The sequence below is a fragment of the Trachemys scripta genome, chromosome 16 (assembly GCF_013100865.1).
Source record: "Trachemys scripta elegans isolate TJP31775 chromosome 16, CAS_Tse_1.0, whole genome shotgun sequence".
NCBI lineage: Eukaryota > Metazoa > Chordata > Testudines > Emydidae > Trachemys > Trachemys scripta.
In genome coordinates, this window is record NC_048313.1 from 18639563 (window position 1) to 18710200 (window position 70638).

Below are 70638 nucleotides of genomic sequence, written 5' to 3' on the forward strand. Positions count from 1 at the left end.
TGAACGTTGGGCTACATGAAGCATTTTCTTTCTTGCAAGAGAGCATGTCTGCCCGTTATTGATGTTTCTTTATAATACATCGCACAGCTATCATTACATTTCCTCTTCCCCCAGAGCACAAGCGTTTGTTGGGTCAGAGCCCCCACGGATGTAAATGGAGACACACTCGTTTACCCCAGCTGCGGAGCTGTTTGAAAGTCAGGTTGGAACAAGGGCCTGATTCTGATCTCAATTACCCCACAGCAAATCTGCAGTAACCCAAGTGAACTCATTTAAGCCTAGTTGTCCACTGCCTTGCACTCTGCATCGTCAGTTTCACCAGTGCACACTAAGCGAGCGTGTCAGAGCTCTCCCTTTTTGATATAGCGCACATGAAAATGACTGCACAAGGGGCAAAGGTGGTGGGGAATCCCAGGGCCGCCCGGGTGGGGGGCAAGTGGGGCAATTTGCCCCAGACCCCGGGCCCCGCAGGGGCCCCCACGAGAATATAGTATTCTATAATATTGCAACTTTTTTTTATGGAAGGGGCCCCCAAAATTGCTTTGCCCCAGGCCCCCTGAATCCTCTGGGTGGCCCTGGGGAATCCGACACTGTTACTGTACAGAGCCCACACATTTCCACATACAAAAGGCCAAAGGAATGACTCTTCTCCCGTGTAAACTGACGCGAGTTTCACCACTAACTCCAATGGATGCATGTTTGGCTGCCAAGCCCTGAGTGAAGCCACCGGGAGTTTTGCCAGTGGTTAAACTAGAGCTGGGATTTGGCACAAACCCTGGGAATGGCGAGGAGAGTGCAGGAGGATGACCTAACTTGTGCTTTCATGCAAGAGCTTGGTTCCAAACTCAAGAGAGCAATAGGAATTGCACAATGCTGTTTCCCAGCAACATGCAGCGTCGAGCCGTTTGCAAAAAACTGCTAACATGGTTATTTTATATACACATCAGAACAGCATTTTTGGAGCCTAGACAACCAATCACAGGTGTCGCACTTAGTGCTGGACATCCTCCTGGCCACTGACACGAGCAGATTTTGCATGGCTATACGACAAGGCTCTGGAAGCTGTCCCACATGTGTGAGCATCTTCCAGGCTCGCGGCGTGCTCATCCTTGGCAATGTACCTGCCATTCTACTGTACTGTTCTCCTATGTATATGGCTCAGCAACATGGCATTTCTTAGGCCTGCTTGCTTCCTTGTGTGCATTGGCGTGATGGGTGCCGGTAGCAACTTGCATGTTCCTGGACATTCATGTGTCACCCTGTCCATGGAGCATGGATCCCTGAATAACTGTCCGGATTAGGCTCTCATCAAGTCCAAGTTGCCAAGTACATACCACAGCAGTAGTATAATGGTGTGGACTTTACAGACCCCCCATTGACAAGCCTGATGCTTTTTGCATCAGGGGGGAGTTTAATCATAGAATCATAGAATTTCAGGGTTGGAAGGGACCTCAGGAGGTATCTAGTCCAACCCCCTGCTCAAAGCAGGACCAACCCCCAACTACATCATCCCAGCCAGGGCTTTGTCAAGCCTGACCTTAAAAACCTCTAAGGCTGGAGATTCCACCACCTCCCTAGGGAACCCATTCCAGTGTTTCACCACCCTTCTAGTGAAACAGTGTTTCCTAATATCCACCCTAGACCTCCCCCACTGCAACTTGAGACCATTGCTTCTTGTTCTGTCATAACTGATAAGGGCCTGAAAAATGGCAGTCTGTTAGCTACAAGCCTGGAGAGCACTGTTTTAGGTCTTGCTGGCTGGTGTTCTCTCCTGACCAGAGGTAAACAACAAACAGGAGCTTTAATTAAAATTATTAATCGAAGGGGGGGGGGGGGACATCTTGTTAGTATATAGGCTTGTTTGTCAGCCTGAGATAGAATTTTGGGTTTGACTTTTTGATACTCTTATATCTTATACTAATATGTGTGAACACAGAACAAGGACACTATGTGTGTTGCTTCTGCTGGGCCAAATGGGTTTGCTAGTATAATGGGAAAAAATAAGGGATAGAGCAGGTAAAGTGTTCTGGGGCACGATGGGAATGTAATATATGAGCATACACTGGAAGGCTGCCTGGCTCTTCTCTCATGCCAAGATTAAGGAACCAGTTAGAAGGGAAAAGAGGCTGCAAGGGAAGGCATAAGACACACTAAAAGCCAAAGAAAGGCCTGGCTTTGGCCAGATCACAACCTCACTCCTCCCCCCTCCCATAAAATACAAAAAAAAGGGGGAAACAAAGACCCCAGGCCTATGACCCTCCAAAACAGAACATGATCATAAATTGTAAGGGGTGGGACCACCGGCGTGCATTGCAGGTATATTTGGGCCTGCTAAGGAGGAGGAGGTGGGAAATGGGAAACGGGAATAGGGATACAGGCAAGGCTCTGCAGCGTCAGAGCTGGGAAGGGGGACACGGGATAAATGCTCTGCGTCAGAGCTGGGAACGAAAAACTGGGAAACAGACTCTGCCGGCGTGTAGAGCTATGCATATGCTTGCTTGGAACTAATCCCAATAAACATTGCATTGCCTGCATTTCAGACTTCTGATCTTCTGCTTTCTGTCTGCGTGACAAGAACAAGGGGTGCGGGTGAAGAGAAAGCCCTCTAACACATCTCGCTGTTTTAGGTTTGACTCTCCTCTCATTGTCAGCAGTTCTATAGAATTCCTTCTCCACTGGGCCCTGTGATGCTTCTCTGGCCATGTAAAGTGGCCTTAAAACAGGCAGATCCAGCCCAGCTGAAAACCCCCTCTTGCTAAGGGCCTCCTCACCCTACGGCTTTTCCTGCTCTCATCTTCCACTGTGTATCCAAAGTGCACTGTAATATGGTTATTTACTTTCCAGGGTCCCTGGGAACCAGAGAGTAAGTTAGAGCTTGAAAAATGTGATCCACCTGCATCTTCCAAAACTGGAAGGCATGGAAGGAAAATAAATATGGTGGGGTTGTTGGGTTTCTTGTTGTTGTTTTTTTTTTAATCTCATGATCTTTGAATGATTGGAGTTTGCAGAGCGCTACTGCCATCAAAGGAGGTAAAGCTGATTAGCACCAGCATATAATTGGGCTGATTGCTTTCACAGCCGTGTACAATTGACATGAAACCAGTAACAATATGGGTCAGATCCTCAGTGTACCCCTGCTGAGGATTTGGCCTCGGACGACCCTCCCACTAAAGCTTTCTCACTCTCTGAACCCTGAATGACAGCTGCAGTTTATTGGAGATACACCAGGAAGCGTGGAATGTTCAACAGTACAACATCAGCACGGAGGAGAACCTTGCCACCCAGTACGCACGCAACATACAGAAACCACATACAGAGCGCATCCTCCTGGCTAGTTTGTCCAGTGAGGACCTTTCCACCCTCCCTAAGCAAAACAAGCCACACTGGGGATCCTGGTGGCACAGTTGTACTGATCAGGGATCACGCCTCAGAGACCAACACAGCTATGCTGGCAGAAGGCTATAGTGTAGACAAGGCCCAAGTCCTTATTCAAGCAAAACTCCTATTGACTTCCATGAGAGTTTTAAGTCCTGGTCTACACACAGATTGTGTACTAATAGAACTATTTCAGTTGGGGGGGGGGTGTTTTTGCCAAAATAGTTATGCTGGTACAACCCGTAATGTGGACAGTCACATAAGAGTGCTTCTACCAATATAGCTTATTGCTCTGCCTGTACAGGAATAAGCTATATTGGCATAAACTGTTTTTTTTAATAGTATAACTTCATCCACATTATAGCACTAACTCTACCAGTGAAGTATCAGAGGGGTTGCCGTGTTAGTCTGAATCTGTAAAAAGTAACAGAGGGTCCTGTGGCACCTTTAAGACTAACAGAAGTATTGGGAGCATAAGCTTTCGTGGGTAAGAACCTCACTTCTTCAGATGCAAGGCAGATGCAAGTCATCTGAAGAAGTGAGGTTCTTACCCACGAAAGCTTATGCTCCCAATACTTCTGTTAGTCTTAAAGGTGCCACAGGACCCTCTGTTGCTTAACACAGAAAATGTTTCTTTCACGGCTACAACAAGTACAGTAGGAACACACAAAGCAGAGAGCAAGCTACAATCCATGATCGCATCCAGACTGCAAAAATGTATGGGATTTTTCTAGTGTAGTATACAGGAAGTTGGATACAAAGTGCAGTAGAGATGGGGGCGGGGGGAATGAATTATCTTCAGGCTTAAGATCTTTTTGGTAAAACTTTTCTGGGAGGGAAATTCGGAAGAAACAAGATCTCTGGTCACATCAGTTGCGTTACTGTGATGTTACCAGTCGCTTTTTCAGTGATAGTGTTGGGTGTGAGCATGTGGATATTTGGTCTCAACAATAATAATACCTACCTCATTTACAGTGTTTTTCATCAGTGGATCTCAAAGCGCTTTACAGAAGAGGTCAGTATCATTATTCCTATATTACAGATGGGGAAACTGAGGCACAGAGCCCTGTCCAAGGTCACCCAGGGAAGAAGTGGGCGAGCTGGGAATAGAACCCAGGTCTTCTGAGTCCCAATCCAGTGCTCTGCCCACTATGCCACAATAAAGGAAATCTTCTGGTAGCTCAGGTGATAGTAACTACAGTTCCTAGGCTTTAGCATATGGTGGTTCTTTTGCTTGAAGAGGTCGTCGATATGATTTTCACACAGGAACTACCTCCCCTGCCTCCATAGCTGTATCCTCCAATGCCTCTTCCACTTCCAGAGCTGGAGCTGCCTCCTCCGACACTGAGCCTGCCTCCTCCTCCTCCCCAGCTTATCCCACTCCCGCCTCCAGAGCTGCTGCTGACTACCGCTGCAAAAGACCAAGATGTTCAAGTTATTCCAGCTGCAGCCCATGAATTGCAGAGCGAAACCCAAATGCATTTGTTTAGCCAGTGTCATGAACTAGCTTATTGGGTCATGTCTGGGGATTGGTCCTGCTTTGAGCAGGGGGTTGGACTAGATGACCTCCTGAGGTCCCTTCCAACCCTGATAGTCTATGATTCTAGGATCCGCATTCTACCCCCTTTTTAGTGGCTTCCTGGATTGTGTAGTCTGACCAGGGAGCCCGGCCCATGAGGCACATGTACTCCAACTCCCATGAGATGTCCCAGCTGTATTTCCAAATCAAGGTATAGTGGGGTTTGAATTTTTGCCCCCCAAAAAATTTAATTTTCCATTGGGGGCGGGGGGAAACGACATTTTCCAAACAGTTCTTGTTAGGGCCTCTATGCATCACTCAGGTTGTGCAAAGGGTCTATAATCAGGGTGCAAATGCACAACTGAGAAGTCTCGTGTTTGCATTGATACTGCTGCTCATCCCCTGCATGGCATGAGAAGCATGTCAGGGGAGGGAAGGCGGCATATTGGCTGTAAAAGGGGACATGGTGGCATATAGTTCCATGCTGCCAATCCTCCACTGGCATTGGGTTTATTAAGGACCCTACACCAATAGTGCAACTTAGAGCAGCTACTGGGCTGCTCTAAGCATCATTAGAGCCAAGACCAGTGATAACCACCAGGAAACTGTTTCCCACTCTGTCTTGTGCTGAGTAGTGGTCGGGGGGAGGAGAATAGAGGCTTCCAGTTTGCCTGTTCCTATCTTTAGCAAATAGACGCTCAAGTTACTTACAGATGTTCACAGCACTGGCACACTCTCCAGACATCCTGTTGAGAAAAGAAACACCATTTAGGTCATTGATTTAGCCTGGCTGCTACAAGTTAGGACACACCCTGAAACCTGAAGTCAAGGGAAGCCAAGTGTCTGCAGAATTTCTTTCCCAATCGTAGACAAGGCATGTGCTTTCAAAAGGGCGCAGTGCGGCTCGTAGCGCTACATTTCAATGAGGTCATACGGTTCTTAGAGCTAGTGTGGGGCAAGTTTTGGGTGCCTCCCACAAGGTTTGGACACCTCTTGTATTCCAGCAAGCACAGCTCACTGGAGACGACGAGGATGCGGTCACATGATGGGAGAACAGTGATTGGAACAGGGTTATTCAGTCCTTAAAGCTCAGAGTTTCCCCAACCACTGGATCTCCATCTAATCACCTGTAGGTTAAAGCTGGTCAAAATTCAGAATTTCCATCCCGTGGGAGATTCTGAGACTTCAAAATTTGGACGCATCCCCAAAGGGACGAAAAGTCAAAGTCTCTGGATTTTTGGTTAAATTAAATATTCTGCAGACAGTGTTGAACCTATTGAAACGTGTTTCGACTTTATCATTTCAAATATATTAAAGTCAAAACAAAATGTGGCCATTACTTCCCGTGAAAATGTTGACGAAACTGATAGAACCCTGTGAAATATTTCGGTTTTCTGGAATCAGCCAGCAGAAACCTGCGAGCACAATGATTTGTGGGCAAAAAAAGTGTACACCAACCGTAACAGGCTGCTTTGCAAAAGTCAGGCCCTATGTATATATTGCACCTGCATTCTTCTCCCTCTAGCAACGTCTTGTATGTGGCAATCTCAATATCCAGGGCCAGCTTGACATTCAAGAGCTCCTGGTAATCACGCAGCAAACGAGCCGTCTCCTCCTTAGCTTTCTGCAGGGCCATTTCCAATTCAACCAGCTTTTCCCTAGCGTCCTTCAGGGTAAGCTCCCCACATCCCTCTGTCTCGGCAACAGCCGACTGCAGTTTGGCGCACTGCAAAGAAAAGAAGAAAGCAAACTAACCATGTGCTCATCCATTCGCAGCACCTCATCTGGAACCCCATGACCGTCAATGAGCATCTTCCCATTGACTTCAGTGGACTTTTGAAACAGGCCTTAAGACTTTTAAATGAACTCTTTATCATCAGACCTTTGGATCATCTTTCTGTAGACCAGAACCAGTACCTAGATACTGTGGTGAATGACACACTATAAATGTGATAGAGAGATAGATAATCTAGGTGTATTTAAAGATGATTAGGTGGGTAGACAGATGGAAGGAAAGAGGCATTAGATGGATAGATAGATGATCTAGATGTATTTAAAGATGATTAGGTGGGTGGACAGATGGAAGGAAAGAGGCATTAGATAGATAGATAGATAGATAGATAGATAGATAGATAGATAGATAGATAGATAGATAGATAGATAATCTAGGTGTATTTAAAGATGATTAGGTGGGTGGACAGATGGAAGGAAAGAAGCATTAGATGGATAGATAGATGATCTAGGTGTATTTAAAGATGATTAGGTGGGTGGACAGATGGAAGGAAAGAGGCATTAGATGGATAGATAGATGATCTAGGTGTATTTAAAGATGATTAGGTGGGTGGACAGATGGAAGGAAAGAGGCATTAGATGGATAGATAGATGATCTAGGCGTATTTAAAGATGATTAGGTGGGTAGACAGATGGAAGGAAAGAGGCATTAGATGGATAGATAGATGATCTAGGCGTATTTAAAGATGATTAGGTGGGTAGACAGATGGAAGGAAAGAGGCATTAGATGGATAGATAGATGATCTAGGTGTATTTAAAGATGATTAGGTGGATAGACAGATGGAAGGAAAGAAGCATTAGATGGAAAGAGAAATGAATTGTGTGGAAAGAAAGAAAGAAAGAAAGAAAGAAAGAAAGAAAGAAAGAAAGAAAGAAAGAAAGAAAGAAATCCATTTATTTCATTCCTTCTTGGTCTTTACTGTAACTGAATTAGATCAAGGCAATTGTATATAACGCCTCACAATATCATATACAGATGTTAAATTCCATAGGCACTTTTTAACTATTCTTCAGGGAAATCATGAAATATGTGGATGAGACTTGATTTGCCCTGGGACTAACTCCTTTCATTGACATTGTAGAGCCTCTCGTGTCATCTTTGGCATCACTATGGGCACCATGGCAGTATTCAGGACAAGAAAAGCACATCTGTCACTCTGTACTAGCGGCCAGGGTTCATAGCAGAGCTGTGTGGATGAAGGATTTTGTGGTTGACTGGCAATTCCAAAAACTAGAAAAGAAACTGTTTTGTGTCGAACCGAAAACAAAATGTATCACATTTTCAGCAAATCAGAAAAGTAAAAGACAAAACTTCCCTTTAGATCACATTTTGGTTCTACACAATTGAAACATTTTGTGTTGATGTTGACTATCTTTTTTATTTAAAAAAAAATGTATTGACATTTTGAAATGAAAAGTCATTTTGAGCCCCCAAAAATGGAAACATTTTGAAAATGTCAAAACAAAATGTTTTGATTTGGGGAGAATTTTTTTCCCACCAAAACAATTCAGCGAAACCAAAACGTTGTGGTGTTGCTGTTTCTGGATTTTTCACACACACAAAAGTTTTGGATGAAATTTTTTCCCCAGCTTCAGTTCAGGATGAACACATTTGTTTTACATCAAGCAGAAACAACCTCCTTGTTTTTAGCACCATTACAGGCACCGTGGCAGTATTCAGGACGAGAAAAGCACATCTAGCAGTCTGTCACCGTTGCCCTCATGTCCAGAGTCCATAGCACATCTGCTCATTTTATATTAAGAAGATGTGTTCTACCTGTTTTTTCACATTTTCAAGTTCAGCCTGCAGTCTGTGGATCAGCCGCGTCAGCTCCGAGATCTCCAGCTTGGAGTTTTTCAGATCATTGTCGTGTTTCCCAGCAGTGACCTGAAGCTCCTGAAACTGATGGCCAGAAAAAAAAAATTATTATAATAGACTATATTTTCCAAAGACAGATCTAACCTGATCAGGGCTAATTCTGAGAAGCAAATAGGAGCTACAGCTGCTCCACACCTGCATGATCATGATTATCCAATCAATGGGAGATGGATATATTTCACAGCATCCTTAATTAAAGTGACAGGTACCTCTCTTATTCCTGCATTATGTTCTGTATTCCTTAGCAGGGTGGTTAGGGTGCTATACTGGGACTTGAGAAACCATAGTTCAATTCCATGGTTTACCACAGACATTGAGAGATCTTGGGCAAGTCACTCTGTGCCTCAGTTTCCCCATCTGTACAATGGGAATAATACCTGCCACAGAGAGGTGTTGTGAGGATAAATACATGAGGCATTCAGATACTATGCTGGTGGGGCCATATGTAGATTTTCAGATGTCATTAAGAAGTCAGAAAAATCAATGTGACAAGATATCACTACTATAAACGTATTAATTATATTTAGTTCACATAAGTGGTGCTGAATTGGAAAACTCTATTTTATCCACAGAATAGGGGCACAGAAGATCTGGTTGACTCTTTTCCATGTGGCAAAGCCACGAGCATTGTATGGCTCCATACCTTGAAGCCACACGATGACTCACCTTGCCTTGGTACATGGAGTTGGCTTCAGCTCGGCTCCTGTTGGCCATGTCTTCATAGTGAGCCTTCACCTCAGCAATGATCCCATCCAGGTCCAGGGCTCGGTTGTTGTCCATAGACAAGATAACGCTGGTGTCACTGATCTGTCTTTGCATTTGTGCCAATTCCTGAAAAACATACAAAGTCCCCATCAGTGAGTGGCCCTTTCTAGATGCCAGATGCTGATTAAATTGTAGTAAGGGCAGTTTAGGTTGTACATAAGGGAAAACTTCCTAATTGTCAGGGTGGTTATGCAATTGCCCAGGGAGGTTTTGGAATCTCCATCACTGGAGATTTTTAAGAGCAGGTTAGTCGGGGATGGTCTAGATAATCCTTAGTCCTGCCATGAGTGCAGAGGACTGAACTAGATGACCTCTCGAGGTCCCTTCCAGTCCTACAATTCTATGATTCTCTCTAGAAACCTGTTGCTCTCATCTATTATCATTCTCTATGTATTTCTTCCTCCTTCCCCCAACTCTTATTGCTGTCTTTCTAGCTAGCTCGCTGTGCCATACGTATTGACTTATTTATCTAGCTACTGAAAATAAAAATGAGGGGAAATGACTCATATGGTTAAATGTTGTACTGAGCCACAAGGAATGAACCTCAAAGTCCTTACCCTTCTTACTCATGTCTTATTCAAACGCCCACTGATGTTAATGGTTGTTTTGCCTGAATAAGATTTAGCCCAGAGTTTACCCATCGGACAACTCTATGCAGAATTTTCATGGGTGTATTTTTTTCTAAGTAGTTGGTCTCCAAAAGCCCACATCTATCAGGCTGGTCACTTGTATCTGTCCTTATTTCCTTGCATATATCATCTAGCCTGCAGGGTATTATTCTAGGTATGTCTTACCAGTACAGGCACCCTCTTGGCCAACATCAGGGAATGAATAGATGACCTCTGGAGCTTTAAGGATGAACAGCTACAACTTGAGCTAAAGCTGAAGAGTAGGGGAGGGGCTGTAACAGCTCAAATTCTCTGGGCCTTGTAACACACACTCACATTGGGAACATAGGAATTACCAGACTGGACTAGACGCAAGGTCCATCTAATCCAGCATCCTGTCTCTGACAGTGGCCAACCCCAGCTGCCCTGGAGGAAAGTGCAAGAACACTATAATAGGCAGGCGAGGGATGGTCTCGTCCTGATTCTTAATAGAGATTGCTTCGAAGCATGGATTTTTAGGCCTTCCAAAACTCTTATGTCTTATCTAAATGACTACAGAACCTCTGCAGTGATGTTCTTCTTGAGGGGGCCACACGCTGAAGTCCTTCCACCAGTGGAATTCTCTTTGTACTCGGTATGAGTTTTGCCTGGGTGCGTACCGAGAGTCTAATCCTCAAGTCAGCTGGAGTTTTGTCATTGACATCAGTGGGAACAGGGTCGTGTTCTTGCTAAGGACATCAGGATCAGATTCTCGGCCTTTTCCTGGCACTTTGCATCATAGGTGCTGGAACTAGGGGCATAGGTGCCAACTTTCCCCAGTGCCAGTGGGTGCTCGGACCCCGTCTGGCCCCGGCCCTGCCCCGACTCCACTCTTTCCCCGCCCCTACCCTGCCCCCATTCCAACCCCTTCCCCAAAGTCCCTGCCCCAACTCTGCCACCTCCCTACCCCTATTGGACCCCTTCCCTAAATCCCTGCCCCGGCCCCGCCTCTTCCCCGAGCACACCGCGTTCCCCCTCCACCCTCCTCCCTCCCAGACATGCCAAACAGCTGTTTTGCGGCAAAAGTGCTGGGAGCTAGGGAGGAAAAGCTGGCATGCAGCGTGCTCAGGGAGGAGGCGGAGGAAGAGCGGAGGCAGAGGTGAGCTGGGCGGGGAGGGCGGGGAGCTGCTGGTGGGTGCTCAGCACCCACCAATTTTTCCCTGTGGGTGCTCCAGCCCCGGAGCACCCATGGAGTTGGTGCCTATGACTGGGGGTGCTGCCACACCCCCTGGCTTGAAGTGGTTTCCATCATATACAGGGTTTGCAGTTTGGTTCCATGGCTCTCAGCAGCCCCACTACAAAAATTGTTCCAGCCCCTCTGCCTTGCCTGGTCGTTCACACCAGCGTAGTGAGGGTAAAATGGATGTAGATTTCTACCTTTTAGATTCAGTATTGTTTGCTCTCATTTTTGCACTGGTGTATATACAAGATGCAGGTCAGGGGAGAATGTGGCATTGAGAGTTGGATCTTTGGGCAACTATGCTACTGTCCTCCAACTTCTCCTGCTATTTAGACCTTTCCGTTCCTTAGTGTTGGGCCATCCTGCCATGTTTGCACGTTTTCTGGAAGCAATCAGAGGCTTGCTTAGAAATTCCACCAGTGCAATTTTTCTGGTGACAGGTTTAAGACATATATAAACATTGAAGGTGCTCTAGAAAAGTACTCAATATGATGTGGGGCATTTCTGTGTGGATTAGGAGAACCGAGAACATCCTCACCGTCTCATACAGGGCTCTCAGAAAGTTGATCTCATCTGTCATGGCAGCCACCTTGGCCTCCATCTCCACCTTTTTCATGTAGGCAGCATCCAAGTCCTGAAAAATGGCCATGGAGATCATTCTTTCAAGCTCAGGGGAACAGGTGACAGTTTCAAGAACAGGAAGGGCTGATTTCCCGTGGCCTTGCTCCTGGTGTGGTAATTTCCACTAATACGAAGTAAATGCAAAGTGGATGCAAAACACCAACAGGTCAGAACAACAGAGTTTCACACACGCCTTGCACAGGAGGCAAGATACGTTGGGGCCAAGACATAGGCAGCCAGGTCTAGTGGTTGGAGCAGGAGACAGAGTCAAGCCAAGAGTCAGCACTGGATCTGGAGGCCAGGAGGGAGGGAACCAGGAACAGGTCAGGAAAGCGTGTTTAAGGAGTCAGGCAAGAAGGCAGGATCCCATGTAGCAGACAGGCAGAGCCCAGTTGTGTAGACAACTTCCTGCGCCTCTCTTTGGGTTTAAAAAGGAAGCCCTGACCAATCAGAGAGCACGATGTTCCTCCAACCAGGCCCAGGGAAGCCCTCCCTGATGTAACTTCAGGTTCCATCATCTCTCCTGCTCAGTTGGTTCATAGGGAGACAGCGGGTGGGAACAGCGAGGTGACAGTCTGCTGGGTCCCCTGGGGGCCCAGCTTTGAGACACAGGGACACAGGACTGGAAGGGATCTCCTGGGTCATTGAGGACAGTCTCCTATGATTGCAGGTCACCCTATTCATTATAATACATGAAGCTCCATCTAAACATTTGTTAGATTGTTTTTCCCCATTACTCCTACTGGGAGGCTGTTCCAGAACCTCCCTCCTCTCATGGTTAGAAACATCTACTAATTTCCAGCCTCAATTTATTCCTGGCTACTTTACACCCATTTTTTCTTGTGCCAACATTGTCCATTAGCTTAAATAGATCTTCTCCCTCCCTGGTGTTTAGGTCTCTGATGCATTTATAGAGAGCAATTATACCTCCTGGTGCTATAAAGTGCCATGTGGAGAGAACCTTCCCCAGTGTCTCTCAGAATGGGAAATTTATTCCATATTCTAGATAGGTTGACTTTGCTGCATCCAAAACACCTGTTGCTTGTGTGTCAACTCATACTGAATAACTCTGTGCTTTCAGGGACAGATGCATTGATATAGCCCAGTGCAAGGCAGCTATCAGCTTCATTTAGCCAGTTAATCCAGATTTATGGCCACTTTGCATTATCAGAGTAATGTGCAAAGCAGCCAGAGGATAGAGATTAGGACTGGCCAAAACTTTTTTACCCAAACTGCGTTTTGCTTGAACATCGTGTTTTTGACTGTGAATCCCACTCTTAGAAATACAAACAGTTTAAATAAAATCAAACCTGGCTTCTATTATGTAATTTATATATTTTTAAAGTCTCTCACCCAAAATTTATAAACATTCATGACCTTCTGCATCATGGGAAATGTAGTCCAGCGAGAGAGCCTGGCCCACAGATAGGTTGCCAGGTATCCTGTTTTTGACTGGAACACCTGGTCGAAAAGGGACCCTGGCAGCTCCAGTCAGGACCACTGACTGGGCCATTAAAAGTCCGGTTGGCAGCACTGCCGGCACAGTGGAGCTGGCAGGCTCCATACCCGGCTCCGTGCGTCTCCCGGGAAGTGGCCAGAATGTCCCTCCAGCTCCTAGGCGTAGGGATGGCCACAGGGGCTCTGTGCACTGCCCCCACCCCAAGCGCCAGCTCCACAGCTCCCATTGGCCAGGAACTGCGGCCAATGGGAGCCGTGGGGCGGTGAGCAGAACGCCGTGGCCCCTCCGCCTAGGAGCCGGAGAGACATGCTGGTCGCTTTCCAGGAGTCACCTGAGGTAAGCGCCACCTGGTGCCTGCAGCCCTCCCCCTCTCCCATGCCCTAACCCTCTGCCTCAGCCCTGAACCCTCTCCTGCACCCCAAGCTCCCCATCCCTGGCCCTGCCCCAGAGCCCACACCCCCAGCTGGAGTCCTCACCCCCTCTGCACTCTGAACCCCTCAGCCTCAGTCCAAAGCCCCCTCCTGCACCCCAAACCCCTCATCCCCACCCCAGAGACCACACACCCAGCTGGAGCCTTCACCCCCTCCCCCACCCGAACCCCCTCCCCCAGCCTGGTGAAAATGAGCAAGTGAGTGAGGGTGAGGGAGAGCGAGCAACGGAGGGAGGATGGAGTGAGCAGGGGCGGGGGCTCGGGGAAGGGAAGGGCATGGCAAAGGTGTTTGGTTTTCTTCAATTAGAAAGTTGGCAACCCTACCCACAGAAGAGGAGAAAGTGAGCATAAGGCACGTGAACGACATCTCCAATGTGGCACCATAGCACCATTTTGAATCAAATTATTTTGGTTTTTAGCCAAAAGATTCCAGTTTTCAATATTTTGCCAAAAAGTAGCAATTTTCCATGAGAAAAAATACTTAGTTTCTCCAGTATAGATGCATCTGGCCCTAATGCTGTGATACATAATGTTGTATGCCAAACGGGCCTTCCAGTGGTACTCTAGCTGAAATTTAACACCTCAGTCCTTTCAAACTGTGTAACCATCTGTATCTAATAGTCACCTGTCTATCTATGTGCACATATACCTGCATTCCTAGCTGTAGACTTGCCTGTGAATCCCACTCTTAGAAATACAAACAGTTTAAATAAAATCAAACCTGGCTTCTATTATGTAATTTAGATATTTTTAAAGTCTCTCACCCAAAATGTATAAACATTCATGACCTTCTGTCCCAGGTAGGTAGGTCAGTATTGTCTGCCTCTTGCAAATGGGGAAACTGAGGCATACAGCAGGAAAGCGACTTGCCCAAAGTTACTCAGCATGCTAATGGCATTCAGATGCCCTGGCTCCCAGTCTCTTGCTTTAACCACTATACCGCATTGCCTTCAACTTATGTCGGTGGCCAAGCCTTCTCCCCATAGCTTTAAAGCCACTTCCCTTCTTGTGAACGGTCCAAGGTTTCCTTTGTTTTATGTGTTTGTATTTTTGTACTATCTTCTCTTCCCCATGCATGCCCCCTGCCAACATTATTGTTATGTTCGTGGCACACACACAGANAGGGGAGAGGCAGGTAGGAGAAGGAGCTATATCCAGAAGGCTGAGCTCTAGCTAGAAACAGCTACGAGTAGCAACCTTGCAAAGAACAGATGCTGGCAGGAGAAGAACTCCACTGAGGTGGGCAGAAAAGCCAGAGACTGGAGTGAAGCCCTGGGGTTGCATTGCTGGATTTTATTTTTGAGACACTAAGGACTATGTGGCATTGTCTGCGGTCATTAAACCAGTCCCAGGTAGAGGTTGGCACTACTCACAAGACAGACTCTGTGGAGCTCATCAGGGGCCCCGAAGAGGGACAATAGAGGGACAGCACTGCATGAGGAGGCGCTCAATAAGTGGCAGCTCACGTCGGGAGCTGGGCACCTAGGTGCTTTTGAAAATACCATTAGGTGCCTTTCTGCATCTTCAGGAGCCTAAATGCCTCTAAAAACCTGGCCCTTAGTCCATGGAGAACATGAATGCGACCCAGCGCTTTCTTCACATACTTGTGCTTCAAGTCCTCCACCAGATCCTGCATGTTCTTCAGTTCTGAGTCCTGCCTTCCCCTCTCCCCCACCAGACTATCAAGATGCTTCCTTAGGCTGCCAACGTAGGCCTCAAAGGCGGGCTCCAGGTTGTTCCCAGCATTTGATGTGGGCTGCTGCTGCAGCAGGTTCCATTTGGTCTCCAGAACTTTATTCTGTTGCTCCAGGAATCGGACCTGAGATCCAAACAGAGAAAAGAGGCCCCAGATTTTGGAGACGATCCTCCAGAGCACTGGCAGGTCAGTTACCCTAGCAACCTGCTCATCTCCCATTCCAGCATCAGGGAAATCTTGGTTAACCCTCAACAGGATTTGGTCATTTGCTATTCTCAATGCAATGGAAATAAAAAAAATCGGTAGCATCTGACCCTCTGTTTATTTATTAATCTACCCCCTACACATTCCACTACTGATCAACCAATTGATGAATCTATGTATCCCCCTACACACCTCTCTAGCTGTCCTGAGAAGCAGAATAATGATGCTGATGATTTCAGCAGGACTTGGGCACATGCTTAAATTTAGGCCCATGCTAAAGTGTTATCACGACTATGGAGGCTTTGCTGAATCTGCAACAATGATGACGACAATTAAAATAATTAAGAAACTACCGGGCCCACCTTGTCGATGAAGGAGGCAAACTTGTTGTTGAGGGTCTTAATCTGCTCCCTCTCCTGCACTCGCACTTTCTGGATCTCTGGGTCGATCTCCAGGTTGAGTGGCACAAGCAGGTTCTGGTTGATGGTCACTTCTTGGATGCCACCAGGTGGGCAAATAGAGAACCCAGGGCTACTCCTCCCACCACCAACTCCTCCACTGAACAACCCACCACCACCAAAGCCACCAGCCCCGCCACTAGTGCCAAATCCACCACCAAAGCCACCGCCGAGCCGCCAGCCTCCACCAATCAAGCTATTGGAAACGCTTTTAATCCCGCCTAGATTATAGAGACTTCTGCTGCCAAAGACACAGTGTCTACTTCTTCCTCGGCTCAGAGAGGTGCAGCTGGATCTGCCCCCACTGGAAACAATCGCAGAGATGCTGCCGAAGCCCCTGCTGCAACCTCCGGCTCTGGCGTTCAGCTGCCGACTCATGGTGGCTTGTTCCAAGAGGACTCCGGAGCACTATGACAAAGCTACGGCGTGAGAACAGAGCTGGGACAGGAGGAGTAGGCGCCCCTCTGACATGACAGCTGCTCCGTCCTCCTTTATATGTCTTTGAGCTGGGGTTGGAAGAGCAGGTGTAAAGAAAACAATCTCAGCTATTCATGGGCTTGGTTTTCCTGGCAGGAAGCCAATTCTTTATTCCAACCTACTAAACACTTAACTTCAGCTAAACTCACCCCCGGCACAAAAAATATTTTCGTTCCAGGGTGGATGGGTTTTTTGATGGTAAAATAAGCACTGTGTGACGATCCCCAATTTGGCCAACACATCTGGGGTTGGACCAGCGACCACCAGAGCTAAAATCATGAGCGACTGAGTCTTTCGCTAAATGATGGGCATTAAACAAGTGGAAGCTTTTCTGGGATTTGAGGAAGGATGGTCCCATGGTTAGGGCATTCACCTGCCATTTGGGAGATCTGGGCTCAAGTCCCAACTCTACCACAGAATTCCTGTGTGACCGTGGCAAGTCACTGACCCTCTTTCTGTGCCTCATCTATGAAATGCAGATAATAGCACATCTTACCTCCTAGGGGCGAGGGAGGATAAATACATTAAAGATTGTGAGGTGCTCAGATACTACTGTAAGGGGGTGCTACATAATTATCTAAGATAGACCTGATGTGAACCGCTGGTGCTTCCTTTGTACCCAGAAAGTAACCCATTGATGAGTGCATGTTCCAGACCCTCCTTTGTGTCCAATCCACAGAGGATATGAGTCTGTTACTACCCCTGTCTAAGGAGCTGGAGCCGCTCATGTTTTTAGCTCTGGAGATCCCCCGTTCAATTCCTGATGTGTCGATCAAGAAGGCAGCCTTCACACAGAGGCTATGTCTAGGCTACAGGCGCAAAGGTATGGCACTGCGGTTTTGTCCTTGTAGCGTAGACACTTCCTGTGTCAACAGAAGGGGTTTTTGCATTGATGTAGGTAATCCACCTCTCTGAGAGACGGTAGCTTGGTTGACGGAAGAATTCTACAGCATCTACAGTCAACATCTACAGTCAACCTAACTATATCAAACAGGGTGCAAAATATTTCACATCCCTAACTGATGTAGTTGGGCAGATATAATATTTTGGTGTAGGCAGGCCTAAGTCAGATGCCAATGATGATGTTGCAAAGTTAACGTTGTTAACTTTTTCACTGTTGTCAACGCACATAGGAAAGGAGAGGAAAGCTCGGATTATGAATCTCTACCCCAACTTTCCACAAAGTGACTAACCGTCAGGGCATGGAAATTGTATCAGTTAGGACAGGTAAGACACATAGAAGAGCTGCAGGTGAAATCACAACTGGTGTCATTATCATGAAAGATGGCTCAGCTTTCAGAAGTTGGGGGAATACTTTCCGAAGATATTCAGTATGGTTGGTTGAAAAATGTTCTCACCTGAAAATATGATTCCATCTAAATTGCAATTTTCCACTGGAAATTTTCCAATTGAAAAAACGCAAAGCCACTGAGAGAGTGTGAATTTTTCTGCACTTTCTCTCACTTTTTCTAGTGAAAAAAAATGGGGAGAAAAAGGGGTAGAGGGAAAGTACAAAACTGCAAATGGAAATCTGAAATTGTTGTTTCCACAAACCGAAATGCCATTTTATGTTTGAACAAAATGAAATTTTTCATTTAATTTCAAATCAACATTTTAAAATCACAGAAAAGGCTATGTTTTGTTTTGATAGGTCCTACAGAAACTGGGGGGAGGGGAAATTTTGAAGGAAAATGTTGGTTTTCCAATCCGTTTTGGAAAATATTCTATGTAAACATAGATTGCTGTTATTATTATTATTATGGTAGCAGCTCGGAGCCCCAGTCATGGATGTGGACCCCAGTGCGCTAGGCACTGTACAAATACAGAACAAAATGATGGTCAATTTCCCAAAGAGTTTACAGTCTAAGTAATGCTGGATTTTTTATTATTATTTAATAGCACTTACGTTTAATACATCTTACGTTTTGCGCTGGATGGGAACCAGATTTTCTGTTTACTAGGACAGTACTGAAATGGAACAAAAATTTGCAACTTCTCATGAAACAAAATTCTGAAAAAAAAACCTCATCAACACATTTTGTTTCAATAAAATCAAGATGTTTTGTTCCAACGTCAACATTTTTTAAATCCTTATAAATGTTTTATAATAGAAAAGAACATTTGAAATGAAAAATAGAAATGTCACAGTCCAATAATGTCAAAACGGAACAAGCTCATTTAAATGCCTTCTTTCATTTATTTCCCACTTTCTGCAAAAGGCGTCACTTTAGATGAATCAAGATTTTCCAAGAGAAAAACCTTACCCTGGAAAATTTCTGAGCCGCTTTACTTACATTTGTTCTTTAATAGCATGGGATCTGATGCACCTCATCACTGTAAGTGAATAATGGAAATCATTTTGCCTTATTCTCCTGGTACGGAAGCTATTTTAGAAGCTGTCATAGCATGAACAAGCATATAGCTTTTGTGACTTTCTCTACATGCAATTGTCAGTCTTTGATCTCATCATGTCACCTGGGTGCAGAATGCGCTGCACTGCGGTCACCCAGCGTGTCTTAAAGATGATCATCTTTTTCTGCCAGAGGCAAGGGAATTATAGTCATATCAAATCAGAGTCAGGAACCGGTGACGAAACACAGCTGTGTTTGCTAATCTTATTAACAACCCAATTTATCACTAAAGAGTGATTGAGAGGTACGTGACAATGATCGTCTTGTAAAAAAAAATGAATTGATTGCAAAAATAGGTGAAAGATTTGGGCCAGAATCCCACCTCCTGTTTTGGCCACTTTTCACCACTCAGCTGGTAGAATCTGCATCTAACTGAATATCCCTCTCACTTGCTGGGCTTCTTCCCTTTGAGGTACAAGGTTCACATACTTTTAGCATACACTCCCAACTAAACAGGGAGTGATATATACCCTTGAGGATCAGTTTCATGTCAGCAGTGTGGGTGTTCTGAGCTTAATGAAACCATTTTAAATGGTAGTAAAGGTGGTAATTACATATGTTGACTCTGGATCACCATTCAATCACCCTCGTGTGAAGTTGTTCGCCACTGAGCTGTTGGCTGCAAAAGAAAAGTTGGACGAGTATTGGAGCTTGCAAACTTGGCTATTGTTGCTGTTAGCTTTCATAAATACTTACTTGCCTGCCTACTGGGGATGTGGACGGGAGAATTAATGTTTGACGAGTGCTTTGAACATGTAAGGCACTATATGACTTATTAATTATGATTATTATGACAACATGCTTTTCTGTAGCACTCATTACCATAGTATCCACTCTCAAAGTTATCATAACTAGGACCTGATTGTGCAAGGTGCTGTACAAACACAGAACAACAAAACAGTCCTGTGATGGGCTGTTCACTCCATACAGGGCCTGGAAGGGTTAAAATGGTTGAGTGGGCCAATAAACTGCCCAGGCTACATCTGGAGAAGGAGACAGGGAGCAGAGATTTAAGAAGACCAGGCTCAGCTGGCAACAGAAAGGACTGGAGGGAGGTAGTCTGAGGTCACTCCCTGGGAGGAGGGAGGTGTGTTAGATCTAAAGAGAGTAGTGCAGTTACTCCCTGGGAAGAGGGAGTTGGGAGGCTGGCAAACCCAGAGAGGGCGGAAGCCAGGAAGCTAGGAGCAGGCTCATGGGTAAAGCAGCGAGGAAGACGATTGTAGACCTTGGCTGCTGACCAGAGGGCCCCTGAACTGGAACCCAAAGTAGAGGATGGGCCCGGGTTCCCCAACCAGCCCCTGGGGATGTGGCACCGACCAGGCAGAGGACAGTGGACTCACTGATTTGTTCCAGAAAGACTTTGTTACATACCCCAGAACGGGGAATCATGTAGTGACCTGTCCGGAGAGCCGAGTCACGAAAAGGAGGCTGTGGTTCCTGGATTGAGAGGAATCCGCAGGATGAAAAGACAATGGGGGAAGACACACCAGAGGAGAGTGAAATGCCTGGTCAGAGCTAATCCCCTGAGCAACCAGGAGAAGGTGCCTCCTGTGGTGAGTGGACCCCGTGACAGGTCCCAATCCCAAAGAATTTACAAAAGTAAGAATAATTAGATTAATTTCTCTTCCAGTACTGCCAAAAGAGAGGCATCTGGTTCCCTGTCTGAGCACTCCGAGGGTCCAAGGTGTTTGGATCCAGGGTTTTGGTTCTGGGCTACTTCAAAAGTCCTCACATAAGGTCTCGCCCAGCTCTAATCCCCACAGCCCTGCCTAGCAACATGTCACTTTCCACCGAAGATTGACAGCCCCACACACTCCGTCCGACCCATCAGATGCTCCCCTTTGAGCCTTCAGATCGCCGGTGGGGTGGGCAGAGTGTCAGCTCATTCCATCGAGTTGTTTGCACAGTGCGTGTGATCCAAAAAAAGACCTTAATTGCCTCGGTAAAACCAGTTGGTCGTTTTCTGTCACTGCAGAGAGCATGTCTGCCACCCCTGAAGGCATCGATTTAATTAATATCAGATTCCCCTAGCTAGTTTCCACCCACACAAGACAGATGTCGTGAGCCAGAAAAGAAAAGAACTTGGCTGAGTGCTATAGTTGGGGACTGTAACAATTCACATCCTGTAACACATGGCCACAAGCGGGTTACAGAGACATGCTATCAAAGGCAAAGTATTTAGCAATAACAGCACTGTGCCTCTTGCGGCAACAGCCTTTCTCTGAAAATATCTTGCCCTTCTCTTCTAAACACTGAATCAACACTTCAGCCAGAATGGCTGGTTCAGAATTCTCTTGCATTCTTCCCTATTATCTATAGCGTATAGGCGTGTATGGTGGTAAAAGAAGATTGCAGACCTGTGTTATTATAGTGATAGTGTCTCGTAAATGTCTGCAGTGTCTGTGACTCCCCTAAAGTATCCGTCCGTGCCTTTTCAATTTACCAGCCTATTAATTTCCCTTCTTTCCTGGGGTGTATTGAAAACGGCTTTAAAATTACAAGCTATCCCTTTAAATTCTAAAGGGTTTCCTGGTCCTGCTTGCAGGCTAGGGGGCTCTGAGGGAAGCCTGCAATCTGGGTCCTCAGCGGTCAGCCTGCAAAAGAATGAGTCTGGAGCAAGGTGGGTGGAGTTGTGCCCTAGGTAGCAGCCTGCTGTGTGTGTCTCTCTCTGCATTTGGTTGCTGGGTGCTAGATTTCGACCAGCCCTAATCAAGTCAGAAGCTGAGCAGCGGAGAAGGAAAGTGACTTGCCCAGGTACATGATACCTCCCCCACCCCAGTTTACTACCCTTCTCAGACTGTGACTCTGGCCACAATGAGAACGCTCCTTCCAATGACTGCAAGCAAATATGGCGGACAGGGCTAGGGCCCTCCTTATTCAGGGAAGACCGTAAAGGCGATCTCCAAGGGAATCATTGTCAGGACCTGGGCCCGAACCCAGATTGCTAGCGTTCAAGCTCCAGGCCCAACCTGCTGGACGATTAACACAGACAGTCTAAGCCTGCTCGTTCATGTGCTGTAATCTTTCCTAAACTGCATTGAACTCAATGAGTATCGTGTCTTTATCAGCAGGCACAGCGCCTGCAGGCTGCACACAGCTTCCGAAGCTCTACTGCCACTCCTGGAATTCCAAGGATAATCTTATCCCCAATCAAGGCCCATGCCCGGTACATATGAAAAAGTTCACAGGCCTTACCAGCTTCTTCAACTTCTCAATTTCAGCTCGCAGGCTCTGGATACACCTGATTAGCTGTTGGGTCTCTCGTTTGGTGTTGTGTAGGCTGTCCCCATTCCTTCCAGCTGTGTTCTGCAGTGCTTCATACCGATTGTCACAAACAACCACCAATTGTCACAATTGCCAGTGGCTACATGACGGCAAGTGCGGCACACAGGGCCGGAAATACTTGACAAGGATGTCAAAATGCATATGGACGTTGTCGAGGTGCGAAGAAGGATTGGTCAACCTGGGGATGTTTAAATCATCCTCGAACAAGGGCAGGGTGTGGATGTGGGGCTATTCCAACTACCCAGACACATGGGACCAACCATGGAACATCTGTTGGTCTCCCAGCTCCCGGAGGAACTGTGCACTATAGAAGATCTCACGAGGGCTACAGCCTGGGTCATATCATGGGCCCAACACTGGAAAAACCTATGATTGTGGTAGAAGCACATGAGAAGAAGAAATCACAGACAAAACAATCATTGAACTACATAGTTGCACAAAAAACATACTTTGCTTGTTTCCAGAATCACCCTGTTTATAAGACCTAGTCAAAATTTTTCAAACAACATTTTTGGGAGTTGAAAAACTGCTTTTTTTCAAAATCTAAACTTTTCAGGACATCATTTCCTTTCCTTTGATGAAATCAGAAAACATGTTTTCATTTTCTCCTATTATACGAAAAAGGGAGGGAAGAACTGGGGGTAGGAAATAAAGGAGGAATCTGCAAAAATTGAGGGGGGAAATGAAAAATCAGCCTTTTCAAATAACTTCAAAACAGAAGCAATTTTGAAATCTTGCAAAAATTTTAACAAAATTTCCTCTTTTTTTTTTTTTTTTTTTTTTTTTTTTTTTTAGTAATTACATGGAATTTCAGCATTTCTGAACAAGGCTACTTCAGTATGCACTTTTAGCTGGGAACCCAAGGGTGAAATTCTGACCTCATTAAAATCAATAGCAAAAGTCCCATTTACTTCATTAGGACCAGAATTTCAACCACTGTCTGTGAAGTGCTATAGTGTGCCAAGAATTCTTGAGGCCACTTGTGACAAGACAGGGAGTAGGATTGACACCTCCCCCCCCCCCCCAGCATCGAGTTAAGTCCATTCTCCTGTGGCTAATATTATCAAACATGGTTACTTACAATTGGGCATCTAAACCCATATTTATCCTCTAAATATTTGAGCTGATTTTCAAATGTGAGGAGCTCCCATAGCTGCTTTTGACTTCATTAGAAGCTCGGGTACTCAGCAGCTCTGAAAACCTAGCAGCCTAAAGGTGACTTTAGGTGTTGTGGCATTTGATTTGTAGGTTAGAAAAGAGTTGGTCTGTATCTGTATGGAGTCTGGACTCTCTGGCACAAATGTTTGCAGAAGGAAAAAAAATTCATCATCGTTTTCAAACAGAAAACCAAAAGAAACCCAACCCTGGTATCTAATAAAATCAAGCCCCTTTGGAAAGGACCAGTATCACCCAATTACCAGCCGCTCAAGGGACATGGAAGACTCCTTACCTGCTCAAATATATATCTCAGGAAGTTGATTTCATCAGTCAGAGGTTGCACCCTTGTTTCCAACTCTACTTTGGCCATGTAGCACAATCCACATCCTGAAGGAAAGATCAGAGATACCGTGAATTGTTTAATCTCCCATTAGGTATGGTTGAGCATGGCAGAAATAGCATTCTGTGTTCCCTGTCAAGAAACAGCTGTTCTGCTGTTGGGGCTTCCAATGTAGCGCTCAGAAAGGTGTGGGGAAAACAGGATCTTCGGGATTAGTTATTTTAATACCCATTGCAATAAAACCAAGGGGGACATGGCATAAAGTCATTCATTTGCACCACTATAACGGTTAGAATGTCCTTTCTTTCTTTCTTTCTTTCTTTCTTTCCTCCACTGCTCTCCTCAACTAACTATCCCTTTGGCAACTTTCAGGGACAGTAAGTTCAGAAGCTGAAAACGGGAATTTAAAGCACAAAAATGTGGTAATTTTGGTGAGGCACTCAGATGCCACAGTGATGGGCATCACAGAAATACCTGTATAGATTGAGAGGTGGACATATATTTGGGGGGGCATTTTCTGGGGAGACTGCATGAGAGCACCAGAGGTAGTGCTGGGTGCAGCGTTGACTGCATACCAGGGGAAAGGTCTCTGTGCTGTCTGCATGGGGCACACCAATTAAAGGCCATGAAGGGGAAAGGCAAGTGGTGGGCTCGCGAAAAAACCACTGGATCTTTGCTTATGTGAGTCTAGCTACTTCAACAACCTGTGCAACTGATGAAGAGAGGGTTCCATACTGGCCTAATTGAGCCATGGACGGGGAAGAGACTTAATTGGGGGAAGCAGCAAATGAACACAGGAAGGGGTTTAAACCACTGATGGGGGAGGAGAGGAAGGAGGAAGGGAGTGAACAAATAATGAATGAAAAACAAATCTAGGATAAGTTTTTTAAAAAGGAAAAGAAAATAGTGATAATCCAAATATGCCAACTAGGTTTTTGTTTGCAGTGTTGGTCCCAGGATATGACAGACACAAGGTGCATTAGGTAATATTGGGCCAACTACATTTGGCCAAAGAGACACGTGTTTGAGCTTACATGGAGCTCTTCTTCAAGTCTTAAGAGCGCCGTGTAAGCGCGAAAGCATGTCTCTTGGTCCAATAAAAGATATTACCTCACCTAACTTGTCTAATTATTTTTGCATGAAATTTTTTAAAACTTTAGGCATTTTTCCAAATTTTCTGCAAAAACTATTGTTTTTTGACCAAAACCAAAAATGTTCATTGTTCAGAAACTGTATTCTGTAAAGCAAACAAACAAAAAACCAGTTTTCGAAAAACAAAACCCCAAAACTGAACCAAAATCTGAAACGTTTGGACAAAAACAGAATTTTTACCAACATTTTTTCAGCTTCCAGTTTTCATCAAAAAAAAGTCTCAGAAATAATAATCATAATAATAATTCCACCAGTTCTACTGATAATACAAACAACAGGGTAAGTCATATCATGGTAGATATAAGCATTGGACTAATGGCAATGATACATCCAGTACTGAAGGGTTAAAAGAAAGGGGAGGGGGGTTAATAAAAAAGGAAAACCAGAGTAAATATTATACTAAGAGTTTAAATGATTCTTTCTTCTTTTCCAATTTCTTTTGTCCGCATTTCGATGGTCAGATCTTTGAAACACCGGTCTGTCTTGTTTTACGTCTATAAAGCACCTGGCTTTGAGGCGCAATGCATACAATGTAACTCACAGTGATGGTGATGATAATTAATAGCATTTCTAATTCCAGCCGTTATGAAGAATCCTCCCAGCTATGTGTCATTGCAATCAAATTAGTTTTGACGCAATGGGATTCCCCTCAGTGACATAACTACGAGTCCCCGGGCCAAACTGACGGGAGTTATACCAGTACATTCCTGACTGTGTATGTAATATTGTATATCTTTCCTAGGAGAATTTCCTGGTAAATATCCAAGACTATCATCTGATGTCTTTGCATTGCTAGGATACTAGTCCTGGATGGCAGTATAAAAGCCTATCTAGATATGGATATGGTGCTACCAGAACCGGTTAGAAAATCGGATTTTAGTCCTGCAAAAAACTGAATTTAAAAAAAAAATCATCCTAAATTGGGGTGAACAGACAACATTTTGAAAAAGTTTTGTGAAACCAACTTATGAAAAAAGATTTGTTTCAGGTCAAGCGAAGTGTTTTGTTTCAACAAATTCAAAATGTTTGGTTTCGATATTGTCCTTTGAAATTTGAATATAAACTAAATGTCCCTTACTAAAACTCGGGGGGGGGGGGGGTGGTTGGCTAGCTCCCAGTCCCAAAAGAAAGGGGGGGGGGTCGATGGGAAATCAGGACCCTGAGACTGATAGTCTTCAGGAACAATGGGGAGAGGACTATGCTCCAGGTCAGCCTGATTGACAGGGCAGGCAGGCTAATCAGGGAGTCAGGAGGCCAGGGGGATCCCATCCTCCATGTGAGACGGAATTGCCTGGGTCAGTCAGCGTGGGGCAGAGCTAAGGAGAGAGCAGGGGCCCGAGCTGAGCTGAGGAGCAGAGCTGGGCCAGCCCGAGGGGCCCGAGAAGCAGCCCAGGGAGCTGGAGGCAGAGCAGCAGCCGTGCTGAGGCAGAGTGGAGCTGGAGCTGGGGCCGTCCGGAGCCGGGTGCGGTAAGCAGCTGGGGGGAGCGAGGAGGGACCCTGGGCAGCGGGCCCAGCGCTGGGAGATGCCCCCAGCCAAGAGGCCTGGCAGGCCAGACTTGGAGGGGGATTGTAACCCCGACGGGGCGGGGGCGACGCTGGGAAGAAGGATCCTGCCACCTAGAGCCTGAGGGTGTGTGGCCACCGCCAGAGCAGGTATTCGGCCCGCAGCATCCCTGCAACACAGCCAGGGCCTGGGACGAGTGAGGAACAGAGTGAACTTCCCTGACATCCCAGAGACGCTGCTTGTGATGTCCCCGGGCCCCAGAGCGGGGTGACGGGTTTTCCTTTCACCTTTCCCATTTTTTTTTAATTGGTTGCTGTTTAATAAATTGTATCTACTTTGAACTGTGTGTGATGATCAGTGGGTCAGGGAAGCGTCCAGAGCAGAGAGAGCGCCCCGGCGTGGGGACACCCTAGCCCCTGCCCTGAGTGAGCACGACAAGGTTGGGGGTGGAGCCCCCCAGGAATCCTGGGCCCAGCCTTGTCGCGGTTACGAGGACTCAGCCAGACAGGAGAGTGGAAGGGGAGCCCTCGAGGTCAGGCAGGTTTCTGGGTAAAGGGAGTGGGAGCAAGGACTCAGATCCTCTCACTAGCCCATCTCACCGGGGTTGTGTATAAGCCAGGAAAGCTCCCCACAATAGCAGGACCATTCCCCCGCTGACATAAAGTACATTTTGAAACAAAAAATTGTTTTGACATGAAAAAGTCTTTGGTCTGAGAATGTCACAACGGGGCATTTTGACATTTTCAGAATGTTTTATTTTTTCCCCATGATTTCTTCCTAAACAAAAGCAATACGAGCAAAGATCGCTTTAAAGCATCTTTGTGCTCCCTCTCAACTTGGGTTGTGGTGGAGTCACCAGCCACTGGCAAATTTTAAAGCAAGATTGGATGTGTTTTTCTAAAATTTGCGCTGTAGTTCAAAGAGGAATTAATTCAGGGAAGTTCTATGGCCTGTATTATAGAGGAGGTCAGAGCAGATAATCACACAGAGGTCCCTTCTGGCCTTATAAGCTATCAATCTATGAATCCCAAACACTAATCCGGTGGCTTGTCAGAGACCAAATCAGTGCAAGTTAGAACAGCCCGAGGGCTTCTCTATTTTGCATCTGGCTGCCTAAGGCCTCAAAGGACTGATCCAGCAGTTGCGGGTTACTGAGGAGTAGAGACACCTTTGCCACATCCATAATGCCAGGAACAAGGGAGTGTAAACGTGCGGACTCACCCCTGCAGCGCCTCCTGCTGGTTGTCTTGAGGAATTAGCTCTCCAGCCATTGGAGCACCCTCTGCAGGCCGGTCTCCCGCTACCGCTTGGCCCCCGTGTCCCTCCCAGGACCCCGGTGCCCCTTTAACTGGGTGCTGCCCCCTGGCAGTACCCCCACAGGCTGGGTCTCTCCCTCCCAGGGGAACCCCCACCCACTACCCCCACTTTGCCTCAGTCTTGGCTACTGCCCAGTCCCCATCTAGCCCCTGTTCACTGGGGCAGACTGCAGTGTCAGCCACTCATCACAGGCAAGGGGTTCGGACCTGCTGCCTCTGCCTACCCATGGGCTGCCCCCTGCAAACCCATACTTAATAGGCCTTATCAGGCCTGCAGCCTGGGGCTTTCCTAGGCCAGAGCTCCCCGGCTCCCTTGGCCTTTCCCCAGCCCTGCTCCACAGTACCTTTTTCTGGCCTTTAACGAGGCCTGCAGCCTCGGGGGTTTCCAGGCCGGAGCTCCCCAGCTCCTTCTAGCCTTCCCCGAGCCCTGCTCTACTTTAGGTACCCTCTCAGCTTCCAGGCAGCCAGACCCTTCTCTCTCTACTACTAGAAAGAGACTGCTTTGCTCCTGGCTTCCTTGGCCTTTATAGGGCCAGCTGGGTCCGTTTGGGGCGTGGCCACAGCTGAGGCGGTTTCCCCAATCAGCCCAACTTTCCCTGCCACAGCCCTCTCCCAGGGCTGTTTTAAGCCCTTCAGGGCAGGAGCGGGGTAACCACCCCCGCTACAGGGAGGTTGGGGTGTAGAGGCACTTCAGCAGCTCTATGCCACCTGAGGACTCCCCTCGACAGGAGAACTCCTTTACTACCTGGTTATGCCAGCATGGTGATGGATTTGCACTGTTAGGCTACGTCCACACAAGAGCTGGGAGGTGCGATTCCCAGCTTGGGTAGATGTACCCCCACTACCTGTGCCTGAGTCAGCACCTAAAAATGGCAGTCTGGCCGTGCCCACTCAGGTTAATTGCCTGCGTACAATCCTGGCTGAGCCCCTGTGTACACCCTCGAATGGCTAGCCCATATTATTATTATTTTTTGGCAGCTAATGCAGGTTCTTCAGCATTGAAATTTTCCACAGAAACAATTTGTATTTTTGCCAAAATATTTCAATTTTCCATGACAAAAAATCGAACTGAAACACTTCCTCGCAGGTCGGTTTGGGCCTCATCAAAATGTTTCACTTTGTCAAACTGAAAAAAAAATTTTTTTTTGTGTTTCAAGTCAGTTTGACATTAACTTGAGCTACTGCTGTGCCTCATGGGAGTTGCAGTTCGGATGCTTCATGCCCCCATCTCTCTCTCTCTCCCAGAGCCAGGCTTACTGACTGGACTACATCTCCCATGATGCACTCTACCATTGGGGTGATTCTGTACTCAAAACTTCCATTCATTGTAGCCCTTCACCGGTGACATTTACCAACATCCCCATCCTGCTGAGAGGTAGGCTGTCGGATGCTCTGAGTGATCCCCCACAGCCTCATGCCCTCAGAGCACTGGATGAGTCCTCAGGCTCAACCAACGCAGTGCATCATGGGAGTTACATTACCGCAGTGCTTCATGGGCACCCAGCCCATCGAGGAGAATGGACACATGAGGCACTCATATGACAACTGCCACCAGGCTCTACAGCAGCTCAAGTGGGACACACAATAATGTCAAACCGAGGCAAAACAAACCATCTCAATTTGGGAACATCAAAACAAAACGTTATGAATCCAAAATTTTTGGAATTTTCCATTCTGACAGAAAAAAATTGATTTTTCAGCTTTTGGCACCAATTCAGGACTAAAATAAATTTTGAAATATCAGAATTTCCCACTGGATGAAAATTCCAGTGTTCAATCAGTTCAAGTTACAACTAAGCTGGGGTTTCTTCGGAAATTTGCCTATTTATTGCCCTTCGGAGCCCAGAGAAGTTTAAGACCAGAAGGGATCTCTTCTAATCTCCTGCATGACACAGGCTGTAGGATTTCACCCTGTGATTCCTGCATCATTCCCATAACTTCTGGCTGAGCTAAAGGGTACATTTTAGAAAGACATCAAGTCTTGGTGTCCATGTGATGGAGCATCCACCTCTTCCCAGGCTGTTTCAATGGTTAATTACCTTCTCTGTTAAAAACATGCACCTGAGTTCCCGTGCATCTAGCTTCAGTTTCCAGGGATTAAATGTTGTTTTATCTTTGCTAGACATAATGAGCACCAAGCTCCCACCTTACACAACGTGCTGGTGAGAATTGTTCCACTGACACTTCTCTTTCTCTGCTCAAAGGACATGTGTCTCAGATTCAGTAGCATGTGGGTCTTGTCTGCTGTGACCACAGTAATGTAGAGACCTAGGTTTTATTCACCACTCCATAACACGAAGTGTGACTCCCTTGATTTCAGTAGAGTCACACTGGCATAATACTAGCATAATGGAAAACCAGGCCCAGTTGTTATTATTTCTTTTCAGCTGCACGGTGACCTCAAAAAAAAAATTCAAACTGCCCTGCCTCTAGGAAATGAACCCTATGTCAATAATCTTAACAACATTTCAGAACATACGGGGCCAGACTGTAAGCTGGCCTAGGTCCATGGACTTCAACAGACCTTCACTGATTTGCATTAGCTGAGAATTTTGCCCAGAGTATCATTTTATGTCTGTTTTTTAACCAGAAGAACAGCTCTGGCTTTTCATTCAGGATCCTGACCACAGACCTATTCAGTCTTGTATAATAATAATGACACATAGACATGATCTGACTTGTCTGCAGTTTATTGAAAATGGTCACACCCCAAGAAAATGGGATGCCCCATGAGTAGGAAAGGTAGGTAAATGGTGACAGTACAGTATATTCTACATCACAGAATGCTTTGCAGTGAATAGTTTGCTCTGTTATCTTTACAATAAAGGCACAAATACATCCGGTGGAATCAGGTGCAACTAAAGGAGGATGGGGGATGAGTGGAATTGGTTTATGGTGAATGTTGGTTAGAGCCTGTCTTTGGATACCCAAAATAACAAACCTGCCTAATCATTCCTTAAGGGGAAGCCTATCGTGTCTAGATAGCCACACAAACATTTCTAATTCCTCGACTCAGCTGAAGGTGGATTATAATTCCCCCCACATTTACCGCAACTCAGACCTATTTGTAAAGCACGCAAATAGGAGATGCAAGGCACAGGAAATACAATAGCACCCAAGAAAACATAGCCATTTTGGAAGAAGCGCTAGGAAAAGAGAAGGAAAGTTGAGTTTTATACACATTACCCCTTGACAGCCACAACAGCCAAAAATCTACAGCACACCCAGAGGGGCAGAGCTCTCCCTCCTCTAAATCAGCTCGCTGCTTATTGATATCCTCAAGTGATGCATTACTTTACAGGGTCTTATAACATTTAATCGGTGGGTGCATTTCAATTGATACGGACATTTGGTTTAAACCCAGCAGGCGTTGCTGCCAGGATGGCGCATCGCTCCCGCCCTCCCTTTGGGGAAGATGCGGTCGGGATCAGGTGGTGTTTCGAGGGTGTGGGCTGTAAGGGATACAGTTCATTTCTTTTCTGGATACCAGAGTTGGGTTAGGTGGGCTGTGCTGCTGCCATTTGAAGATAAAAAGATGCTTCTTTCTTTCTGGGGCCTGGCTCCAGTGCTCAGTACCCTCCTGAACCGGATTTGGTGGAGAAAGACGTGGTGCATCGCCGTGTGACCGAGGAACCGCCGCTGGAGCAGATGCCGCTGCCGCCACCTCCATAGCCTCTTCCGCTTCCAGAAGAGAAGCCACCACCTCCAACGGTTCTGCCGCCGTATCCACCACCACAGACGACAACTCCGCTTCCGCCACTGAATCCTCCGCCTCCACCGAATCCACCGCCACAGATCCCTCCTCCGCTTCCGCCGCCGAATCCTATGTTTCCTCCGCCGAATCCACCACCACAGATGCCGCCTCCGCTTCCGCCGCCAAATCCACCCCCGATGACTCCTCCACTTCCACCTCCACCAATGACAGCTGCAAGAAAAGCACAGGGTCACCCCGTCAGCGTAAGGATAGCCCACAAACCCCAGGGAAATACAAACAACATATATCAACGTGAAGACCACAAGCTACTTACAGACATTCACATGGCCACCTCCGGCTATCCTGTGTAGGGAAAGGGACATAGGTCATTCATCCAGGAAAGCAGGTCATGCTTCCAAAGAGCCCTGCTCATTTCAGAACTTCCCATCCTTAGTGCAAAGGATGTTGCTAAGTATTTCTTTATTTCCCACTTATAATAGCTCCTACCAGCAAATCTGGGAACTTGAAACCATTTGAAACACAAATCCCAACAGGCAATGCACCTACCTGGACTCCTCTCCTTCCAGCAGTTTCCTGTACATGGCGATCTCAATATCCAGGGCAAGTTTGACATTCAGCAGTTCCTGGTACTCTTTCAATAAGTTAGCCAGATCCGCCTTGTCTTTCTGCAGGGCATGTTCAAGATCATCCAGTTTTGCCCTAGCATCCTTGAGGGCCATCTCGCCCTTCTCCTCTGCCTCAGCAATGGCAGACTGCAGATTTGCGATCTGCAAAAGAGGAAAGGCAATGTCTAAATTCCACTCTAGACCTACTTCATGATCGGATTCACCAAGGCTACGTGTAGCTGGAAAACGACCTGGGGCATTGCCAAAAATTTCAATTTTTCATTCCCCGCCCCCGCAAAAAAAAGTGGCTGTCTCCACGTTGTGTATGCATTAGCTGCCTAGTGTGACTCAACACCCCGCAGGAGAGCTTGGCTCTCCATTCCCCACACCACCCCATATTACAAAGTGCTGAGAGATGGAGCCCGCCAAGGAGGCAGATGCGTTCCAAGCAAGTGCTGACTCTCAAAGATCTGCAAGTTTCACCGACTTCAACCAGCATTGGTGTTTTTAATCAGCAGATGCCACGCCTGCAGGCTGCGAAAGGGCTTCCAGAACTCTACTGCTGCTCCTGGAATGCCAAGGGAATATTATCCCTGATCCAGCCCCGCACTGATACATATAAAAAGTTCCCGAGCCATACCTGCTTCTTCACACTTTCAATTTCCGCCCGCATTCTCTGGATGCTCCTCGTTAGCTCTTGGATCTCTGTCTTGGTGTTGCGCAAGTTGTCCCCGTGTCTTCCAGCTGTGCTCTGCAGCTCTTCATACTGATGGGCAGAAATAAAACAACCACTGAACCACATATCGCTGATACCTACAGAACACTTGGTAATTGTTAGGCAGCTGCTGTGCCATGTCTGCTGCCCATCATACTGGCCTATAGTATCTCCATTAGGCACCCACATAGATGCAGAGATCTTTGGGAACTACAATATGGTTCTCTGCAGTGTGAAGCCCCCATGACCCCATTCCACATCTTTGGTTCTATTCAGAATTCGTGCACAAACATGAACCATGGATCCTCTTGGATTGTGTGTAAGAAGGGAGCTCCTGCCTGGAAGTCTATAGGTGTAAATATTTGCTTACTATGTGTAGTTCTTCCACTGCAACTGAGCTGTATTTATGAATCAGCGGTGAGCGATATTTACCATCCACGTATCTTTAGCCGCTTGATTACTTACCCTGGACTGGTACCAGGCCTCTGCCTCAGCTCTACTTCTCTGAGCGATGATCTCATATTGATTTCGGACTTCCTGAATGATGCCATCCAGATCTAGATGTCTGTTGTTATCCATGGATACAACCACTGATAAGTCCCGACTTATCGTCTGCAACTGAGATAATTCCTGCAAAGCACCAAAACATTAGTCATCTCTCTCCTGTATCGTTCATTCATGTTATTTCCCATCTCTGCCCCTTTTCCTATTCTCCAATCTAAAGACTGCCTACAGAGATCTGTTTACTTCCATTTAGAACAGACATAGCCTGTCATAGAATAAACACAGCTGAGGAGGAGGATATCTTTCAGAAATGAGGGTGGTACAAGGAGGTCCTTGGCTTGTTTCCAAAGTCACAGCAATTATGAGAGCTGATCAAAATTCTTAAAGGAAAATAAACAGCCTTGTCTCAAAAAGAAAACTTTTTGTGGCTAAGTTTCATTCTTCAGCTGAAACTGGAAAATGAAAACATTTGCCTTCCCGCTCCCCCCCCCCATTATACAAAAATAGAAAGGAAGGGGTGGGGAGAATGTGGCATATTCTACAAAAATAGATGTAAATATGAGAAATCAGCCCTTTTTCAAGAACTCCCAAACAGAAGCATTTTGGAAATTTGTTAACAAATATTTCCCCGTTTCCCCACCAGCCCTGGTAATTAGACAGCATGTCAGCATTTCTGAACTATAGGAGTACTGGGCTACTTAGTTCAGGAAATTGAAGCCAAAGGGTGAAAACTTGGCATAATTAAACTCAATGGCAAAAGTCCCATTGATTCATTAGGGCCGCAGTTTAACCCAATGTCTGTGAAGTGCTATACAATAAGTGCCAAGAATTCTTGAGACCCTTCAGTGACAAAGCAGAGACTAGAACTGGTCCTCAGCCTTGAGTTCAGTCCATTTGTCTGCGGCTACAATGATCAAACATGTTTGCTTAAAGTTAGGCCTCTAGATCCATATTTACGCTCCGAATAAATGGGCTGATTTTCAAAAAAAAGGAGCCCCTATTGACTTCAGCAGAAGCTGTGGGTGCTGAGCGGCTCTGAAAATCTGGCATCCTAAAGGTGATTTCAGGTGCCTGGCATTTGGTTACAGGTTAGAAATGAGTCAGTCTCTACCTGTATGGAGTCAGACTTTCTGGCACAAATGTTTGCAGAAGGAAAAAAAAATCATTGTCAGTTTCCAACAGCTCTAGCCATCACCCAAGAGAAACCCAACCCTGGTAGCTAATCAAAGTCAAGCCTCTTTGGAAGGGATCTACATCACCCAATTACCAGCTGCTCAAGGGAAACGGAAGACTCCTTACCTCCTCAAATATAAATCTCAAGAAGTTGATTTCATCAGTCAGACCTTGCACCCTTGTTTCCAATTCTACTTTAACCATGTAGGCATTATCCACATCCTGAAGGAAAGATCAGAGATACCGTGAATTGTTTAATCTCCCATTGGGTATGGTTGAACATGGCAGAAATAGCATTCTGTGTTCCCTGTCAAGAAACAGCTGTTCTGCTGTTGGGGCTTCCAATGTAGCGCTCAGAAAGGTGTGGGGAAAACAGGACCTTCGGGATTAGTTATTTTATTCCCCATTACAATAAGACCAAGGTGATGTAGCATCTTTGGAAGATTTTGTGGACATTAAGTGGAGAAGCTGAAAACCTGACTTGTAAGGCACAAAAATGTGTTAATTTTTGTCAGGTACTCAGATAGCACTGTGATGGGCACCATAGAAATACCTGCATAGGCAGACATATATTTTTCTGGGCATCTGACAAATTCAGTTACCCAATCACAAGTGGATATTGGGTTGTAACACACAGGTCGTAGCAACTTGGGTATTTTGGTGCAGGACTATGTCTAACTGGCATTTTTTTTTTTTTTTTTTTTGCTTCTAATTATGATTGTCATTGGTTATATTTTCATTGAAGACAGAATCCCGCTGACCCCCTGTTTAAAGCTTCCCACCGCATTCTTTAGTTAGCATCGCTGCTTACCTTCTTGAGCACCACGAACTCATTCTCAGCAGCTGTGCGCTTGTTGATTTCGTCTTCGTACCTGTTTCAAGTAAAGAGACAAGCTGGGTTTATTTGAGTTTTGCTGCTTCAGTTACCAGTAAAGAAAGGCTAGACTCAACTAAGGTTCAAATCAAGTCTAATGTCAAATAATCTAGATATTTAAATCAGAGAACCTGTCTAACTCTCTGTTCTCATCTCCTTCTCTTCCCCATTTTACTACACCAAAGATGAGCATCTAAATGACCCTTCATGTTGTATTACCACTAACTCTTTCTTGCTAGCATCCAGATGGGATCCAATTCATCACTCCTACATCCTTTCCACCTTCAGATCCCTCCTCAAAACACACTTCTTCCTCGAGGTCCACAGCCCATCAGCCACCCTCTTAAGAAAAGAACTGCTGTAACGCAACTGATAAGAAAGAACATTAGAACTCAGGGCTTATTATATACCTATAAACAGAATGGGGTGGGTTTTTTTCTTAAGTAGTGAATAAAAATGTTTCTCTGTTCTTGGGCTTTAGCCTTCTTGTGATTTTCAAACCACAGATGGGAATTAGCGGTCCAATTCCCATTGACTACCCAGGGTCAGGTGCCTCTCTGCCATTTGTGCCTTTGAAATTAGGCCATGTTGGGATTTTCAGCCATAATTGGTATCAAAGAGTTTATGGATGGTGAAAACTAGCCCCTGCCCTTTACCACTGAAGGCACAGTAAATTGATTGATCGAGTTTGCTATAACTGTAATATGTTTTAATTTAATATTTTGTTTCTTACTCTTTTAATGCACTTACTTGCGCTTGTACTCCTCGACATACTGCTGCATGTTCTCCAGTTCTGACTGCAATTGTCCCTTCTGATTTTGGAGTCCATCTAGCCTCCTCCTCAAGGTTTGGATAAAATTCTCAAACAAGGGCGCTAAGTCCTTCCTAATAATTGTTCCGCCTTGCTGTTGTAAGAGTTCCCACTTGGTGACCAGAACTTTATTTTGTTGTTCCAAGAACCGGACCTGAAACCCAAAAAGCAGATGGATTAAGTATTCCCTATAATACTTGGAAGAGCGGCACTACTCAAAGATCCTGCTGCATTGTGCAAACAGGAGAGTTCTTTCTCAGTTGAATGGTAATATCGAAGGTGGTCAAAGTCATCAAAGTTTGAAAGGTTGATGAAATTTCAAGATATGGATGGCATTTGGGGATTTGAAACCAAATTGCAGAACATTTCAGTTGCATTTTCACCCTGTTTTGCAAAATCTTTGAGCACATTGAAATGTTTCAACTTTTGGAAAATTTTAGGAGAACCGATTTTTGCAAAAACCTTTCCGCTCACTGCCCTCCAACCAGCACTTTGCAATATAACTTAGGACTATTCCGTCAAAACTCAGAATGGCAACCAAACAGAATCTGAAATAGTGAGCTCCATCACTGAAAACATTCTGGGGCAGATCTTGAGCTAGAGTAAACTGTCCTAGTTGCATTGAAGCTGAGGATCTGCCAAATTAGAAATCCTAGTTTTCCACTGTAAAGGGGTCATTTGATAATCAAATTAGGTAGCATTTGACAGGAGGCCATGTGGAAAGAGAAATTCACAGTAGTACGACCAGCTAGCGAATGCTAAAGATGTTGTGATGACTTGAACGTGACTTTCTGGAGCATCCTACAGCTCAAAGCCCAAGAGTAGCTTGGGTAGCTGAATCCATGGCAAGGCCCATTCAGGAGAAGCTTTTGATCTCTCTCGGTCTCTGGATGAGACATTCTAGCCTATTTCTGATCACTGCTCAATTGTCCTTTCTTACCAAAACTGAGATGGAAATACAGAAACCACCCTTTCTGCAGTACACAAAGCCGTTCCAAGTGCCCCCCTACTGCCCTGACTTCTCACCTTGTCGATGAATACTGCAAACTGGTTGTTGAGGACCTTGATCTGCTCCTTCTCCTGAGTTTTCACTTGCTGGATATGGGGGTCAATCTCCACATTGACCGGCTGCAGGAGGCTTGGGTCAACGTGAACGGGCTGGATGCCTCCAGGCTGCCCAGGTCTGCCAGGTCCAAAGCCAGGTCCAAAGCCGGGTCCAAAGCTGGGTCCACCAAAGCCCAGTCCGCCTCCAAAGCCGCCCGCTCCTCCTCCAAAGCCGCCCGCTCCTCCTCCAAAACCACCCGCTCCTCCTCCAAAGCCACACGGTCCTCCTCCAAAGCCGCCCGCTCCACCTCCATAGCCACCCGCTCCACCTCCAAAGCCGCCACCGAAGCCACCACCTCTGCACCCAAATCCTCCACCGTAAGAAATCCTCGCACCTCCGCCTACACCATGCAGACTCCTGCTGCCAAACCCTGCACAGCGTCCGCCACCTCCATAGCCCCTGGAGGAATAGGAGCTGTAGCTACTCCTGACTCGGCCCCCCCCTCCTCCACCAGCACCAATGGCAGAGCATGAGCTGTAGCTCCTTCTGCTGCCTCCAGTGGACGGCGTGCACGGCTGGAGATACATGGCTGCTCCTTCTAAACAGAGTGGGAGACGAAGAGGAGAAGAATCACCGTTTCTGTGGTGCAAGGAGATGGGTGCACAGTGAAGGGAAGTGAGTCCCTCTGAATCCAGTGCTCGAGATGCTCCCTTTTAGCTGCTTCGGGAGATGGGCTGGGCTTGCATGGGCGTGACCGAGGATATGATCTTATTGTGTTCTTGAGCTTGGTGTGCTTGACAGATTTTGATCTTCAATTGGCCAATGACCCTGCCCAGTCACACGCCCCTGCAGCGCAGAAGGGAAAAAAGCAAAACAAGAACAATGTCACATACGCCTCCCGGTAACTCTCTCTGACTAAGATGCCTTGCACTTTTTTAGGGTGTCTGAAATGATCTCTCTTTAAAATGATGCTGTGAATCATTCATTTCCCCCTTATTCTGGATGGGTACCGTTTATCTGTATCTTTATCTGGAACTTGCCTCGTAAAGCCCCATGGCAGGCAAACGTTTTAGGGGATGCCAAATAATAGCACAGCTTTCACAATTCCCCACACACACACACCTATGATTACACCCTAAATCTGCTTTCTCCATGGAAAATTGCCTTTGGCTTCTGAGAACCGGTTGCCCAATCCAAAGCGGGAGCTGAGCATATTGCAATTGGAGGAGGCTCTACACGGTCTCATTAAAATAAGACTTTTACCAGAGAGGTGAATTTGGGCTTTTCACCCCTGAAGCTTCCTAAAAATCTCTTGTAATGGGAGCTTCTGTTACCAGTGACCTTAATTCCTGCAGAGGTGAATCCTAGAATCTGTAGTCCTAGAATCTCCCGATTATCTGGTATCGTGAGTAACTTGGGCAGCAACATGGATGAGAAATGCAATGATCAACAGAGCGTGCAAATCCCCCTGTCCTCTGTGTTATTCTGAAGACTAAAAGCAAATAAGCAACACTGAGAAGCATCAACGGACACTCAGGATACAGCTACATTGAAATAAAAGCCCCAAAGCATGGCTGCAGCTGGCCCAGATCAGCTGACTTGGACTCATGGGCTGCAGGGCTAAAAATTGCTGTGTAGACACTCGGGCAGGAGCCCAGGCTCTGGCACCTTCCCCCGCCTTGTGACTATACAGCAATTTTGCAGCCCCTCAGCCCAAGCTCCGCAAGCCCGCGTCTGCTGACCGGGGCCAGCCGCAAGTGTTTAATTGCTGTGTAGACGTATTCAGATGCTAGGGTGATGAGTGTGGACATACAACTAGATAGAGAACTAGACAGTGAGACAAAGAGATAGATAAATAAGTAACAAATGATAGCTAACTAGTGGAGGCCTTGTTTAAAAAGTGCCATGCATGGCTATGGTGCTGTTTAGATAATAAACAATACAGCTGTTGAGTATTGTAAAACAGCTGGGTAGCTCATGAGAGAAAGAGAGAGACTTACAAATATATATAAAAGCGTCATACAATCATCATTTTAACTGTCTGAATGCTATTTATCAAATACACCTGTTGACTAGTTTTGCCCATTTTTATTCAGCAATTTGAATTTCTTTCTGAGAGTCAGCCTGCACTAACAAATAATACAAGTCATGGGGCAGAATTTTTTTAAACCACCATTGGAGTCAGGCACCTGGGCGCTTTTGAAAATCCCCACTAGGCACTTATCCTTAGGCACCTAAATACCTTTGAAAATCTAGCCTTAAGTCCCATTTTCAAAAGTCGCTGACGCACTCAGGAGCCTCTCACCGACTTTCACAGGGTGTGAACTAGGCTCCTAAAGGCCTAAGTCCTTCGGAAAATGGGACTCCTGGGTCAAGTTTTGGAAAATGTGACCCTTTTGAAAATTTTAGCCCAGGTCTCCACGAGAGAAAGAGAGTACAGGGTGTGTCTCACTCCTTTGTAACAGGCTGCATCTAAACACAAAACACTGCCATCCCTGCAGTGGGGAGTGGGCCTGCTCCCCCTTTAAAGGTGCAGCGAACACACAACAAGCCACAACCAATGCACTCTGCATACCATACACAGACTAAAGCACTCCCGTTTTATTGATCAGTCTAATTCACTCCACTGTAGTGCACAGTAGTGCAGGGTTCATGGAGGTGCTGTGCTCTTGCAGATACAACAACCAGGATGCTTTTTCTCTGGCTTCTCTGACGATTGCCAAATACACTATCATAAAATCTCACGGCCCACGACAGGAGGGGAGTTGTTAAGTCAGCTGAACGCCGCTGTCCTAATTTCAGTCACTCAGGTAACACACGTATTGAGTCACAGCACTGTCTCCAGCCAAAGTCAGGCAATTAAAGCATGATTTTATCATCAATCATCCTCATCCAGTTCAAACTTGATAGACAGTCTAAGCTCCAGCTTCACAAACCAAAACAACATCATTGTATCAGCTGCGCTGAGTATGGAGAAATGCCCAGGCAGAAGTGCAGGGAAAGCCACTTGCTTCTTCTTCATCTGGCTTTTATGATAAAGAGGCGAAACAAAGACAAACCTGCATGGATGTAACCAAGGTTTGTTTGAGTTACCTGTGAGGGAAAACTTATATTGTCTCCTAGTGTGTAAGTAGCACTGTCTCAATCAGATACCCTGAGTTTCACTTATTCCCACATTTGCTGTGCAACACAGCTGATTGGACTACATAGCCATCTAAGTCAAGGGTGGCCAACCTGAGCCTGAGAAGGAGCCAGAATTTACCAATGTACATTTCCAAAGAGCCACAGTAATACGTCAGCAGCCCCCCATCAGCTCCCCCTGCTCTCAGCGCCTCCCACCCACCGGCAGCCCCGCTGATCAACGCCTCCTCCTCCCTCCCCACACTTCCCGATCAGCTGTTTCGTGGCGTGCAGGAGGCTCTGGGGGGGAGCAGGGAAGAGCAAGGGCAGGCTCAGGGGAGGGGGTGGGAAGGGGAGGAGTGGGGGCAGGGCCTGTGGCAGAGCCAGGGGTTGAGCAGTGAGCCCCCCCACCCCCGGCACATTGGAAAGTTGGCACCTGTAGCGCCAGCCCCAGAGTCGGTGCCTATACAAGGAGCCGCATATTAACCTCTGAAGAGCCGTATGTGGCTCCGGAGCCACAGGTTGGCCACCCCTGATCTAAGTAGTTACATAGCCCTGACCACCAAATCAACCGAGCATCGCACAAGCATGAATGGGTTTAATCCTCACAACCCTCCTGGAAAGTAACGAAACATTATCCTCATTGGCAAAAAAAAAAAAAAAAAATGCAGATTCCGCGACACTGAAACATTTCACCTCTTTGTGCCAAATTCACCAAATTGTTTTAGCTGGGGTGGAAAGAAGCAGAAAAAATAAAAACATTTCAACCTTTTCCAAACAAGACATTTTGATCTTGTGATTTGAAATGACTTTTGGCTTGGGAAATTTCCTTCTACTGTGATTTTTAAAAATTAAAAAGATTTTAAAATGCTCAAAATCAAAAGGAAACATTTCCTGCCAGGTAAAACAAAAGGTTACGTTCAACCCCCAAGCCAGTGGGTTTTTTTTGTTTTGTTTTGGTTTTTTTTGCTACTAACCAAACATTTCAGAAAAAGTTTGTTCTGGGTCAACACAAAAAAAATGTTCCCCAATTTTTTGGCATTGCCAGCACACCAAAAATTCCATGTCTCACAGCTCTAATCTCAAACATTTAGGACCAGCCTCAGCTGGCTTTAACCGGCTTCTCATTTTTCTGCCTATCACTAGACACACAACTTATCTTTGCATGGCCAAAGCAGTAGAAATGGGCCTTAACATAACTGCGAATCCAGCATCATCTCATTTGTGAGGACGTGCATTTCCTTACACAGCGAAGTGTCACTGACATGCATTCGCAAGTGCAAAAACAGAGGGAACTTCTGAAGATCATTCCATGGCTTGGCATCATTCAAAATGCTTTGGATTCAATTATTTGTTACTCATTAACTGGAAGATATTCAAAGGCCTTTTGCCGAACGGAGAATTTTCATTGCCAACCAGAGTTCCACTGTTAATTTCAGACAATCCCAGTGCACTTACTGCCACCCATTTTAGATATATTACCCATGGTGCTCTACAACCTACCTGCTCTTGCTTCCATGAACCCAGAGCCAAAACTGCCACTGATTTAACAGGAAGCAGGGTCAGGCTCCCCTACCCTGGAAGACTTACAGTTTGCTTAGGCAGACACAACGCAAACAACCAAGAAAGCTGAAGCAGCCAGTGCTGGCGAGGAGATCAGTGCCGGTAGGGTTATTAAATTTAATCCACTGAACAGCTCATCTACTTTATCATGGTCCCTATCTCGGTCAAATTCACCGAAGCAACTTCTGGCTGCTTTGAGACCTTCCATCCTGAATTCTGCAGCTACTACAGTTTCAGAGAGGAACAGGCCATGTCCTTTTCATGGCCTGTCTCTTGAAAATAAGACAGGAGAACCCACTGAGGATTATCTTGCATCCCCAAGAGACTTAATGGAAGCTGTTCGGGGCAGGGACCAATCAGTTTGCTCCGTGTTTGTAAGGCACTTACTGCAACAACCACCAACAACAATACTAATAATAGAGGTGAATTATTCCCTGGCTACACACTCTTCTAAAAGTGCCCCAATACACCTCTGGAGTTCTCAACATAGGTAGCAACATACCACTTGCAGTTTTGTTGCTATGTACTGCACTTTTAAATGTACAGGTGGAGGCAGCTGCCATTTTGGGTCCAGTTCAAGTGAAGTAAGTTACTTCTTTTTTCACTAGATCATAAGTTCGGTGATAACGAGAATAGTGTTGATGTAATATACTTAGATGGTACCGCACAACATTTTGATGAAGACACTTGAACAATACAGAATTAACACGGCACATGTTAAATGGATTAAAAACTGGCTAGCGGTAGGTCTCAAAATGTAGCTGGCAATGGGGAATCATCATGAAATGTGTGCGTTTCTAGTAGGATCATACAGGGTTTGGTTTTGGGCCCTACACTACAGAACATTTTTATCAATGAGAGACACAAGGTGGGTGAGGCAATATCTTTTATTGTTCCAAGTTCTGTTGGCGAAAGAGGCACGCTTTCGAGCTACATAGAGGTCTTCTTCAGGTCTCTGTACCTTAAAAGCTTGTCTCTTTCACCAACAGAAGTTAGTCCAATAAAAGATATTACCTTGCCCACCTTGTCTCTTATATCCCGGGACCAACATAAGGGTGACCAGATAGCAAGTGTGAAAAATCATGACAGAGGGTGGGGAGGGTAATAGGAGCATATATAAGAAAAAGCCCCAAATATCGGGACTGTCCCTATAAAATCAGGACATCTGGTCACCCTAAACATGAGCAACAATACTGCAAATGATTTTTATTAATGACATGGAAGAAAACATAAAATCATTATTGATCCGGTTTGCAGATGGCACAAAGATTGGGGAGTTGTAAATGTTGAAGAGGACAACTGATACATAGCAACCTGGATCGCTTGGGAAACTGGCCTCAAGCAAACATGTATTTCAATACCGCCAAGTGTAAAATCATGCATCTAGGAACCAAGAATGCAAGTTATATCTATGGGAGAGAGGACTTATCCTGGAAGCAGTGACTATGAAAAAGACTTGGACGTCTCGGTGGATAATCAGCTGAACATGAGTTCCGAGTGCAATGCTGTTGCCAAAAGAGGTAATGTGAGCCTCAGGTATATAAACAAGTGAATCTCAAGTAGGAGTAAAGGTTATTTGACCTCTGTACTTGGCACTAGTGTGACTTCTAAAGGAATACTATGTCCAGTACTGGTGTCTACAATTCAAGAAGAATGTTAAAAAATTGGAGATGGGTCAGAGAAGAGCCACAAGAATGATTAAGGGATTGGGAAGCATGCCTTACAGTGAAAAACCTCAAGGAGTTCAATCTATTTAGTTTATCAAAGAGGAGGTTAAGGGGTGAGTCAATCACAGTCTGTAAGTACCTACATGGGGAACAGAAATTTGACGATAGAGGGTTTTTCGAACTAGAAGACAAAAAATATAAAAAGATCCAATGGCCGGAAGTTGAAGCTAGACAAATTCAGACTAGGAACTAAGGTGCAAATTTTTATCAGTGAGGGTAATTAACCATTGGAACAACTTACCAAAGGTTACGGTGGATCATTCATCTTTGGAAATTTCTAAATCAAAGATGGATGTTTTTCAGAAAGAGATCATAGAATATCAGAGTTGGGAGGGATCTCAGGAGGTCACCTAGTCCAACCCCCTGCTCAAAGCAGGACCATTCTCCAGACAGATTTTTGCCCCAGATCCCTAAATGGCCCCTCAGGGATTGAACTCACAACCCTGGGTTTAGCAGGCCAATGCTCAAACCGCTGAACTGCTCTATTTCAAACAGGAATAAATTCAGGGAAACTCTATGGCCTGTGTTATACAGGAGATCACATTACATGATCACCATGGTCCCTTCTGGCCTTGGACTCTATGACCTAAGACTGTTTTGAAGGAGACGCACACACTGTCCTCTTCCTCCTCCTTTTAAATGGGGTGAAGGGAAGGTTGTTTTGCTTTAATCGACAATTGGTCTTTTAAAGTGAAAGTCCAGACGTGCGGCTGGCTGTTCTGCATTGAAAAATGTCACCAAGGGAGGGTCACATTTTTGCTGCATCCATCATCTTGCATAATGTGATCAAACAGAGCAGAGTAAGTGAGCTGACGAATTGACCGAAATGATGTGTTTGCTTGGAAAACCCAGCTGAGTGGGAGTAGTTCCTGGAGTGAATTATTTCATTGCTATCATAAACTTCCACTAGGAAAGCAGCACCAATTATCCACACATTGAGCCATCTCAGCAGAGAGGCTGAGCATCGGACTGATGGGGCAAATAGAGTCATTGTCTCACCCCACTCCACCCAACCAGCGTGGTTTCTCTGAGTCAGGAAAGCGGCACAGTGGGGATGCTTGTGCTGCTGCCATCTGTTTCGAGAATAGCCAGAGAAAGTATCGTGCAGCACCTTCCCCAGGCCCTGAATTCACTTAATCTTCTCTTGAGCGATAGAGCCATAGGTTCACGGGGGCTCGGGCATTAGCTGAGCTGAATGGCCATAGCTCCGCTGGCTTCAGTTTACATCAGTGGTGGATCTGCCCCATAGATTTTAAGGCCAGAAGGGATCATTATACATTCCGACTGCTCTCAGGTGTGTAATCTCCCAAGGAACAATCCTGGCTCCAAGCATGCTCCTTATGGGAATGGAGCCGACCCTACTGTGCTTGCAGAACAAGTTGGTTGCGTTATTGGAAGCCATCAGGCAGCCTTGCCTGCCCCCAAATGGGAATGTCTTGGGCCAATGGTTTTCCTCTCACTGATAATGCTCCTGCCTCTCCCCTTTCCAGACCTCAAACACCCCTCCATGCTGCTGAGTGGTCATCATGCAAGGGGATGCGGATCACGCCCCTGCTTACCTGCAAACTCCTGGCAGCCCACCCTACGCACAGTATTTTGACATGATTTCAGACATGTCATGAGACCCCCACAGCACGGATTTTATTTTCGTCAGCTAGGCCAAAACTAGATAGATATGAATGAAAACCATCTATCTGGGTATCTCAATCTCTCTCTCGGGATAGGGATTTATCTGCCTATTGTATTTGTACCATGCTCATCACCATGGTCACTGAACATCAAGGTGTCACCATCAGGTGAGATGTTATCCCAATGTCCTGACCACCTGCAGTCTAGGAGCACCTAGAATGCTCACGGGTTTTATCTTTCCCCACAAAAGTATGGAAGTTATTGCCAGTGTCCTGCCACAAATTCCCATGGGAGAGAGGGATAGCTCAGTGGTTTGAGCATTGGCCTGCTAAACCCAGGGTTGTGAGTTCAATCCTTGAAGGGGCCACTTAGGGATTGAGGGCAAAATCAATACTTGGTCCTGCTAGTGAAGGCAAGGGGCTGGACTTGACAACCTTTCAAGATCCCTTCTAGGTACATCTCCCCTAAATTCAGTTCACCGGTTATTTCTATTGAATGCTGGATCCTTCTCTCTCCACCCTGAATTGCTATCAAGTATTGGGGAGCACTGATAAAAGGCCTTTGACCCCTGAGGTCAATGCATTTCTGCGATGGGCAAAGTGATCCTTTAATGTTTGAGCTGGTTGACATATTTCATTCAAAACAATGTTTTCAATAACAACAAAATGGCATTTTCATCCAAATGTTTCTTTCCACAGGAAATGTCCATTTTTGATTAAATCTGGGAGGGAGGTGTGACATTGCACTCAATATGTTTTATGGAAATATGCTAATAAGTGTGAATATAATGTAACTGGAATATGCTTCATGCAAAAGGTGTCTTGTAAGGTATCATTACAAAGCTTATAATCTACTGAGTGTGTTCATCCTATTTGTATGTATGTATGTATGTATCATTCTTGTGTCTAATGCTAGAAATAAGAAGTATAACTCTGAAGTCCTGTTGTAATTATGCAAAGTGTGGGCCATTAATGGTGGTTTAGAATCTTGATGGCTCCCATTGACTAGGACAGTTGGTTGTAAATGGCTCTGTTTACTTGCAAGCCTTCCTGTGTTCGTGTGAGTCAGGCCGGCAAGAATGGAGGCTTGGGGTATCACAGGACATGTGACCATGTCACCTGGTACTGGAATCCATCTTAAACCTGGTGCTTTTCCATTTAGAAGGAGGGGTGGGGACCCAGAGAGACAAAAGATTCCCGCCTTGTGCCAAAGCTACAAAAGGAGGTGGAACAGAACAAAAGGGGCTGCCAGTCATGAGAAATCCCCTCATTACCACCTGAGCTGGAATGAACAAGGACTGTACCAGGGGAAAGGATTGTGCCCAGACTAGGAAGGAGTTTAGTCTGTGAAAGAAGCTTATTGGAACATCCCTGAGGGCGAGATTTACCTGTATTCAGTTTCTTAATGTATTCGGCTTAGACTTGCATGTTTTGTTTTATTTTGCTTGGTAACTTACTTTGTTCTGTCTGTTATTACTTGAAACCACTTAAATCCTACTTTTTATACTTAATAAAATCACCTTTGTTTATGAATTAACCCAGAGTAAGTGATTAATACTTGGGGGAGCAAACAGCTGTGTATATCTCTCTATCAGTGTTATAGAGGGTGAACAATTTATGAGGTTACCCTGTATAAGCTTTATACAGAGTAAAATGGATTTATTTGGGGTTTGGATCCCATTGATAGCTGGGTGTCTGGGTGCTGGAGAAAGGAGTACTTGCTGAGCTGTTTTCAGTTTAGTCTGCGGCTTTGGGGGCCTGGTTCAGACCCTGGGTCTGTGTTGCAGCAGGCGAGCGTATCTGACTCAACAAGTCAGGGTTCTGGAGCCCCAAGCTGACAAAGAAAACAGGCTCAGAGGTAGGTCCTCAAAAAAAAAAACCCACCAAATTGAAATATAACCAAAAATTGTAAAATATTGTTAAATCTGGCAAAAGTTTTCTGTAAAACCAAAAAATGTTGTCCAACCTGGTGAAAGTTTTCAATTTTCCATTGCTGACTTTTTTTTTTTTTTATGTTTTTGGTGTGGGGAAAGTTCTGTGGTTGTTTTTGTTGTGGTTTTTGTTTGTTTTTTTTACGAAAATTCGAAAAGCTTTGTAGAAATTTTTTTTAAATAAAATTATCTTTTTGTTTTAATTTAAAAATTTTGTCCGGGGAAAACCATGAATATTTCCTGCCTACATCTACCAGAGTTGATCAAATGCTTTCAGATCTTTCAATGGGTTTATAATTATTACAAAGTAATAAATAACAATAATAAATTCCTTGGGCAAAAACCAAACTAACCCATTGTATTTCTTACTGTCAAGTTTAATGAGATACAATGCATCACCCAGCAAGAAAAGGAACTGAAAAAAGACAAGCAAAAGTTGCTTCATGACCATTACATAAAAGCACATCTAGAATTAACTGTAGATATACATTTTTTTTTAACAACTATAGGCTGGTGAAGCTTATCAGCTCATTGGAGAAAAATATCAGATGGGGTAGAACTTCTCAGCTGCTGGGAATACTTGTCTCAGGGCTGATCTAACCTAACGTATGCTACTTCAGTTACGTAAGTTACATAACTGATGTCAATGTAACTTAGGTCCACTTACAGCAGTGTCTACAATGCTCTCCTGCTGACTTACCTTCTGCTTCTCAGGGAGGTGGAGTACAGAAGTCGACGGGAGAGCACTCTGCCATCGACTTAACTTGTCTTCACCAGACCTGCTAAATCGACACCGCTGTATCGATCACAGCAGCGCCAATTTAGCCACAAGTATGGACAAGCCCTTACTCAAAAAGGGGCTAAATCCTTAGTTAATGTAAATCACTGACTTAAGTGAAGCTGTACCAATTTATACCAGGATCCAGCCCAAATTTTTAACATAGTAAATCCATTTCATTTTTTTATGGGTTAAAGTCATTTTCTTGACATATGCACACGTGTTTAATTTTCTGAATATTACTGCATAGGAATGTTTTCCTTCCAGGTTGCTGATGGAATATCACTCTTTTGGGCTCAAATCTGTTTCTGGTATGATCCTTCTGAAATCTATGGAGTTAAGCTAGGCATGTATGTTTTGTCTGATTGGCCAAGATTTTCAAAAGTGATGAGAGATTTTGTGTGCTGTATTTTTTGATGCTTCATTGGAGTCACCTTAAAGGGGCCTGATTTCCAGAGGGTGGGTCCTCCCTTCTTTCTCAGAATCAGCCCCTTTGTGGTATTTCAAGCTGGTCATTCAGAATTGGAGGTACCCCATATCGATAGCCACTTTTGAAAATCTTGGCCATTATCCACCATAGTTTATTTCATGGTGTGGTTTTAAGTAGATTATGGTACCTGGCTTAAACCTAGAGGGAAAGTAGGTGTCACTACCATGACAACTGGTTGGGTGACAATTGTCACCATGACCGTTGGTCTCTTTGAGGCAATACATAGCAGGTTATTGAGCTGTAAGGGACACCGTTCATTTCTCTTTTGGACATCAGGGTTGGGTGGAGGGGCTGAGCTGCAGCCATTAGATGATAAGAGAAGGCACCATCTTCTAAACTCTCCTGCTTGTCGATTTCACCAACGTGGAGGTGACGGTTGTTTTCGCAATGGTACTGGACCCGCCTCCAGATCCGTACCCTCCCTTGCCTGCACTGTATCCTCCACCAGAGACGGATCCTCCACCTAAGGCATATCCACCTCTTCCACTTCCAGAACTGAAACCAATTCTACCACCACTGCCTCCTCCTCCTCCTCCAAGGTAAATCCCACCTCCAAGTCCACCTCCAGAGGTTAAGCTGCCACCTGCCATGGCTGCAGAGGAAAAAAAAGGCAGTTGGTTATTCCAGAAGCAAGCCCAGGAGTCCTAGCGCACAACCCACAACCTGACACCACCTCTAACAAAACAAGAAGAACGTGCAAGCTACTTACAGATGCTCACAGCACTTTGGCACTCTCCAGACATCCTGCAAGGGAAAGAAAGTGGCATGTGTTACACATCCAACAGAGCCGTTATACTGCTAGGAACCCTGCAATCAGTGATATTTCATCTGCTGAAGGCCAGGGTCAGTTTCTAGTCGGGAACTGAAATTTCCATTCTGCAGGATAGTCCAACATTTTGGGGGTAAAAAATTATTCCGGTTCAGAATGAAAAAGCTGAAATTTTGAAATTTGCCATGAAAGAAACATTTCAAACTTATTCGTAACAGTGTCATTTTGACTTTTGTATTGTAGTAAAATATTAACTATAATATATGTATTATGTACACATGCTACTAAATGTAATATAATGTTAAAATTAATATTCTCCTATCCTCTAAAAAAGTCAAAATGAAATTAGTCCGAATGATGCTATCAAAAGGGAACATTCCAACTTTTTCCTGTTGAAAAATTCTCAAAACCAAACACACTTCCACAAAACATTTCAATTCCTACAAAACTGCATTTTCAATGCAAGTTACATCACTTAACTCTCATAACTTAGACTGACTTACAGCATATGGGTAGACAAGGCCAAAGGCACACAGTCTTGCTTAAGGTCACCCAGCAGATCAGTGGCAGACTAGAACCCATGTCACCTGAGTGCCTACCCAGAGCCCTATCCACTAGACCAGACCACCTCTTATTCTTAAACCAGCAGCATGTCCTAAATGCTAATACACCAATATTATTTGGGCAATATTAGTTGCCAGATAGTTTGGGGCATTGTTTTAAAAGGATGAGTATGACATGCACCAAGTTTCCCCATTGACTTCAAAAGATCTGGTCCTCATTAAATTGCCCTAACCTGCATTCTTCTCCTTCCAGCAGCTTCCTGTAGGTGGCGATCTCGATATCCAGCGCCAGCTTGACGTTCATCAGCTCCTGGTACTCCCGCAGCTGACGCGCCAAGTCTGCCTTGGCCTTCTGCAGGGCACCCTCTAGCTCAGCCAGTTTGCCCTTGGCGTCTTTGAGGACCAGCTCGCCTTGCTGCTCGGCATCGGCAATGGAGGTCTGCAGCCTTTCACACTGCAAGGCAAAACAGACATCTGACGGATTCTGCTGAGGGTAGCACAGAAACCCAGGCCTGATCCTCCTTTGCCCTGTAGTGTATGTCATTGACAATGGTGCAAAGTGAGCGTAAACCACTGCCATTTTGATATGATAGTGGATTACATTCCATGTACACTGGTATAAATGACTGAACGAGGGAGAATCAGGCTGCCGGAGTTTTACATTACCCCAGATTTTGCAACAATAGTGAGATCACCAGAATGGTTTTCATTTGCCACCATGGTCCAAATCCCAAAACCGGCCACAAATGAAACACTTCAGAAACACATGGCACAATCTGATAAAAGCACCAGTCTCAGTATTGCCCAGGTGTTCAGAAATCATGGCACCAAAAAATCATGAGATCAAAATTCATGAGATCATACTAAATAAGTTGGGGCTTCTTTTTATCAACCTTCTGGTTTTGGAAGCTGTAGTGTTCAAGCTTCATCTCTGCAATCATGAGGCCCTTTCTTAAATGAAAGCTGAAAAATCTCATGTCATCACCTGATTCCAGGAGCTGGGGCTTTTAAAAAGAAAAAAACACCAAGTAGCATGCAATGTATGATTAAAAATCACAAGAATTGACAACATTGTAGTCACCACTCAAGAAAGGCAACTAGACTAGACAAAACTAGAAGAACAAAGGGTATTGCGGTAGAAATTATGTTAAATACTCATCAGCACTTAGCTGTTGTTGAGTCTATAGGGAGACAGATAGACCTCAATGCTTTCCTTTAGCCAGAGAGCTTCCTGACATGAACAGAGCTGGCTGGAAAATGGAAATGTGCCTTTTTATTTAAAAAAAAATCCCAAATTGGGGCAAAAAGCCAAATATGTGAAATTTTTCATGAGAACGGATTTGCAGAAAAATTCCATTTTAGGAGAAGGCTCTAGTCAAATTTGTTTTCTCCAGGCAGGAAGTGAAATTAACAAGAGCTTTCCCAGCAGGGACCTTGGGAGCTGCCATTTTGATGTTCTCAAAAGAAAATTGAAATTTTGTGAAAAGGGCGTTTTTGAATAGAAAAATCATTGCAATGGAAAGTTCCTCATGAGCTCTACATCTACCCGATTTGAATTGCCTGCAGTGAAACCCTAAAGGAAATCATCCCAGGTTCACACTCACGTGCATGAAAAAAAGCCATACCTGCTTCTTCACATTTTCTATTTCAGCCCGTAGCCTCTGGATCATCCGGTTAAGCTCGGAGATCTCGCTCTTGCTGTCTCGTAGACTGTCTCCGTGTTTCCCAGCTGTCACCTGCAGCTCTTCGAACTGGTGTTCGGAAACAACATAACCGGGTGGTGTCAGACAAAGGCTAGTGCGTATACTCTTTGTAGCAAACCATCACCACCTAGTGAGTTATCTTCCAAAGAGGACACTGTTCAGAAGAATCCAGTAGTGTATTCCAAGTGGGGAGACGGCCACCCTCTTGGTCGACATACCAGGGATTAATCCGGGGACCCCCAAAGCTAAAAAATATGAGCTGCTACGTGAGCTAAAGCTGCAGAAGTTGGGGGGCGAGGGAGCTGGCAATTCATTTGTGAGTTGCATTTGTAGCAGAGGTTCGTAACTCATGGGACCGGCAGTTTTTCCATGCCCTCTCCTTTTGCCACTCACTTGGGGGAATTGCTACCACTGAGGAAGCCTGCGTTTTGGAAATGCACATGGGATTCTCACACCTGTGGCCGCCAGCAATAGTGGGGCGTTACTTCACGTTCCTGAGCGAAGGGGCACTTTGGGTTCTAACCATCTAACCATCTGCAGCACCAACTGGGGTGGCTTGTGTCTTATGTGCACGGCTTAGCCAAGTTGTGAGCAAGTGTTATAGAGCAGAGACACAGTGTTTAGATGAGTAAAGGACGGAGAGCAAATAATCTTATGGAGCCCCATCCCTACAAACACACCACCCCCATCATAGCTTAGACCTCCTCAATCATCTTGGTCTGCAGCACCAAGGAGGTGACAGCCTCTTTGCCTTGGCCAAAGCTGCATGTGAAAAGACAGAGCATCCTACCTGTGGATGGCAGTCGCTACTCAGCTGTACAGGATAGCATTGGGCTTATATTTGCCCAGTGGCACAAGGCATTTTGCATCTAAACTCCCTGCATCCACTGAAGCCAATGGCAAAGCTCCCATGCGAGGCATGATCAGGACCCTAGATGCTGGAGGACTCACCTTGCACTGGTAGCAAGACTCTGCCTCCGCTCGGCTCCTCTGAGCAATCTCCTCGTACTGGGCTTTGACCTCCCGGATGATGCTGTCCAGGTCTAGGTTTCGGTTGTTGTCCATAGACAGGACCACGGAGGTGTCAGAAGCTGTCTGCTGCATCTGAGACAGTTCCTGAAAGTCCCATAAACGTGGGCTTTAGCCCCACCATGTTTTTCATTGTATATGTTCCTCTCTTTCTCAGCCCTTCTCCATTTCAGATCCTCCCTGACTAGAGAAGTTGGTCTGAATTTTCTGAAGCGCCTAGTGATTTGGAGTGCCCAGCATGAGACGCCTTCAAGAGGCCTGATTTCAGAAGCACTTCCTGAAAATCAGCCCCCTTTAAATATATCACAAGTTAGGTCCTCCCAAGCCAGTAGAATTTATCCAAGAGAGGTTTAAGAGATGACTTGATCTCCGTCTCCAAGTATCTTCACAGGGAAGAGATTTCTGATAGTAGACAGTTCTTTAATGTAACAGCAAAAGGCACAACGGGATCTAGTGGTTGGAAGGTGAAACTAGACACATTCAGACTAGAGATAGGGTGCGCATTTTTAATTGCAGTGAGGATGATTTAACCAACTGGAACAACTTGCCTAGGGATGGAGTCTCAATCATATGAAGTCTTTCAATCAAGACTGGACATCTTTCTCTATGAGATGCTCTTGCTTACAAAGAAGTTATGGGGTTGATGCAGAAATTTCTTGGCCGTATTATACAGGAGGCCAGACTAGATGATCACAATGGTCCCTTCTGGCCTTAAACACTAAGAATCTATTTAGACCCTGGTGCTGCTTCAGGTTAAATTGGAGAGAGGCTGCTAAGACACAAACCCGATCCTACACAGTCGACATGGATGTATTTTAAAGAGGAATATTCATCCTCAGAAAGCCAAAAATCCCAACCCCCAGCTATCTAATGGCACCATCCAGCTGTTTAGAATTAGCTCTCCAGGGGGTGTATTCCACAGCTGACCAAGAGAATGGCAACCCTTCTTACCGCCTCATACAGACATCTCAGGAAGTTGATCTCATCAGTCAGGGAGTCTAGTTTCACTTGCAGCTCCACCTTGCTCATATAGGCAACATCCAGGTCCTAAAGGAAAGATCGGTAATAGAGTGAATCTTTCTATCTCCTGAGGCTAATAAAATCAGGCTTCTAATTAGAGCTGAACAGAAACCAGATTTTCCATTTTGCAGGAAAATCCATGATTAAGATATTTTTTCCTGTTCTGAAATGAAACAACACCAGAAAATTTTGGAATTTCCTGCACGGCTCAGTTTGGGCGAGGGAATAATAATTTGGGGACAATTGAACTGTTTTTTGTTGGTGTTTTTTCAATAAAAGTGAACCATTTTCTTCCGATTTTGATCTTTTTTTAAACTTTTAAAAAAAAATTTAAAATGAAAAAAAGTGAAATGCTCCTTTCCACAAATATCAAACTGGGACATTTGGGCATCAAAACACTTCCTTTCATTTTTTTTTGCTCAAATGAAAATTTCCTCAACCTTGACACATTTTTCTAAACTTTTCAGTTTTGACGAAAACTGCACTTTGGGGCAAAAAAAAGTTGGGACAAAAAAAAACTTCTAATCATTTTTATTAGTGATGCTTCCAAAAAATGGTCTCTAATGTTAGTCTGCCTACAGTTAACCTGAAGCTGGAACAAGCTGAATTGTGTATTGAGGAAGGGTATTTCTATGCATACGCATACAATATTGTCTCGTTCTTTTCTTGTGCTCTCTGTCTCTCTGCCTCTACCCTTTTGTCTTACTATACTTTGATTATAAGCTCTTTGAGGCAGGGACCATTTTTTTGTCCTGGGTTTGTACAGCACCTTGCACAATGAGGTTCTGGGCCAGGACTAGAGCTCCTAGGTTCTATTGCAATATAAATAAAAAATAATAATGGAGTAAAACACCTATAGAATTAAGGCTAATCATGTACAAAAAAGAGACATGCATCTCTGTAAGTTGTGTATTTGTCTACACAGTTTGTGTACTTGGCCTTCAGCAGTAGAAACACTGGTACCTAACAACCTTTTTCCTGATCTATTTTGCTATTATATCAGCCTGACCGGAACTCTTTTCTGAGACTCAGACCTGAAGAAAAGTTTTGTGTTGTTTCTCTTACCAACAGAAGTTGGTCCAAACTCAAGATAGGCCAAGACCTTAGAATCATAGAATATCAGGGTTGGAAGGGACCTCAGGAGGTCATCTAGTCCAACCCCCTGCTCAAAGCAGGACAATTCCCAACTAAATCATCCAGGCCATGGCTTTGTCAAGCCTGACCTTAAAAAACTCTAAGGAAGGAGATTCCACCACCTCCCTAGGTAACCCATTCCAGTGCTTCACCACAAGATCTTAAGGTTGGGGAGCTCCGTTAAGATGAAACTAACTTTAAAGAGTGGAATTTTACTGAGCATCAACTCTTAGCGTATTCGGACGACTATTTTAAGAGCTATCTTAGCAGTGTACTAGCCACAGTGGAACAAAGAACTTTGAAACTAGCCTCAGATAAGAAGTGCGTACCAAAAAAAGGAAATGGATAAGAACCAGAAGATACACAATATGGGTAACAAGGGTATAGTGGCTCCTAACGCATAGGAGAAGTAAGACCCTCTGCAGACTGGATACAGGCCATCTGCAAACTCCGGGGAGGTCTTCAGCAGTAATTGTTTGCCTCTCTGTGTATGTGCTGTTTTTACTAACTGTTACTTCAATAAATCCAATCAAAGCTGACTTACTGGGGGGTTGTTATTGAACTAATCCCGACTCGAGAAAACCGCTCTCCCTAAACATATAATCACAGTTTAAAATTGTAGCAGTCATTGCTTATCAATTCATTGGTTGGTGATGATCAGCAAATTATGAATGATCAACTCTTCCTTTGTTCTTTTGGGGGGCAATTTTAAACAAAGAGTTCCTAATAATCCCAACCATTTTCTGTTCATCGCTTAAAGCTTCCGGTGCATTCTACCCGGCTGGTTGGCTCACCCTTTTCAGGACCACAAAGTCATTCTCCACAACTGTCCTTTTGTTTATTTCCTCTTCATACCTGTTGAGTGTGAAGAGAGAAAACAGGGTCCGGTTGCTTATTTTTATTCTTGCTTAAGTCATTGGCAACAAGACAAAGAGGCTAATAGAAATGGGTCGGACCCCTTTGGCAAAAATCTACCACCATGTTTGAGGATTTATGGACAAACAGCAACATTTTGCCTTCCCAAACGAACCACTGATTGCTGCCATCTTTCTAAAACTCCCAACCCAACAGAGAGTCCAATGATGCAAATACTTACTACCAAGAGCAGCATGTGACCTCCATGAGGAGCTTCATTCACTTCGGTGGGGCCACTCATGGTAGCAAACTTCGCACCCGATAGCAAGTGTTGGCAAAATTAGACACACAAAGTGGTACTTCCATACTACGCCTGATAACCCAACTTATTATGATATAACTGCACTCAAGTATTGAATCGTGATCTCTTGGGGACTTAGCAGTGCAAACACCTATCAGGTCATCTGGGCCACCCCTAAAATGGCTTAGCAAATTGTACACTTTCTAGTGTTTTGTGCAGATTTGTTTTAAAGGACTGTCTACATTCAAGGGGGATGTAACAATATCATAGAAATATAGGGCTAGAAGGGACCTCTCCAGTGGTCATCTAGACTAGTCCATCTCCCCATGCTGAGGTAGGATTAAGTATATCTAAACCATCTCTGACAGATGTTTGTCTAACCTGTACTTAAAAAACTCCAATATGGCGGGATCGTAGAGGTGAAAACTCTTCTCACTGTCCATGTGCTTGCGTGAGGGATGCGTGTGAGCTGAGAGAACAGGTTCAGTGACGGATCAAAGGATTTTGTTGACTTCTGTGAGCCCATGAGTTTATACCCTAGGAATGTTTGTGGATTTCTCATAGCTCTGGAATAAGAATCGTGGAACCCATCCAGTCAAACTGATCGTTCTCTGCTGTTCTCTCTCTACCAAATTCACAGCCATGAAAAATACATCACGGACTGTGAAATCTGGTCTACCCCTGTGTGCTTTTACCGTATACTATAAAGATTTCACAGGGGAGACCAGCATTTCTCAAATTGGGGGTCCTGACTCAAAAGGGAATTGCGGGGGGGGGGTCACAAGGTTATTTTTAGGGGGTCTTGCCACCCTTACTTTAGCGCTGCCTTCAGAGCTGGGTGGCTGGAGAGTGGCGGTCGTTAGCCGGGCACCCAGATCTGAAGGTGGCGCCCCGCCAGCAGCAGCGCAGAAGTAAGGGTAGCAATACCGTACCGTGCCACACTTACTTCTGCGCTGCCTTCAGAGCTGGGTGGCCGGAGAGTGGCAGCTGCTGACTGAGGGCCCAGCTCTGCAGGCAGAAGCACAGAAGTATGGGTGACAATACCATACCAGGCCAAACCCCAGAACCCAATAATCTGAACTTTGGCAAATTTCCAATTGGCTTCCCAGCTTTCTGACTGGAGTCTGACTGCAATGATTATACTTGGTTATTATTTCCTTACTTGTGCTTGAAATCCTCCACCAGATCTTGGAAGTTCTTCCGCTCGGTATCCAGCTGTCTCCTCTCATTTAACAGGCCATCTAGCTGCTTTCTCAAGCCATTGCTATAAGCCTCAAAGAGTTGGTCAAGGCTCTTTTTAATGGGGCCTTGGCCCTGTTCCTGCAAGAGTTTCCATTTTGTCTCCAGAACTTTATTCTGCTGTTCTAGAAATCGGACCTGAAAGCCAAAAGAGAGTGGTTGGGAAAAAAAAAAAAAAAAAAAGATTAGTTAAAATTTTCATCCTTCTTTTTTGTTTGTTTTCTTATTGTTGTTGACCAGGTCTAGTGAGTTTAACCTTTTGCCCTATACACCTATCCTGAGAGCAATGACTCAGTAACCCTGCTCCAGAATCCTCTTGAATAAACAGGAAAAAATGCTCCTCGAACAGCAGAATCAAATATTTGTGCAGGGATTTTTTTCCAGACAAAATTCTCAGTCATAGGCAAAAGAAACTTGAGCTTTCTCATCACAGAGACACCAATGGATTAGAAGAATCCACGCCAATAGGGCTAACTACGTAAATGGATGGTGTTGACCAGATGGGAGATGACATTTAGCAAGGAATACATCGTACAATTTGTTGCCTTGGTAACCAGTGCGAATGGTCCAGTAGGTAGAGCAGAAACCCATGGTTCAATTCCCTAGTCTACCAATAACCTTCTCTGTGACCTTGAGTAAGTCACTTCCCCTCCCACTCTTTGTCTCGTCTATTTACAATGTAAGGTCTTTGGGGGAAGGGGCTCTCTTTTGCCAAGTGTTTGTACAGTCACAGGCAGTTGGGGAGGGGCTGATCTTGCGTGGGGTCTCTAGGGGCAGTAGAATGTCCCTTCCCCCACTCATCTCACCTTGTCGATGAAGGAGGCAAATTTGTTGTTCAGGGTCTTCATCTGCTCCCTTTCCTCTTTCCGCACTTTCTGGATCTCTGGGTCGATCTTCAAGTTGAGAGGAGTCAGGAGGTTCTGGTTGATGGTCACTTCTTGAATGCCACCAGGTGGGCAAACAGGAAATCCAGGGCCATCCCATCCACCACCGAATCCTCCTCCAGCCCCACCACCAAAGCAACCACCGAGCCCACCACTGAACTGTCCCCCAGACCCAGCACCACCGCCAAACCCTCCACCCGCTTGGCCGCCAGACCCAAACCCTCCACAAGTGCCACCAAATCCACCAATGGAAATCCTTTTATTTCCTCCCAAGTTATGCAGGCTCCTACTGCCAAAGCCTCTGGGACTACAGGCTGAGCCTGCACATCCTCCACGTGACACCGTGCTGAAGCTGACTTTGTTCCCACCACCAAAACAGGCAGAGCTGGAGCTGAAACCCCTAATGCTGCTTCCCAGGCTTTGGCCAGAAAACTGGCGAGACATAGCGGCAGCTTCTCTGCAGCAGAAGAGAAGAGAGAAGGAGACCTTGATGGGGCAGCTACCAGAGGAAAGTCCCAGGGCAAAAGTCGTTGAGTCCCTCTAAAGACAGTGCAAATCTCTTCCTTTTTATCTGTTCAGGGAGTTGGCTAGGTAACAGGGAAGTGGAGAAAGGTGTCATTTTGTGTGTTCTTTGGGCTTAGATGAGCCATCACCTCTTCCCTTTGCCAAAAAAACTGACTTTCCCTGAAACACACCCCAAAGAGCTAAAAAACCTGCAGCACTACTGTTGTCTTTGGGAACTCTTGTTTGCCTCAAATTACTTGCGTTTTCCTTGTACCAACCCAGAATAGATTATCCAGAGTCTTTCTTTGATGGCACGGCATTCTAAATTCCTTGACATATTTTGCCCTAGGGCAAGACCCTTCCTATATTCAGATCACTGACTTTTTAAAGCCTGTTGGCAAGTGTTGGTTTAGCGAATTTAGAAGAAATACCCTGCCTTTCACAATTCAGAAAACAAAACAAAACAAAAAAACACGACACACCCCAGGATTGCCCCATAAATCAACTTTCTGCTTGGAAAAAATGTTGATTTGCATTCTCCAAAATCAGTTTCTTAATCCAGGGGGAAGAGAGGGAAGCTGTCTGAACTATAACAATGAAAAGAGGTTGTGGGTTTACTTAGTTAAAACATTAAAACATTAATCTCCATGTTCATTTCTCGGTCCTATTTAAGAGGACTGATGCATGCTAGCTGGAGAACATACATAGGTTTGCAGAGATGTGAGGCGTTTCATTACCAACCGTTCTAATCAAATGTTTAGTGTCTGCAATCTAGCTTCCCCATTTCAGCCTCAGCATGCAAGCTAGAAAAGACAAGGTCATTCACTATATGGCAAGCAGAGAACAAGAGAGACCCAGGTGACCCCACTGCCCAAGACCCCTGCAATGGCAGGGAATTGATTAGGTGAGATATGCTTTGATGAGCCTAGCAATCAATCCACGCCCCATGCTGCAGAGGAAGGTCAAAACTCCCCAACATCCCAGGTCAGGTTGGCCTGGGGGAAAATGCCTTTCCAACCCCAATTGTGTGCATCAATATGCCCCTGAGCATGTGAGCCAAACCCACCAGCCAGGCAGCTAGGAAGAGGATTCTCTGGCCCACCTCGGAGCATTGATCCATCCCATCCAGTGCCCCATCTCCAACATGGACCCATTAGTGGGTTGCGCAGGGAACTGGCCCTCGGATATTTTTTTCAGGACATTACATTCAGTTAATGATGATGTGTGTGCTCATGGCGAGGGGTATTCTGCTTTTAGTACGAGTCACTCACTGGGCCAAACTACATCATAATAGTTCTAGTGATCTCCACCCACTGAGATATCTGGGGAACCTACCAAGCTGGAGTCTTGCAGGTTAGAAATGCCATTCCTTCTGGGCTGGTGAGGAGAGGAAAGATCCCAGCGTTGCCCTGTACATCACAGCCCATCAATAGGTTGTTGGTCTGTCTCATGGGGTTTCAACAGGACAGGTGGCCTTTTGACGTGAAATCAGGAACATTTGGGTGAACTGATCCCAGGCCATTTGACTTCGGCAAGAAAGCTGTTGTGGGCAAACGAGCATACCAGCGTTGCGATGGTCACATCAGCTAGTGTTACATGCCTTTGTTGTATTTCACTAAACACACTGGAACCTGAACGTAAGACTACTTTGTGACACACCTCGTGTCTTAAGATCCCACCCAAAATATCCCATACACGTCTGGAGTGAGATGAATGCGGACCCTCCTTTTCTTAGAAGCCCAGCGTGATCTAATGACTGGGGCACACTCTACCACAGATCCACTGCACGACCTTAAGTAAAACATGCCACTTTTTCCCCTCCTGTGTTTTGCCTATTTTGATCTTCAGAGCAGGGACCGTCTCTAACTCTGTATTTGCAAAGCACCTAGCACAATGGAGCCCTGATCTTAGAGCTTGTCTGCACATCAAGTTACTGCACAGCAAGCCTGGGTGTGAATCTACAGGGCGCCATGTAGTAACTCATGTAAACAAGCCCTTGGGTGCAGGCCGACGGTAATACAAATGTAAATAACAGCACCTAGTACTTTGCTTCAATAGATCTCAACATTCTTTACAGGCCAGTATGATTATCCCCATTTTACACACGGGAAAACTAAGCCAAAACAGGTCATATGATTTGCTCTAGGTCACCCAGAAGGCCAATGACCTGACTAAGACTAGAAGCCAGGTCTGTTGAGTCTCCGTCCAATACACAACCCACTAGACCACTGGCCACTCATGTAAACTGGTTTCACGTTGGCCACTTAAAACAGGAATCACTGTGCATATATTTATACAGGGTTCTTTGCATCTGTTATATTGGAATTTCAGTATGCTCCTACACACGTCTTTTGGGTAGCTCCTGCCTGTATAGAATTATACAGAATAGATAAATATAGATATAGAAGAGTCCAATAGAATTTAATGGAGATGATCACCTTTCTACAGACTTCCTGTCGACCAACCTGCCAAATTCTACAGCAAGGATAAAATTCTCTAGCAAACTTTATAAGGAGTTCCTAGTGAATGCCCTTTAATTTCTACAGAATCTTCTTGGTGGTGCTGTTATGAGATTCTACAAGGCTTTTCCATAAGACTTCATGGTACTTCCCCCGAACAGTTTATGGGCAAGAGCGGACCCCCCGCAGCAGACTTCAACTCCAGCGGCCAGCTCGGATTCCTGAACAGGGAGGGTGGCTCAGATTCGGTGTTCTGCGTTGGGCCTATTCGAGTGACGTACAGTTCTACCGGAGATGGTAATATCTACTGCTCTAGATTCGGGTCCATCTCCGTCACGGGTCAGGCAACCACAGGAGTTGAGCTAGAGGGGAATTTTTGAACAATGTTTTTCTTTTAGCAAATGCTGATTCTTCAAAATGGAAACTTTTCCCAGAAGCATCTTGGCTTCAATGAAACTTTCTCAGGTCCAGGCTAGAATTTCTCGGGGGTGGGGAAGCCGAGGATAGAGTAGCCGAGAGCTCAGTGGTTAGGGCACTCGCCTAGTTAAAATCAAGCACAGCACAGATTTGCACCTGCATCTCCTGTTACCCGGGGTTCTTTCAACCCAAAGCTCTTGGTAACTTTTACTCTGTGCGAGGGGATGTCAGGAAATAAATCAGGGGAGACACGGCCGTCCGACCGATAGATGGCTGGCACAAACAGGACAACACAAGAGTGCTTCACTTAAAGCTACACTTTACTTAGTCTCAAGCACTTACACATGTCCGCAACAGATTAGTAAAACACCCCCAACCCTTGATAATTACCAAAGCAGAGTGTGGCGCTCGAGTGACACAGCGGCAGGCTTCCGGTGGCCAAATCTTCCATCTGCCAGTGGGGACCGCAAGAGGGAGAGTCCAAAAAGAGTCCCCAAACGAGTCCAACTATCTCAAGCCTTTTCCCCTTATTTATACATTAGTAATACAATGACATGTCCCTTAAAGAAAACTTATTAAGCAAGCAGTTCCAATGGGCAAGCAAGAGGCTCCTTCTGATTATTGATTAACCAGGGGTGGGTTTTTCCAGAGTTTGCAGCCTGGAGACCCACATGGACATTCCTGGGGCACATCCTGCTCTTTTAAAATACGTGTATCAGCAACTTCAACACAATTCTTATCAGGAAGGACGCGGGGTCAAGCTGCCCGTTCTGTGGCACCCCAAAACTCCCCCTCCCCTCCTGCCTTGGTCAAGCTGAGACGGCTGAATGGCCAATTTACAGCTTGCTGACGAGGCCGCCTTTAACAATAAGCCATTTTTCACAAAACAGAGTTCTGGCTTTCCAGCCAGCCCCCCGCAGGCGTAACTCTGTTAAATCACACCAGCTCCACTAGTGTAAAATTGGGTGATCGGAGGATCAAGCTGCTGGCTCTAAAAGATTTTGCCTGTTTCCTGTGCTCACCATCCATCTCCGATAGATGGCAATCGCCGTAGCTAACCTCACCCTGAAACTCTCGACCGACTCTCGGTACAAGGTTCAGCTAGCAAGACAGCTCTGTGGTAGAAGTAGCAAAGTCCCATGAATGGGGCCTAGGATTAAGAGACATGGGTGCTGCTCCCACATCTGCCACTGACTTGGTGTGAAACCCCTGGGCAAGTTGCTGCTTTACTCTGTACCTCAGTTTCCCTAGCTGTAAAATGGCAACCTGTTGTGAAATGCTTTTCAGATCTACAGCTTTAAAAGGTAGGTAGCATTATTCCTGATAGGGCTCGTGGGGGAAAAATTATGTCTACACCATTCTTCCAATAGAAAACTGGCATTTCAATGCACAGACTCTTTTCACGGACAGTGTTGGCTTTGGGTAGAAAATTTTGACTTTTCATCCCAAAAAAAGAAAAAAAAAAAAAAAGTTTTAGCCTGAAAATTTCAGTTTTTCAATGAAAAGGGCAAAATTTTCCATGGGGGAAACAAAACCCCATTTCCCAACCGGCTGCTCTCTTTGACATTTTGCAAGACATTTTTGGAACGATGCCTTGGTTTTTTCCCTCCGCCCTCGTGAGACTCTGCTGCTTCTGCACTAGTCATCTACAGACTCTTTCGCTGCAAAGGAGAGGAAAAACAAACAAAGCAATAAAAATCTAATTGCTTCATTCAGCTCTTAATTTATATTGTAATTAGCACCGGTGTCCTTAGTCACACAAATGCAAGATCCTCATCTATGCCCCTGGAACAAAACCCACACCTTGCCCCAACCCCAGGCTGTTCCTGAACCGAGACAAGGAAGCCAGATTTTGTGCTGTGCACTCTGTCACAGTCTCATTTCTCGTAAGGCTTGTGGGTAATCTTTTAGCGAACCAATTCTTCAAATCCCACTTGTTTTGCCCCAGTTCTTTCTGCATCTAACTAGACCATACATGGAGTCTAGTAAATAAACTCACGAAGAGGACTTCTGGGGATGGGGGAATCCCCCCAGGAGGCCATAGATTTGGAGGAAAGATATTCCCTGCACTGCAAATTCAGCCTTAAGGCCACAACATCTTCTACCTGAGGGGACTGGCCAATGAATTTGCACAGCAGGTGAAAATTCACACTGTGCAGAATAGAATAGAACTTGCACTATTAGTTTGAAAGTTTAAACGGTGCATAGGCCTTTTCCTGGCTCTGCACAGGGCTGAATTTCACCTACTATACATAACCCTCTGTCCAGCCCCAGGAAACCTTTTCCGTGCCAGAACACCTGGATACCCCAAGTCTCTAGGCGCAAACAGCTTCTTTTCATGGCTTCTCCGCATACTTCCCCAGGGCGTGCAATGAAATGAATAGGTAAGGGACTGAACTCAGCTCTTCACTGATGGGAGTGAGGCGGAGTCTGTCTCTCTCCCGTCTTGCGCAGTTGACAAGTCTGCTAGAAAACTGAATCAACCTGTTTGAGTCTTGTTGGCCATTACAGGGAGAGTTGCTACCGGGAGTTTCCAGAGTAGCTACTTTACCTTCTGTCCTACACTTTTACAGTGGGGCATCCCATTCTCATCTTCTGGGCGTGACAATAGCCAGCGTGCCCCGAGTCCCCGGGGTACTATAGTGGGCCTACCCGCTTGTGATCGTGAGGTGTGGCTTCATGTTATAGAAGTCGATGGGCTGCCCACACGTGGGGCTCTCTGGCCGCCCATCTCACAAGAACAGAGCAGAAGGAGAAAGTCCAGGAGAAAGACTAGAGATCCTGAAAAGATCAGGAGCCTAAATTTTGCTAGCAATTTGCAGTGTCCAACCCATATAGAGGGCCTGCTTTTCAGGGGGGCTGTGCTCAGAGCTTTCAGATCCCTTTAAGGTGTCCCAGGCCAGACACCCCAAAAAATTATTGTTAGTCGCTTTTGAGAATATAGGCCAGGACTTCTTGGTTAAGGATCCATTTAAAACAAAGGGAAGTTTGCCATTGACGTCTATGGGGTGCAGTGTCATGCTGTTAAGACATATAAAAGGGGATAGCGCCATGTGCCGTAATAATGACGGGTAGGTGCAAAGACGTTCTAGGAGGCAAGCGGTCATAATTCAAGGACAGTTGGCAACAGATGTAAAGCCAATCCCTGGAAATGCTTCTTTGGCGTCTCCCACTCTTTGCAATGTTGCGTTAATGTCAATGGAATAAGGGGCCCGTGGAACCAACAAAGTAAACATACTCCTGCCACTGCACAAGGCTTGGGATTTCAAGTACAGAGACCGCAGGCTGCTTAGTGCCATGGCAAACACACTAGGAAATCCACGCCAATGTTTGGAAATGCATTGAGGAGGATACACGGAAGAAAACGAATCCAACATGAAATCTAAAGCCTTTTCAAAGGGAAATGGAGTGGCTCTGGAAAACCATCTTAATGAAAACATATTCAAGCCCCATTTCTCAGAAAGAGAGGATATTTGACTAGGGCTTCTTGATCTGACAAGCAATCCTTTCTAATGGGGTGAAAGGGCTACTTTTGTGGTTGAATTCTGACCCAGCCTTTGGCTAAACAGACCAACACCAGGAGGAAAAGAAATACGATAGGAAAGGTGGGGGGAGCATTTGTTTTTGTAGAGGTTTTCTGGATATAAGGGGACTGGTCAGTCACAGGTGGATGTTCCCTACCTGTCCCCTTGATTTTCCTCCTCTGTTTTTATTTTCTCCTTCCTCCCATTGCCTTCCCTGCCCCCCAGCCTCTTTTTTGACATCTCCATATTTTTCCCTCTTGGATGTTCCATTAGTTTCCCAGCCGCTTTGTTAAGCCCAATCCCTGAATATACCGTAGATCATATTCCCTGACTGGAAAAAGACGCCATCATGATGATAAAAAGGAGAATGCTACTGGCAGAGCTCCAAGACCCCACAACCTTGGCCGAAGTAGCCCAGAGTTGATTACTTCCCAGGCATGCTACAAAAAGAGACACCTGTTTATGGAAAGGGCTGGGGTATGTTCCCTAGATGAAGGAGGTAGGTGGCTGGCTGGCTGAGTTCCTGTGGAACTGCTGATTTTAATGTTTAATTTACATCGTACCCATTATATAATTAATTGTGTTAAGGTGCCGAGAGCCTGGGGCTAGGCCTCTCTCTCTCTCTCGTTATAAAATTAAATAAATCAGTGGCACACTTGGGCACGTATACACTGTCGTCAGAGGTGTTTTCAAAACAGGACGCGGAACATCCTAGAGCTAGTTTTGATCTAGCTACCTCAGATATCCATAGCTGCGTGGGCTGCACACGCCCGCATGGGACCCTGGGTACTTACTTAGATGGCTCTCCCTTGCTGAATCCGTGCTGCTGGGGACTCACTGCTAGTGTTATTGGAGCTAGCTAGGGTGTATCTGCACTTCGGATTGCCGTGTAGACAGAGCCTTCGTCTTCTTGGCTAGATGCACGTAGCAACCCGTACCAGATTACCTTGTTTGGAGCAACATCTTGAGACCTTTTTGCCCTCCATATTTCTCTCTCTCGCTGTGCCACCTTCTGTCACTCAATGTTAGGCAACATCACCAACCAGATGCAGGAGGAAAAGACCACCCCTCCCCCAAAGGAGACCAGGGGCACCACAATCAACAGGCCCAGAAACCTCTGGAGAGATTGTCACGCCAGTCGCAAAAGAGATCTCGTGCCAAGGATTCAAGGGGTGGGAAACACGCCGCCACCAGCTGAGCAGAGCTGCCCTTTGAAATCAACGGGGCGTAGCGTCGAAAAACCTGACGGAACAACATGGCCCCGGTGTGAATTGCCTGCAAACTCATTCCCCTAATCTCTCGTGCCTATCTCATTGCAGGCTGGAGTGAGGGTTCAAGTTACAGCCCCTCCTCTCTATTATTATCAGTAATTATTGTTATATTAAAATTGCAGCAGCACCCAGAAGGTGCCAGGCACTTGGCAAGCACCGAGTGATGCATCGAGTCCCTGGCTTGAAGATCCCACAGCGGCAGGAGGGAATTCCTTCCCCTACCAAAAGCCAATCCATGACCCACGCAAGACTTAAGTCCCATTTAAGGCTTTAGAAGCAGATCCTTAGCCGCTGTAAGGAGACGGAGCTGTGACAGTTTATGCCACCTGAGGTTCTGCCCTTTAGGGAGTAATTGGGATTTCGGTGGTTTATGGGGCTTGTGCTGCACAGGTGTGAATTTCCAGCAAAGCACTTACACGCAAGTTTAATTTAAAGCATGTGAGTAACGACATGCTTGATCTTAAGCACACACTGAAGCGCTTTGCTAGAGCAGGGCCTAAATGCGTTAAGTGAAGCGGAAAAAAATCAGACACTCCCAGAAAGAGAGAAATAGCTGATTGAATACAAATTGTTTTTAAATGCAGCTCTTTGTAGCCGACACGACTTCTGTGCTCTGCAGGGCAGCGTTACTTTTAATTCGTTTCTAGGAGACTTGCTTGGGGCTTTAGATCAGGCCCTTACAAGTCAAACTATTCCAGCAGACGTGGTCGCCTCTCGGCTCCTTGGAATGGGGGTAACATTTGGTGCCGCTCCTGTTTCAATCTGGACCCGATCCCCTGAGGTGGCAAAGGCTAGATTGTTAAAAGGATTTAGGCACCTCGAGGTGCCGCTAGATGACTAGTGGGCTTTTCAGAAGAGCCTGGGCACCTCAGTCCTGAGTGCCTTCAGCTCCCAATGAAGTCAAAGGGCCAAATATGCTGAGGACCTCACTCAGTTTTCTACTCAGGCCAGGGTTTCCAGGGGAGTTATGGGTAGAGCGGGTTGGGAACGTTTTGACGGGTCAAAAAATTCCTGACACGTGCAAGCAATTCCTAATGCGAACAGCAAACGTTCCTGACTTCTCCTTTCCCACTGGGGCATTACAGACCCAGGGGCTTCTGCTGGCTTGGGTCACGCTATGCTTCATGCAGACCTGCAGTGCAAGGACTCCCAGCTGTTGCAGGTAATCTCATGAGAGCAAAGTGATTATTAACATACCTGCCCTACCTGAACGCGTGTTGCACAGTTCCCATTCCAATAGGCTTGTGCCTTGCTGTTGGGCATCTCTCCGATTGTACCAGAACACCGGGCCTGTCATCACCTGTTACACCCAAAACCTCTCCCAAGCCGCTGTTCTGCCGTTGCAATTGGAAAGGAGATTACTGAACAGATAAATCTGGCTCGGTGCACTTGGAAGATACCACAGCGCAGAGACCTGATTCTCCATTCAGGTGCAGGTGTGTAGATCAGGTGTATCTCCACAAAGTGGGTAGAATTATACTCGGTTGAATCAGGAGTAACCCCATGCAGTCAAGCCAGTGTAAAACGGATGTAAATGAGAGGGGAATCAGGTCCTAAAATAAGAGCGAAGAGGATGGCTTGTCTCTATCTCCCTTGCCATATTCTGGGAGCAAAGGAGCTTGGAACATAACCAAGACCCCTCTCCTTTAGACTCCTTGAATCTGCTACCTCTGGCTTTATTTCAGTGAGCCACATCTTGACTGTCCCATGCACACCTGTGTCTTGGCTCCATACATGTTCCACCAGGAAGATGCGTTTGTAGCAGGTACAGCGCAGCCAGGTCCTATGACAGCAGAGTAGCTTTGAAGAGTTACCCCTGAAAGCCTCCTGACAGCAGAGGTGACCAAGGTGACTCAGCTGGACTTCTGGGGCCTGATTCTGATCTGACACACCTGGGTGTAAATCCGCAGTGACACCAGTTAAACCAGTGGTCTGACACCACAGGAAAACTAGGGTTAGAGATCAGAATCGGAATACTTCCCACCCAGAATCAGAATACTTCTCACCCCGCATGCCCTAGTGGTATGCTTGAGGATGTAGAAAGAGCTGCCCTCCTCCATCCCATCCTTCCTGTAACATCTAAGGACCTGACCACTAGCCTGGGACTCTGTTTCATCTTCCCTTTGTGGTAGATTGATTCAGCACCCTCGCCTCTTGCTCATTCGCATTCCACACCCACTGCACGCCTGTTGGCAAGTACCATAGGCAGCAAGGTTCTCACACTACATCAGTGAAAGACAACAGAGCACTCGGCTGACTCACCGGGCTCCGCCTGGCTCAGCCCTGCAGAGATTTAGTTGATAGGTTGTCATCAGCTGTGTAGTCAGGGACATAGCAGTTCTCGAGCATGTAGGGCCGGGGAAAATAAACACACAAAAACGGCCATACTGGGTCAGACCAAAGGTCCATCTAGCCCAGTGTCCTGTCTACCGACAGTGGCCAATGCCAGGTGCCCCAGAGGGAATGAATAGAACAGGTGATCATCAAGTGATCCATCCCCTGTCGCTCATTCCCAGATTCTGGCAAAAGAGATGGAGCTAGTCCCAGAAATGGGAGGTTTTCCCTCTGTGGAAAATTTAAATGGGGAAAAAAAAAAAAATACATTTCTGTTTCTTTGCAATTTCCAATGGGGGGGGGGGGGGGAAAAAAAAACACACTTTGCATCGTGTCTCCTCTACCTCTTCTGTGCATATAAAGGGCTTAACACCACCAAACGCATCACTGGGTGCAATGGTATCTACACACCAGCGCATAGATTACTCAGGAGTACGGGGCTGCAGGATTCAACCCCTCGAGCCTGAACCGCCACTGCCCTGCGACTTGTGTTGGCCTTTACACCAGTGTAGCGTAGGTGTAAAACACTTCGCGGTTGAAGCGAGAACATGCGGCGCTGTGTAAGTGACCGCCCAAGGGAGCGGAGAATTAAGCCCTTTCGGACAGATCCTTGGTGTGAAATCAGCACACCTCCGCTGGTTTCAATGGAACCTTGCCCATTTAACCTTGCCCAGGGCCGGCGCAACCCATCAGGCAACCTAGGCGGTCGCCTAGGGTGCTACAATTTGGGGGGCGGCGACCGCGGCGGCATTTCGGGGCAGGACCTTCCGCCGCCTAGGGCAGCAAGAAAAGCTGACTGCGCTCTTGTCCAGGCCTCTCTCAAGTGGAGAAGGATCTCGATGCAAGATCTCCTACAGGCCAGGTGAGTGCCTGAAGCGCTGGGGGGTAGAGTCGGTGTCACTTGTTCTGTGGCCCAAAGACTATTGGGCTATTCATAAAGGGGAACAGCTTCAGCGGGAGACAGAGACACACCCAGGCTACAACATCCCATCATACGGAGGTTAGGGCACTCTCCTGAGATGTGGATTCCAATCTCTGGTCCACAACAGGCAGACGCAAACCTAAGTCACCTCCCATCTTGTCTGAGTGCCCTAACCTCTAGGCTAGAAATTGAGGAGGGGGGGCCCTCATTTGGGGAAGTGGGGGGAGGAGAGAAAGGGCTTAGATGTCTAATTTCAGGAGAGGATTCACAGCTGAGAATCCCAAGGGGAGATGGGCGTCTCCCTCCAACCCAGATTTAGGCACCTAACTCCCTTTGACATTTACCCCCCACCTCTTGCCTCAACGTTTCCTATTGGCTTGCTCAGGCAGCCCTCTCCACCCCCACCCCCCTTTGTGAATCCTATTCTTGGGCACCTAACTCTCCCCATGCATCCCATAGGGAGCCCGGGCCTCTAACTCAGGGTTGCAAATTCCATTAAGCGCTGCGATGCTGCAGCACCGAAGTCTTCTTTGTGGATCTAGCCCTCCATCTCAAGGTGACGCTCTGCAGGAGTTAGAGACGCCAGTCAGACTTCTACGGGGACTGAACTCTTCAGCGATGTTCCTCAATATCCCCTTGGTAGCTACATAATATGCCTGTTTCAACCCCGGACAGTAAATTAGCCCAATAGTAATTATTCTTCCTCTACGGGCAGGAGAATCCAGAAATCCCTCAAATACCGTGGTGATAGGCACGATCTAAAAACCTAGAAAGAGACGGACGGAGAACCCACTTGGGCCGAATTTAGAACCCATTTGAAAAGGGTGGATTCTAGATTTGGGACAGAATTTAAGAGGAGAGCTTTAGAAAGCCATTATGTTTCAAAGCATACTCCCAGAGAAGTTAGGTACAAACATAAATATTCTTGCTGGAAGGTTGCAACGTAACACTCCTTTATTACTTAGAATTCAGGCCACCACCGCAAGAACCCAGAAACAGGGAGAGACAAAGCAGGCTGCTCCCAAAAGCAGAGGGGTACAACTCACCACACCTTACTCTAGACTGGCTAGCTGCAGACTGACTGCTGGTAAGCCCAGATCACACATTTCCCTATAGAGTCCCCTGGCCTGCAAGCAGGACCAGGAAAAAATCCCTGAAATTTAAAGTGACAGTTTACAATTTTAAAAACACCTTTCAATACACAAAAGCATATTTTAATAGCTAGCATGTTTTAACTCCCAACACTGAGTCTTTTAAGCACAGGAAGGAAACGGCTGTGGTGAAGGCTCAGACTTGTGAGTCAAGATTTTTGTAAAGGGAAATCATGCCTCACCACTCTATTAGAATCCTTTAAGGGGTCAACA

The 70638-nt window shown here is 45.8% G+C and overlaps 3 protein-coding genes across 5 annotated transcripts; all 3 read right to left on the reverse strand.

Annotated features, from left to right (window-relative positions):
- Positions 1-4462: 4462 nt before the first annotated feature.
- Positions 4463-16402, reverse strand: LOC117889115 (keratin, type II cytoskeletal 5-like). 3 transcript variants are annotated; one of them, XM_034792957.1, is made up of 9 exons: positions 15929-16402; positions 15251-15485; positions 15157-15188; positions 11695-11790; positions 9231-9395; positions 8463-8588; positions 6400-6620; positions 5606-5640; positions 4463-4786 (listed from the first exon to the last, which is right to left on the reverse strand). In XM_034792957.1, the coding sequence occupies exons 1-9, from the start codon at positions 16400-16402 to the stop codon at positions 4587-4589; spliced, it is 1584 nt and encodes a 527-aa protein (XP_034648848.1). In that variant the 3' UTR covers positions 4463-4586. The 3 variants fall into 3 exon arrangements, with proteins under 3 accessions (XP_034648848.1, XP_034648846.1, XP_034648847.1); XM_034792955.1 differs by lacking the exon at positions 15157-15188 and having other exon boundaries at positions 11695-11883; positions 15267-15485; XM_034792956.1 differs by lacking the exon at positions 15157-15188 and having other exon boundaries at positions 11695-11823; positions 15240-15485.
- Positions 16403-30341: 13939 nt separating this feature from the next.
- On the reverse strand, positions 30342-37784 carry LOC117889058 (keratin, type II cytoskeletal 5-like). The gene is made up of 9 exons (XM_034792877.1): positions 37091-37784; positions 36004-36218; positions 35191-35251; positions 34506-34601; positions 33168-33332; positions 32628-32753; positions 31929-32149; positions 31696-31724; positions 30342-31592 (listed from the first exon to the last, which is right to left on the reverse strand). Exons 1-9 carry the CDS (start codon positions 37694-37696, stop codon positions 31237-31239), a joined length of 1875 nt encoding a protein of 624 aa, XP_034648768.1. The 5' UTR covers positions 37697-37784; the 3' UTR covers positions 30342-31236.
- A 9670-nt stretch (positions 37785-47454) lies between these two features.
- Positions 47455-58733, reverse strand: LOC117889066 (keratin, type II cytoskeletal 5-like). Its single transcript, XM_034792886.1, has 9 exons — positions 57766-58733; positions 56883-57097; positions 55359-55419; positions 53362-53457; positions 52333-52497; positions 51304-51429; positions 49912-50132; positions 49056-49090; positions 47455-48938 (listed from the first exon to the last, which is right to left on the reverse strand). The coding sequence occupies exons 1-9, from the start codon at positions 58285-58287 to the stop codon at positions 48679-48681; spliced, it is 1701 nt and encodes a 566-aa protein (XP_034648777.1). The 5' UTR covers positions 58288-58733; the 3' UTR covers positions 47455-48678.
- Between the last annotated feature and the right edge of the window lie 11905 nt (positions 58734-70638).

What these genes read in the sequence shown, in the direction of transcription:
- LOC117889058 (XM_034792877.1), bottom strand. Translation starts at nt 37,696, where the DNA reads ATGTATCTCCAGCCGTGCACGCCGTCCACTGGAGGCAGCAGAAGGAGC. An exon ending in GTCGAGGAGTACAAGCGCAA is followed by an intron (nt 35,252 to 36,003) that starts GTAAGTGCATTA and finishes TACTTGAAACAG; the next exon opens with GTACGAAGACGAAATCAACA. An exon ending in TTGAAAGTGTGAAGAAGCAG is followed by an intron (nt 32,150 to 32,627) that starts GTATGGCTCGGG and finishes CCTCTTTTGCAG; the next exon opens with ATCGCAAATCTGCAGTCTGC.
- LOC117889066 (XM_034792886.1), bottom strand. Translation starts at nt 58,287, where the DNA reads ATGTCTCGCCAGTTTTCTGGCCAAAGCCTGGGAAGCAGCATTAGGGGT. An exon ending in TGAGATGTCTGTATGAGGCG is followed by an intron (nt 52,498 to 53,361) that starts GTAAGAAGGGTT and finishes TGGGACTTTCAG; the next exon opens with GAACTGTCTCAGATGCAGCA. An exon ending in CCAAAGTGCTGTGAGCATCT is followed by an intron (nt 48,939 to 49,055) that starts GTAAGTAGCTTG and finishes TTTCCTCTGCAG; the next exon opens with CCATGGCAGGTGGCAGCTTA.
- LOC117889115 (XM_034792955.1), bottom strand. Translation starts at nt 16,402, where the DNA reads ATGAGTCGGCAGCTGAACGCCAGAGCCGGAGGTTGCAGCAGGGGCTTC. An exon ending in TTGCCTCCTTCATCGACAAG is followed by an intron (nt 15,486 to 15,928) that starts GTGGGCCCGGTA and finishes TTTGGATCTCAG; the next exon opens with GTCCGATTCCTGGAGCAACA. An exon ending in TGAGAGCCCTGTATGAGACG is followed by an intron (nt 9,396 to 11,694) that starts GTGAGGATGTTC and finishes TATGTTTTTCAG; the next exon opens with GAATTGGCACAAATGCAAAG.